This window comes from Aotus nancymaae, unplaced genomic scaffold, assembly GCF_030222135.1.
Source record: "Aotus nancymaae isolate 86718 unplaced genomic scaffold, 86718_ANA_hifiasm-v0.15.2.pri h1tg000011l, whole genome shotgun sequence".
In the NCBI taxonomy this organism is placed as follows: domain Eukaryota; kingdom Metazoa; phylum Chordata; class Mammalia; order Primates; family Aotidae; genus Aotus; species Aotus nancymaae.
The window spans coordinates 77881278-77951377 of NW_026988422.1; the positions used below are offsets into that span (position 1 = coordinate 77881278).

A 70100-nucleotide genomic window follows, 5' to 3' on the forward strand; every position below is an offset into this window, starting at 1 on the left:
GAGACTCCGACTCTATGAAAAGTTAGCTGGGTGTGGCTGTGGACGCCTGTGCTTCCAGCTGCTTGGAAGTCTGAAGGGGGAGGATCACCGAGCCCAGGAAGTCAAGGCTGCGGTGAACTGTGATTGCACCACCACATTCCAGCTTGGGTGACAGAGGGAGATGCTGTCAAAAAAAAAAAAAAAAAAAAAAGGAACCTGCAGGCTGTGGAAGTGGATTAAATGGGTTGTGGGTGGATAGAAGGCTAGAGGCTTTTTGGCCTGAGAACCAGATACTGGTGGGCCCATTTGATGGGGCAGGAGCAGATTTTGGGGATAAACTGGAGCATCTTGTCTTGGGCAGATGTTCATTATGAAAAGGGTACCAATTCTATCCCCGCAACTTTGGGCAGGTCACTTATTAAACATCCATGTCCTCATCTGTATGAGGTAACAATACAAAGACCTGTTCTACTGACCTCTACAGGGGTGGGAAGGTCAAACTAAATGGCATGAAAGTGGTTCGTAAACCATAAAATGCACTCCACAGATGTTTGTGGAGCAGACGCTAAAATAAACTCCAACGATTGCCATCCTCCATGCAAAGTCACTGCCCTAAGGAAATCAGATCATCTGAAAGATGATCAGCATCTGGCTGAGTCTGGGGACTTGGGTTCTGGCTGGGATATTTGCTCAGTAGGTGACTTGGGTGAGTCACTTTGGGAGTCTTCGTTTCCTGCTCTGTTGAGTGATAATGGAGTCCAGTGCTGTGCAGAGCTCAGACAGGTGGGAAACACATGACATGATGGGTACAAAGAGTGTGTTTTGTAAGTCTAAAGCATTGCCATCAAATAGCATTGCTGTCACTACACATATGGAAGGTGCTGGGAATTCCATTGCCTTCCACAAGCCCATCTGCAGGAGTTGAGGGTGTCACTCCTGATCTCCGGGTGCTAGCCCACTGCCTGCCTTCTCAGTAGGGCCAGGTGTTCTGCTGGGGGAATTTCCTGGGCATTCTCTTCCCTCCTACAGGCCTGAGAGTGCAGAGGATGCATCTTATCGACTGTCTGCTCCTCCTGCTGGCTGGACTACTGGCCCTTTCTCATGGCCAGCTGACCATTGGGCATGATGGTGACAGTTGCACCAGTAGCTCCCAACAGCAGGTTCTGGAGACAGACGAGGGCTCCCCCAGCCTCAAGATCACCCCTGCCAATGCCGACTTTGCCTTCCGCTTCTACTACCTGATCGCTTCAGAGGCCCCAGGGAAGAATATCTTCTTCTCCCCGCTGAGCATCTCGGCTGCCTACGCCATGCTTTCCCTGGGGGCCTGCTCGTACAGCCGCACCCAGATCCTCGAAGGCCTGGGCTTCAACCTCACCGAGCTGTCTGAGTTCGACATCCACAGGGGCTTCCAGCACCTCCTGCACACTCTCAACCTCCCCTGTCACAGGCTGGAAACATGCATGGGCAGTGCTCTGTTCCTGAGCCACAGCCTGAAGTTCCTTGAAAAATTCCTGAATGATACCAGGACCTTCTATGAGGCCAGACTCTTCCACACCAACTTCTATGACACTCTGGGTACAATGAAGATTATTAACAACCACGTCAAGAAGGAAACTCAAGGGAAAATTGTGAATTTGGTTGGTGAGCTCAAGAGGGATGTGATGATGGTGCTGGTGAATTACATTTACTTCAAAGGTGAGAGTCAAATCATTGGTGAATGCTAAATCCACACCCTCACCCCCAACCCGCTAATTTGCTTATTGGTTAAATATATTTTTACAAAAAGGTAAGGAAAAAGGTTGTGTCTGACAGGTTGAGCAACCCTCAGAGAATATAATGGTAGAATGCCATATATTGAAGACTCTGTAGTATTGAGGTTTCCATTTTTTTCTATCTTTAGACATATTTTCTTAATAAAAGCAATGTATAAAATTCGTTATAGCCAGTAATCACAAGTTGAGTTTCTGAATTCATATCTGAGCTCATCCTCTAGCAACAGTGCAAACAGATCAGCTTGTTTGCTCAACAGGGATAAGATGAGTCTCTACTTCATAGGTTGACTTTGAGGATCAAATGATCTAACCCCTGTGTATACTCCTTAGAAAAGGCCCTAAAGAATTGGGCAAACTGTAGCCCCTGGGCCGAATGTGTTCAGCCTTTGGTTTTGTAAATAAAGTTTTATTGGCACACAGCCAGGCTCATTCATTTAAGTACTGTCTGTGGCTGATTTCATGCTAAATGGCAGATTGATTCTTTACTACAGAGACTGAATGATCTGCAATGCCTCAAATATTTAATATCTCTACAAACTTTCTTGTTTGCTGACCCCTGATCATTTTATATACTCAATAAATAGCAACTATAATTCATCTAATGATAACAATGCTCATTTTGAAGCTTTAAAAATATGTAAAAGCATAAAGGAGAAAGAAATAATCTCTAGTCCTATCACTCAGAGGCAACAAATGTTAATATTTTAGCATCTTTTCTTCACCTTCCATTCACGTGTCTGTATGTTCACACAGTTGATATCATGGTGTGTGAACAACTTTCTATAGTGTGTATTAGTCAGGGTTCCATCAGAGAAGGAGAGCCACCTCAAGTCAGGATAGGGAGATTGTTACAGGAATTAGGCCCCACAACATTGTGGGAGGGGCTGGGAAAGTGAAGGTCTAGAGGAAAGAGTTGGAAGGACAGAGAGAAAATTGCTGATGCAAGTGGATAATTTGGAGCTTATAGGGGAATCTATATGCCAGGTGCATCCAGCCATCGGATTGGCGCCATGGAGGGGAGCATCACTACTGAGTTTCTGGTGGTAGCCTGGGGCTGCTATTGTTCAGTGGGGTTAAAGTTGGGAAAAGGAGCTTGGAGACAAGCAGGGGCAAACTTGAGCACACAGAGCACTGCTGAGTCTGACTATTGTTATTGTTGTATCTGACCAATAGTGCCTTCAGAGAGCAATCTACTTCCAAACCTCACAGTTCTAACCAGCTTGAACCCAGAATCTACAGGGAACAAAATTCTAGGAAGCAACTCCCAGACTAATAATTCAGCCAAATTAGTCATCCCACATAATTTACATGTAGAATTTTCATGCACTATTGAAAACTTTTTTTAAAAAGTTTTGTTTTGAGGCCAGGTGTAGCAGCTCACGATTGTAATCCCAGCACTTTGGGAGGCCAAGACAGGTGGATCACTTGAAATCAGGAGTTTGAGACCAGCGTGGCTAACATGGTGAAACCCCGTCTTTACTAAAAATACAAATATATATATATAAAAGCCAGGCTTCATGGTGCATGCCTGTAATCCCACCTACTCAGGAGGCTGAGGCAGGAGAATCACTTGAACCCAGGAAGTGGAGGTTGCTGAGATTGCGCCACTGCACTCCAGCCTGGGGACTAAAATGAGACTCCATCTTCAAAAAATGTTTTGCTTTGAAAAAAAAATTAATTAAGGAAGGAAGGGAAACAGTAGTATGGGTTTCACTATCAGGAAGACATTGGTTGGAATCCCAGATCCCTTGCTTTTTTCTGGACTAAAATTCCTGGTGTGGAGACCTCAGTCCATCCACCCTATCCACCATCACCTCACCGCTCATCGCCTCCTGTCCTTGCTTCCCTCCTCACGCTGCAGAGAGTCTACGGCCATCATTGTGGTCACTTCTTTCAAACACTCTTTATTTCCTTGGTTTTCTGTCCCTCTAGTCTGCTTACCCTCCAAAGCTGCAAGTCTGCTTAAACCTAAAGATCTAACTAGTCTACATCTGCACGCAGTAGCTGAGCGTGGTTGAAGAAAAACATCCCATTGGGCTGATGGTCTCACACGGTATTTGTGAACGCAGATCTTCACAGATCTCCTCACACTGTCCCACAATCCTACTTACACATCTCTCCACTCTCCAAAACAACCATAATAACAGATTTGTCCTTCTCAAATGTCCTCCCCACTCAAGACTTTCACTTAATCATCTTGTCTCACTCTTCATTGAGAAAACAGAGTCAGTTAAATAGGAAATCCCTCATCTTCTCACATCCAAATCTACTCACCTGCTTGCATTTGAAACCACAAGCTCAGATGCTTTCCTCTTATCATGGTAGTAGTGACTCACCTCTTACAGAAGGCCGACCTCTCTGCTCACCCTCTGCCATCTCTCTCCTTCTCAAGGACGCTCACCTAACAATGAACCCCTCTTTCCAGCATCCCTGGTTTCTTCTCTACTATATCAATCCTATTTACATATTAGCAAACTAACATCCTCTGCTACCTCTCATTTTAAAACTTAAATGAGGCTTAAAGGACCCATTCCTCAGGCATATCAGGTTTTGAATGATCAAAATGGGACACCTTGATGGGCTCAGAGGGCAGGATCTGGAGTGACTGTTTCGGTAGCTTGGAACCCCAGATGGCATCCCTGGCTGGAGGACTGGCTCTGTGGCCCACAGATGTCCTGTACCCTCTTCTCATCTTCCTTTCAGGCCGGTGGAAGAAACCATTCACTTCCTCCAGGACCATTCCCCAGAACTTCTATGTTGATAAGAATACAACAGTCAGGGTGTCCATGATGCTGCAGGACCAGGAGTACCACTGGTACCTTCGTGACCAAAACTTGCCTTGCTCGGTGCTACGGATGGATTACAAAGGAAACGCAACCGCGTTTTTCATTCTTCCTAACCAAGGCAAAATGAGGGAGATCGAAGAGGTTTTGACTCCAGAGATGCTAATGAGGTGGAACAACTTGTTGCAGAAGAGGTAATTAGCATGCTATGGGGGCTGAATCTACAGTACTGTCTATCAAATGTGCCTCTCTGATGAAAGGCAGTACCTCAAAATAGGGAGTGATCACCAAATTATGAAAGAATTCTCACTTGCTCTAACACCTTCCATGGGCTTCCTTTAGATGATGAACTCTCCTATTATATTTAAAATATGACTTCCCCCTCATAAGGGAAAAAAGAACCACAGTAGGAGTTCAGAGTCCTGAGTTCTAGGCAGCTCTTCCACTGCACAAGACTTGGGTCGAGTGACTTTGCCTCTCTGGGGCTTACCTCTGTGCAATGAAGCGGTAGCCCCTCTGGCCACGAAGGTTGACTAAGCTGCCGTAGTGGGGTTCAAAATAACTCCATCCATCCACCGAGGGAATTAACAAGAAAGCCTCCCGTCACTCTGGCTATGATTGGAGAAAGTCTTCAACCGTATATAAGAAAAGGATCCTAGCCCAAGGGCACATGTGGATAGAAAATTCACACAACTCTCATGGTGCAGAGAATCCAATCCAAAGAAATTAGCTGATTCAAAGAGTGAAGCCCACAGGGCCATACAAGAGGCACAGGGAAAACTGCCACCTGACGAGTTACGTCTGTCTCCTTGGGTATCTGAACACCCACAGAAAGCCAGCTCCAAAGAGGGGTTCCCAAGGCCAGGAGATCCCACAGACAGCAGGCCCTTAGGGCAAAGGAATCTGGCCTTTCAACACTCATTTGTGGGATGTGGTCTGAGCCAAAGCTGTCTGTGAGGACAGAACTCAGATGGAATACAACCAGCTAGAGAGGGCCACCAAGGAGGTCTCTGCCCAGCAGCAATCCTGGCTTGTTCATTAATCTAATGTTTTAACCCAATGCCTCTTTCAGGATTTTTTACAAGAAGCTAAGGTTGTATTTCCCCAAGTTCTCCATTTCTGGCTCCTACGTGTTAGATCAGATTTTGCCCAGGCTGGGCTTCATGAATCTGTTCTCCCAGTGGGCTAACTTATCTGGCATCAGCAAACAGCGAAAACTGCAGCTACCCACGGTAAGTCATCAAGAGTCAGCAACCGCTGGAGAACTCGGTAGGGCTTCTGTGCCCATGGGAGTTGCCAGGTGATGGGGCTCCTATGCTGCCACATGAAGTCTTAGAGCCTGAGTGTGTTCAGTCATCTACAGGCATCAGCATCCACCCATCGACCAGCCCTGGACATGGTGCTCAGTGCTGGAGATACAGTGTCGAACCAGCCCCTGACCTCAGAGAGCTCTCCCAGTCTAGTTGGGGATACAAAGTCTTCGCAGAGAGATAAATGCAATGATAGAAAACAGAGGAGGGGCCGGGTGTGGTGGCTCACGCCTGTAATTCCAGCACTTTGGGAAGTCAAGGCAGGTGAATTACCTGAGGTCAGGAGTTCAAGACCAGTCTGACCAACATGGTGAAACCCCGTCTCTACTAAAAAAGCAAAAATTAGCCTAGTGTGGTGGCAGGTGGTGGGTACCTGTAATCCTAGCTACTCGGGAGACTGAAGTAGGAGAATCACTTGAGCCTGGGAGGTGGAGGTTGCAATGTATCTGGAAATCACGCCACTGCACTCCAGCCTGGGTGACAGAGTGAGTGAGACTTCATCTTAAAAAAAAAGAAAAAAGAAGAAAAAAGGAAAAAAAAGAAAACAGAGAGGAGAGACATAGCTGAGGCTGCCTTGGGCGCCTCTGTATTAGGGAGACTATGTAGATAAGAGAAAGAGACTCAAGACTTTAGCTAAGAAAAGTGTGCAAGGGGCCAGGCGCGGTAGCTCAAGCCTGTAATCCCAGCACTTGGGGAGGCCGAGGCGGGTGGATCACGAGGTCAAGAGATCGAGACCATCCTGGTCAACATGGTGAAACCCCGTCTCTACAAATACAAAAAATTAGCTGGGCATGGTGGCGTGTGCCTGTAGTCCCAGCTACTCAGGAGGCTGAGGCAGGAGAATTGCCTGAACCCAGGAGGCAGAGGTTGCAGTGAGCCGAGATTGCGCCATTGCACTCCAGCCTGGGTAATGAGTGAAACTACGTCTCAAAAAAAAAAAAAAAAGTGTGCAAGGGGGTAGAGTCTTGGGTTCAAGAGCTTGAATTCTGGTTCTTCCTCTCATGTGATTGAAGGGGTACTCGTTTCTGAATTTATTTTCCTCACTTTTAAAGTGGACATCATACTGCTGACCTCAAAGGATGGCTACAAAGATCAAACAAGATGCATACCAAGCCCCAGGCAGAGAGCAAGTGCTCATTTAACGATTGTGTGTAGCAGGAGGTCTCCAGCTCAAAATCCACCCAAATGAAATTCTTGCTGTGTTATTCCCAACAAGTGGCCTTGCAGGCTGGAAAGTGCAGTATTATTATTCCCTAGCAGCTTCCGGCTCTCGCAGTCTTGTCCAGGCACCCTCTCTTGCCATCTTGGAGATAACGCTTGTGATTTTCCTCCCAGAGTTTCCACAAGGCCACCTTGCACGTGGATGAGGCCGGCACCAAGGCCGCAGCAGCCACCAGCTTCGGGTTCACATTTTTGTCTGCCCAGATCAGTGACCACGTCTTGCAGTTCAACCGGCCCTTCCTCGTGGTGCTCTTTTCCACCAACACCCAGAATATCCTCTTTCTGGGCAAGGTTGTCGACCCCACGAAACCGTAGCCCTCCCAGGGCTGCTCATCTGTTCCAAGCAGGAGGATGCGGCAGGGGAAGGCTGGGCAGGGGAGTTCTGTGTTTAAGCTGGGGAGAAGGAAGACGCTGAGGGTCCAGGACAGCAGGTGTTGGCTGCTGGGGAGCAGGGAGTGGCACTGAGATGGGCACGGCCTGGACACTCCACTCCCTGGGGCTGTGCAGCCTCTGGCAGAGCAGCCAACCTCTTGGAGCAAGTTCCTGCCTCTAGACAGGGGGAGGGACCTTTCCACAACAGGGCGGTTGTACCAAGCCAACAACATGATGCCATGAAGACCCTGGTTCAGTGTCTCGTGTGTGGTGGACACTCAATAAATGCATCCTCTGCCTGTCCCTCTGGGGTTTGCCCCAGACCCCTGGCAGACCTGGTCCCAGACACAAGGTATGAGAAGCTCCAGGTTCTGTTCCAGTAGATTTTCCATGTTTATGGAAAGGGGACAGGGTGTGCGCAGTCAGCTGCCTCAGGCAGGGCTGGTACCTTGCTCCAGAGCAGGGGCTAAGGAAGCCACAGAACGGCAGACACCACCAGACAGACTCCACAGGGACCTGGCCAGGAGGACTTGGTGACACCATCAGGGCAGGCTCCACAGTGACCTGGCCAAGGGGGCTTGGTGACCCCATCAGTGTGGGCTCCACAGGGACCTGGCCAAGGGGGCTTGGTGACACCATCAGGGCGGGCTCCACAGGGACCTGGCCAGGAGGGCTTGGTGACACCATCAGGGCAGGCTCCAAAGCGACCTGGCCAAGGGGGCTTGGTGACACCAGGGTGGCCTCCACAGGGACCTGGTCAGGGGAACCCAGTGAGGCACTGCCCCCTCCTGTGGCTATGGAGGTGTGACCCGTATCTCTCCCAGGACAATGTTTGTGGTCAAGGAGCACATTGTAGACCGGGGCCTTTTGCTTTTACATCCAGTCCCTGTGATCTGGATCTTCGGACAAATCCTTGCCCTGTTGGGCCATCAGTTTCCCCACCTTTCTGGCCCAGGTGGCCCAGCTCAGACTGTTTGAGTATGTGGTGTGGGTCCACCCACGGTCTGTGAGAATAAACCACCCCCTCCCACAGGGCAAGGCAGATTGATAGGACATGGTTCTGTTTGCCCTGAGCCTCGGCGATTTCTGGCAAATGCATTTCTCTGAGCAAGACCCTGTGGGTTTTCTTGATGGTCAAGGCATCAGCAGCAGCTGGGCTGCAGCACGGTCTCCTGCCCTTGACCATGGACATGGAGTTCCCAGGAGAGTTAGAGCTGGGAATGGTCCAGCCAGGAAGGACCCTGCCTTTCCTTTTCCTTGGCCTGGCTCACCCTGTGCTTTCAGAACCTGGCAACAGTTCCCACACTGTTTCCTATCAGCAGCTCACCCTCCTGCCACGCAGCCCATTTCACTCCCACTCGGTGGCATCCAGGTTGCCAGCACATTCAAAACCAGAATTCCTGGGTGCAAGTCCCAGTTGAGCTCCTTGGAAGCTGTGCGATCCTGGGGAAGTCATTTCACCTCTCTGGGTGTCAGTATCTTCGTCTATAAAGTGGGATGATGATAGCACTACTGACCTCGTAGGGCTGTTGGGAGGATTAAACAGTGACTGTATATGTCAAGTCTTATTACAGTGCTATGCAAACATTAGCTTTATTATTATTACCCTCGTTCCCATGGCCCTGACAGTCACGCTGCCACCACAGGCTCTCTCCCTACCAAATCCCACTGCCATCTGAGGGCCCCAAACCTTTCTCATGTTACCACTTTCACTACTCAGCAAAAATGACACTGAGTCCCAGCCAGGGTAAGTTCCAAAAAGGCAGAAGTTTTATCGGCCCTTCTCACCATGCTGGTGCCTGAAGTTCCTAACTGAGCTTCCAGAAGGTTCTAGATAAGCATTCAGCCCTCAGCTCTCCTCTCTTGGTAGATCCAGTTGGGGAAGAGTCTCCCCTCAGAGTCTGTCCTGGACTGAAAGATGGGGCCTGTTACTTTAGGACCAGCTCAAAGAATCTTCTAGGCTTTGGGAATCATGACTGCCTGCCACATCCCTTCCAGGGTGCTTGCTCAGTGTCCAGGACACCCAGGGCTGATACTGTAAACTCAGCCATGGGCTTCAGAACCTGACCCAGCTGGCCCAGACTCTTGGCTCTGGCAAGCAGGACGTCTCACTGTCACAAACCCAGAATTTTCACTAAGGAGAAGGTAATCAGGGGAAGAGGAAGGAGAGCCACCTCCAGCGTTGATGATCCTTTAAGAGTCAAAATATTCCAGGAATCGTGTGACACCATCCCTGGTCCAAATAATGCTGCAACCACAGGAATAGGCTCATTGCAAGGAAACCAGGAAATTGATATTTGGAGCAATAGACAGACCACTCTTTTACAATGGAAAAGTCCTTGCAAAAGGGAGGAAGATGGAAGGAGAAAGACCAAAAGGGTTTCTCTCCCCTCCTGCCCCTAAAATATAACCTTGAGCTGGACATGAGTACAGCCTCAGGAGAATTTGATGAGGAAATGTTCCAAAAAGGAAATTGTCCTGCAAGACCATTTTGAGTTAGTCGTACCAGCTCTGGGCTTCACTCAGGAGAAGCTGTCCAGTAAAATGCCTGAGGACACCCAAGGCCTCTGGGGCTCAGGGAAATGCACACCCTCCTTTCTACCCCTTGATTTTATTAGCCGAAAAGCAAGCCTGCTAAGCTCAAAGAGTGATCCATTTCCCCTTATGTCTCCTGGGAAGCTGGAGTCTGTTTTTCAACAACCAGGCAATAAATAAAGTAAGACCCAGGCTGACTTGCTCCCTCCTCGGGCCCCACAGAGGCAGGTGGGTGAGTGGATTCCAGAGTAGAAGAGAAGCCTGAAAGAAGGCCAGGGTCTAGGGTTACTATGGCAACAGCACAGCAGCGGGTGGTGGTGTTGAATGAGCGATGGTCTGATGGAGAGAGAAAGGAAGCAAGTCACCCTCCAGTCAGCCTGGAGAGTGAGGCCTCCTTATTCTGATTCATCCCATCCCTCTGCTACTCAAAAATAGCCAATGGCTCCCTATTGCCTACAAAATACGGTTCAGAGGCCTCTATCTGCAGCTGAGGCCCTCCCTGATCTGGTCACTGCCTGCCCATTCTGCCTCAGTTCTTCTATTGCTCTCATGTGCCCAGTGACTGCAGTCACAGAAAGTCTTGTTTTCCCAGGTTCCCTATAGGGTCCCACCTCCAAGAATCCGTACTCTCTCAAGATCTCACAGAAACCCCTCATCTCCCTGAGGCAGACTGTCATCCCACCATCAAACATAGTTAGCCTGATGAGAATGTCTGCTCCCACCCCCACTATCCCTATTAGATAGGACATCTCAAAGGTGGGGCCCTGTTTACCATGCATCCCTTCACCTCACCTGACCCCAGTGCCAACTGGATATGAGAGAGGCCAACTGGTATTTGTTGCATGAATGAATGAATAAGTGAATGAATGAGTAGAAAAGGCTGAGCCAGGAGCAAGGTCACCGAGCTATTTGTTCAGCATCTTCACCCCTTGACATGGCCCTGGAATTGATTGGGCAAATATTTAGTTTAGCTCCTCAGATTTCAAAATGCCCTTTTGGAACATTAAATAAATAAATATATATATATATAATTAAAAAGACTTCACGCAGGAGCTCTTGCCTCTGTAGAGCAGTGCCTGAGTCCACTTTTCCTGTTGCCGTTCACCTGCGGGTTCTCTCATTTGTATGGCCCTTATTATACCACTAGTGAGGCAGACCTCTCAAGAGCAGCCGTGAGTGCTCGAAGGAGTCATGCATGTTTTTGAGTTCAGGAGTTATCCTTCAACAGGAAAACAAAGTCTTTCTGTACTTTGCAACTGGGGGGAAGGGCAGAGGAAGCCAATGTGAGCGGTGAGAGTGTAATGGCGTAGCCTAGTAAAAGATGACAAGTTTGCATGACTCTAGTAAATTTGTGTGTAGAGAAACGCAGCATAGGTTTATTCAATTTTTTATTCTTCCATTCAACAACTGGGAGAAAACAAACGTTTTCAAGCTCTCAACGCTGCGGTTCACCTCTGGTCACCAAAATGTGTGTGGGATTCCCCCAGCCACCTAATTGTCCAGTGGACACTAATTGGGTGTCCCGCAGTTCAATTCAATTCATTTCCAACGCTATCTACCCGGAGATAACGTCAGATCCGGGGGGTTAAGGGCTCTGTCACACAAGATGGCCCCACTTTAGATGCCAGTTGCAAGCAGTATGACCAACTGGCTATAAAGCAGGGTTCCCACAACTCCCTCCTCAGGTTCAATTCATTAGCTGTGAGGGCTCACAGAACTCAGGGAAATACTTATGCTTACCGGTCTATTATATTAACAAAGGACACAGATGAATAGCTAGATAAAAGAGTCAGAAGGCCAGGTATGGGGTACTGCGCACAGAGCTTTACATGTCCTCTCCCAGTGTACCACCCTCCAGGACCCTCCACGCGTTCAGCTGTCCAAAAGTGCCCAAACCCTGTCCTTTGGGGTTTTTATGGAGGTTTCATTACATAGGCATGATTGATTACATTATTGGCCACTGGTGATCAACTCAGCCCGCGGCCTCTCTCTCATCTCTGGAGATCATGAGGAGCAAGGTGGGCTGGAAGCTCCAACCCTCTAATTCCATGATTGGTTTCCCTGGTAACTAGATCCCTTATGAGACTATCCAGGAGCCCACCAAGACTTGCCTCACTTGAACAAAAGATGCTCCTATCACCCAAGAAACTGCAAGGGATCCAGGAGCTCTTCATCAGATGCTCTTATTACTCTGGAAATTACTAAGCTCTCAGGAATCAGGTCAAAGACAAAATATTGAACAAACAATTCTCTTAGTACCCCTATCTACAAGGGTGGTAGAATCCCTGGCTCAGGCACTCAGACCAGAGACTAAATGTGCATTTCTTATTATTAATATATTACAGTTTCATGGGCTGCTAACCAGGAAGCCAGAGGGACTTCCCCAGTGTAAGGGAGGCACTTAAAATTTGGAGTCAGTTAAGGCCGCAGTCCCAGCTTCTTCACTAACAATGCGCTGTGGGGCAATCACTGTACCTGTTTGGGTCTTAATTTCATCACCTGTACATGACAATATCCTCTGGGCACAGAGACCCATGGCAGCTGTGGCAGTGGAAACAGGAGGACGGACATTGGATCCGCTGAAGACACAGACCTGGGAGCCCCTGACTTCTGAATCCATGGAGCAGGTGAAGGGCACACAAAGGAGGCTGCTCCATCCCTGACTGCCTGGGAGGGGGCCCTTCTGGAGGAAGAGGCCGAACTAATACAAACAGCTCCCATGCTCTGAGCACCTGCAATGAGCAAGGCATGGTGCTGAGTGTTTTCCAGCGGTTATCAAGAGGCTGCAAGCATCTGAGTATAGAACCTGGACTTTGGATCCAGGATGTTTAAGTCTGAATCTGAAATCCAGCAATTACTGAAGGCATTTGTTTGCTAGGGCTGCTCTAAGGAGGACCACAAACGATGTGGCTTAACCAACTGAAGTGCATTGTCTCTCAGTTGTGGAGGCCAGGAATCTGAGCTCAGTGAGGAAGAATCTATTCCACACCTCTCCCCCACCTTCTCAAGACTTTCTGGTAATCTTGAAAGTCCCTTAATCTCTGTCTTCCTCCTCCTGTGGAGTTCTTTCTGCACGCGTGCTGGTGTCCAAATTCCTCCTTTGTAGAAGAACACCAATAGTATTGGAGTAGAGGTCTACTCCAGTATGACCTCATTTTAACTAAGTACATCTGCAAGGACCCTATTTCTTTTTTTTTTTTTTTTTGAGACGGAGTTTCGCTCATTACCCAGGCTGGAGTGCAATGGCGCGATCTCAGCTCACCGCAACCTCCGCCTCCTGGGTTCAGGCAATTCTCCTGCCTCAGCCTCCTAAGGATCCTATTTCTAAATGAGGTTGCATCCAGGGGTATTCCGGGTATGGGCTTCAACACATGAATTTGGAGGGTCAGGGGCAATTCAACCCATAACACTGGGTGAGGGACTTGGGTGGTCTCTCTGTGCCTCAGTTTCCTCACCTATGGAATGGAGATGATATTACCTAACTCATAAGCCTATCGTGGGTGTTTGCTGCGTTCCTGTACATACAGCACTTAAGCTAGTAGTTCAGCATTAGTGCCATACTAACGTTAACTGCTGTTCTCCCATTCATCTTTTGTCACAGCCGTGTGCTGTAGAACAAGGGTGACAACTGTGTATGCCTGCCAGAGCTGGGCAGGTCACCCAAACAGATGAAGTGGGCTGCCAGTGATGGGGCCCAGGCAGGTGCGACAGTAAGAGGCTCCATTTAAAGGCATTCTGCTCAACATTGTTACATAATAACCTATGGAATGAAACTCTCCGATGGAGGAGTGAGCTCTTTGTTGCTCTTGATGCCAATGGAAAAAATTGACCGTGACCTACCTGGTCCTTAGGTGGGGTTAACAGCTATTCTGAAAGAAGAATGCTTATTCAACAAGAACTGGGCATGAAGCCAACCATGTGTTCTAGAAAGGACACAACTGCCTTTAAAGGAAGGCCTAAGCCTATCAAGACTGAGTTAAGGAGGCTGCCCCATTAGGCTGGCAGTGGTCAGCCCTCAGCAGCCCTGGCCTTCTCTCTGGCTACTGAGATGCTGAGCAAGGCTGGAGAATAGACCAAATGCGGCCAGCCAAGGTCACACATCCTCAGAGCCACCCGCTCAAGTTCTCAGCTCTCCTGGTGTGGCTGACTTCAGTGGGAACACGACTCTGCCAGCACCTTGATTCAGACTTCTGGCCTCCAGAACTGCGAGAGAGTGAGTTCCTACTGTTTCAAGCCACCCAGTTTGTGGTGATGAATTATGGCAGCCCTAGCAAACTAATATTCCTCTTTTCCTCCAATTTCACAAGAACAGGTGTTGCTCTTCCTGACAAACAGCTGTCTGTTCTCCCGGCCTCCTGCTATCTGGGAGAAATCTCCTTCCATTATTAACCACATTTACCCTCCATTCAGCTTCTTCCCCCAAACCTGGGAAGTCCCTCCCTCCAATTCACAACTCCATCTGCTCCACCTCCTTCCCAGCCTTCTCCTCAAGGAGCAATCTGCCTTGACCATCCCCTTGACTTCTCAGCCTGCTGGCCCTGGGTTTCTGTTCCTACCTCCTCACCCAGATCACCTTGGTGGCTTCTGTGGACCAGTGGCCATCCTCATCCTACTTGAATGTTCTGCTGCATCTGACACCGACAGTGGCCTCCCTTGTCCTCCCTTGCTATCTGCCCTGGTCCTCTTCCTTGCCAGCCATCACCTTTGTGCTCTCTCTCTCTCTGCTCAGGCTTATGCCAAGGGTCTCAGCATTCTATGCTTCATCCTCTTCTCTTGTCCTCTCCTCACCCCGGGATGCCCCAGACCCCATGTGCTTCCTTCACTTTAGTTCCCGTCTCTGTTCTTGTCTCTATATCTCTCTTTAGACCCATTCACCTGTGTCATCTCCACCAGCAGCCACCACAGCCCCTTCAGGCTCACCAGGTCCAAAACTGAACTTGCAGTCATGCAGGCTTCCAAAACCTACCCCTCACCTCACACCGGGTCCACTCGGCTTCTTCAATGTGTCTCCTCTGCTCCAGCCCCACCTCTGCTGGCTTGGCCCCCACCACCCTCATCTCTCCCCTAGATTATCACAGCTGTGTCACTTGGTCCTGTCTTGATTTCCAGGCGACCATACCCATGATAGCCAAACAGAATTTCTTCCTCCTTCTCTTACAGAATGAAGTTCAACCCTGGTTCCTACCCCAGCAGGACTTCCAAACCTTCCATCTGGCCCTGATCTGGACCGGGCTTCTCTCTGTCCTCCCCTCCTTCTCTCTGACAGGCTCCTGGTGCCCCACTGCCTGCTCTGCTTCAGGCTGTGCTGCTATCACTCCTGTGGCTCTCTCAGACCAAAATGCAGCCTCCTGCTGCTGTGCTATAAGCTCTTCTGTACATTCACTCCTCTCTACCCAGCCAGGACTGATAAAAACCTAGACACGGTTCAAAATCCCAGATTCAAGGTCATCATCTCCACAAAGCTTTTCCTACTCCATTCCTCTCTCCAGCCACGGGAGAATGGACCATTCCTCCTATGTGTCTTTACTGTGGAGACATCTGTTAGAGCATCAATGTTCTGTCTTTACTTCATCTATTGAGATATTAATCTCTCTTCCTGAGGCCAGGGGTATTTTCTGGGTCATGGTTAGAGCTCAATAAACATTGATATTGGAGGAATGAAATAAAGGAAGGATGGATGGAAGGCTATAAGGATGGATGGATGGATAAGTGGATAGATGGATGGATGGATGAATAAATGGGTGGATGGATGGTTGGATGGTGGATGGAGGGAAGGATGGATGGATGGATGAAAGAATGGATGAATAGGTGGATGGATGGTTGGATGGATGGATAGATGGATGGATGGAAGGAAGGACAGATGTATGTATGGATGGATGGATGAATGGATGGAGGGATGGATGGAAAGAAGGAAGGAAGGGCAGATGGATGGATGGATGGATGGATGGATGGAAAGAAGGAAGGAAGGGCAGATGGATGGATAGATGGATGGATGGATGGAAGGATGGTCGAAGGAAGGCAGTGCCAGTATGTTTTAGCTCATGCAGGCAGGCAGGTGATGGGTAGAGGGAGGCATAGTGGCTGATTAAGAAAGATCATAGCAGATTTTTTTTTGTTTCAAGTATTAATCAAAGCTTGCATATAAGATTACTTTATTCCTGCATCTGCTCAATTGTTTCTTCCTTATATTAGCCCTTTTCCTTTCCTACATGGCAAGATTTGGCTTTCAATTCAAGGATATTTTTGTGATCTTTGTCCAGTTTTAGCCTAGTGATAACCACCTTGCTGGGGTGAATGTCTAGGTGAACAGTTAGGCCATTAGCCTTTTCCTGCTGCGCCCATTCAATGTAGATAACACATTTCCTCCTCTAAATCTGAACCACTTTTCCAATTTGCTGACCTTTATAGTGTCCTTGTACAACCTAGACTGCATCATCCTTTTGGATGGGCATGGATCACACATTGTACTTCTGTCTCAGCTCCTTGGAAAGAGGGGAAGACACAATCTTCTTGTGAATGTGGGAAGGTGCATTTAAATGCATTTTGCAATTCTTGCTTTGGTCAGAAGTCACAAAGGGATTGAACTTCATTTTGGCAGCCCCCACTTTGATGATGGCCGCAAAAGGGAAAAGACAATAGCAGATGTTTAAGGCAAGATTAACAGCCCCAAGACTGTCTCAGAGACTGAAAAGAGAAGACAAGAAAAGTGGGAAAAGTTATTAAGACACAAGCCCTAGATCAGGAGCTAGAGGCTGGATCCCCGAACAAGGAAGGAGCCTAATAACTCAGGTGGATAACTTAGTTTGCCAAGGTCTTTGCCAGTTTTGGCACTGGATATCCCATCCCATCCGAAATTCCTCAGTCCCAGGCAAATTGGAATGGTTGGTCACCCTACCAATAATCAAGATCGGTGCCTCCACTTCAGAGCAGAACCATCAGCCAGGTCCTGAGAGACATCTTTTAGGCTCCTGAACTGGTCTCATTCAATCCCCATGAGGCCCAGGACCATGGAACAGAGGGCAGGGAGGCTGGGGGCCAAGCAGAGGAGCACCTGTGCTCAGCAGGGCAAGGCATCACAGGGGCCAACACTGGTTTCTCAGCCCTTCTCCCAGAGACCACCTCCCCACTTTGATCCCTTCCCATGCCCTGCTAGGCTCTAGGACACCAAATTTTCATATTCTGGCCACTTGGCCATCCTATGTACTCACCCTGGGTGTTATGGACTGAATTGCATCTCCCCCAAATTCTTATGATGAAGTCCTAGCTCTCATTGTGACTGTTTGTAGAGATAGGACCTTTAGGGAGGTTACCAAAGTTAAATAAGGCTTTAAGGGTGGCACCCTAATCTGATAAGATGGATGTCCTTGTAAGAAGAGGAAGAGAAACCATAGAGCTCACTGTCTCCCCCTGCCCACCCACACTTGGGGGGTGTGTGTGTGTGTGTGTGTGCATGTATGTGTGTGTCCAGTGTGGGCTCACAGGGAAGAGGCCATGAGAGGACAGAGTGAAAAAAACCATCTACAAGGCAGGCAGAGAGCCCTCACCAGAGACCAACCCTAACAGCACCTTGAGCTTGGATTTCCAGCCTCCAGAATGGCAAGAAAATAAATTTCTGTTGTTTAAGCCACCCAGTGTGTGTTAAAGCCAAGCCAGTGTGAGGTATTTTGTTACGGCAGCCATAGAAGACAGATACACTGGGGTGCCATGCCTCCAAGACCCCCTCCAAATCTCTTCTTTCAAAACTCACCACCCTCAGTCTTGATTCCTTCAGAGCCCTTTCCAAGTGGGAGTGGAAGCCATGAGTTACCTCAGACTTACCCCCATATTCTCAAGACATTCCTTAAGGTATAAGCTTGGGAAATAGCATGTGATGTCTTTCCCTCCTGAGTGGTCAGAGCACAGACAGCACACACAGGTTGGAGACGGCCCACAGACCCTTGCTTAGCCCACCTTTCCCAAAGCGGTTTCTTCTGGAACCCATTTTGGCGGTGTTGCACTAGTTTCTGATGGCTGCTCTAAGAAGTTATCACAAACAGTGGCTCAGACAACACAAAATTATTCTTTCATGGTTGCAGAGGCCAGAGACCTCACTGGACTAGAATGAAAACATTGGCAGGGCTCTACTTCTTCTGGAGGCTCTAGAGGAGCATCCATTGCTTGCCCTCTCCAGCTTCTAGAAGCTTCCTCACTCCTTGGCACCTGGTTCCCACATCACATTGACTTTTTCCCTCCTGCTTCCACCATGGCATCACCTTCTTCTGACTCCATCTCCTCCTTCTTTCTTGCAAGGACCCTTGTGACTATTGTGAGGACCCAGCTGGATAATCCATGACAATATCTTCAAGATCTCAACTTAATTACATCTGCAAAGTCCCTTTCATCAAAGAAGATAATAGCCACAGGTTCTGGGTATTAGGACATGGGTATCTTTGGGGTTCCATTACTCACCATAACTGGTACTCAGTGCTGATTTCCATCCTGCAGGTACGGTTTAGGAATCTGTAGGTCAATGAGATACAGGATTCTTGCTCATGTTACATGGCGTAATGGGAAGACAGCCAAACCTAGAAAGAGGGGACTCAGCTTCCCTTGTTAGAGCCTTTTCTTATTAACTTTGGGATTTGGAACTGATTCCCTGACCTGCTCGGTTCTGTCTTCTCTCCACTTCAATGGGAATGAACTGTGAGGGTACTGAGCAAAAACTAAGGGCTCTGTACCTAATAGTAGTGGGACTTGCCTCTGGATACCCAGTAGTGATTGCACCTGCCCCTGGATACCCAGGAGTGATCCCGCCTGACTCTGGATACCCAGCAGTGATCACGCCTGGCTCTCAATACCCAGTAGTGACTGTGTTTTCCTCTAGATACTCAGTAGTGATTGTGCTTGCTTCTAGAGAGGTAATAGTAGTTGGACTTGGCTCTAGATACACAGTGTTCATCGCTAGACGGGGCCGAGATCAGTGTCTCCCTGGAAGGATTGTTGTAACGATGAAAAGAGATAATGTGTGTAAAGCACTTGGCATAATATGTGGTCTTTGTTTAAAGTTTGAATAAGTACTAGTTCTTATTTTTTCTGTGGATATCCAACAGCCCCTTAATTGGGCCCCAAAACCATGAAGAAGGAGGAGGAAATGTCTTAAAGGTTGTCGACAAACTGTGTTTGCTGAACATCAAGATCACTTTCTGGGTATTATCTCTGACTTGCTCTATCAACTCCACACCCCACCTGCAGTCACACAACCTTCCATGATCATGACCATACACAACATACTGTGTCCCCCAGGCATAGGGACCTTGGAAATGTAACCAGGCTTCAGCCAGCACCCTGCACCGGTGTCTTGGAAATGCTCTTAAGAGTGTGTGGCTGAGTTGGGGATCCTGATTTCAAAGTAGAAAGGGAGAATCCATCCAAGCCCGTAGAAATCCTGAATGCAGCTCCTTTCTCAGCAAAAAGCATTGACCGTGGAGTCAGCCACCTGGGCACCAACCCCACTCTGCCCCTAATTAGATGCATGACTGAAAATTCCCTTCATTCTTCTGAGCCCCAATTCGGGGGTTGGTGCAGTCACAGGCTTGGCTACGGTGACCTGTTCATCGTGGGAATGGTGAGACTCTCAATCCCTCTCATTTCCACTAGAACTGACTGCTGGGATCTACGATCCAGTCAGCATAGCAGGCCTGTGGGGAGCTCTCATGCTCAAGAGCATGCTCCCCGTGATCTACAGGAAATTAGCTGCAGAAAACCAAGGAATCGAGCCTGGAAAGAGGGAGGGTTAGCTAGTGCTGTCCCTTTCCCTGTCTCTAGAATACCAACAATGGGAAGCCTCTTTGATCTTGTCTCTTAGGAGTGTCCATGTCATTCCAGGCAAATGGTGGCCTGGGTGGCAGCACAAGGCTTGGGGGGCAGCTAGTGGGCATATCAGTCAAAGCCTCTGGATCAGGCAGCTGTGTCTGCAGGCAGGCCTGCTGGCTGGAAACCTGGCAGGAAAGGAAAGGCTGGCAGGGGCGGGGCCAGGGAGGGGTGGAGACTGGGCCGGCTGTGGTCAGTGACAAATGCTGGCTGCAGTCCAGCCAGCCCTCTGCCCTTTCCTGAGCCTGAGGGACTGCCACCTCCACTGTGTGCACGCTCAGCTGCAGGATACAGTAAGTACAGATACCACAATGGGAGGTCCCATGGGCTCGAGGGCATGTGAGGCCAGGAGAGGATGGACTCCACAGTTACGGGGTTTGGAGGCTGCAGAGCTCTGGAGGAGTCTCGCCTCTGCAGTGTCGGGTAACAATCAGGGGCTCCCAAGGCAGCAGAGGTGAGTGCATCCCCCAAGCTCTGTGACTTTATGCTCCACACTAACTCTGGCAGAACTTCCGTTTCCTCATAGATAAGATGGAAATACTTACACCCTCTGCATGGTGTGACTGAAGGTTAAATACAGCGGGTGCTCTCACTCAGCATATCTGGCTATGTCTGCAGACAGGTTTGGTTGCCCCAACTGGAGGGAGGGCCTGGGTTAGTGACATCTGGAGGCCAGCAATGCTGCTTGTGATCCCACAATGCCCAGGACAAGATCACAAGCATCATCCTGTTCAAAAGGTCAGCAGGATCAAAGTTGAGAGACCTTTCGACCTGTTGAACAAGACCTGTTTTGAAAGGACCTGTTGATCTTTCGAATAAGACCATGGGGACAAAATGCTGGCTGGACAGGAGGCGCTCGGTAAACGGCAGCTTCTGTTGTTTTCTGTGCTGGGAGTCTTGAGCCTTTAGAAATCAAGAACAACGATCCAGTATTATCTGCTTCTCTGAGATAAGGGCGTCTTGCCTGGAGGCTGCCACCCAGGCCGGTCAAAGCAGCTGCTCATGAGAGACAGGAACCACTTGGCAGTTTGTTAAATGAACAAAGTGTAGAAACAAAGTAAGCAGAATGTTTAGTTTTTCTGAGGGTAGGGCTTTGGGCCGGATAGACAATAATAAAAGGGGAAACCACTCCCTTGGGACAGTGTCCTCGCTCATAGATCAGGAAACTGAAGTGTGAAGAATACAGGCTGCAGATGCCTGGAAGGGACGGATGTGTTCATGGTGTTGACAGTAATGATAAGTAACAGATGTGGATTCATCTCCAAACTTATCAAGTTGTAGACATTCAATATGTGCAACTTTTTAAAGAGCAGTCATGTCTCCATCGAGTGGTTTTAATAAAGAAATAAAAGGAAGCCAGAGCTGGCAGGGAGGGAGTTTTTCAAGGTCGCCTGGCAAGTGAGCCCCGGGGCGGGGAGAGCTCAGCTCTGGGTGGCCAGCCTGGCTTTTTCCACTACTCAGTGTCCAGGTTGCAGTGTAATATCTCCGAATCACAGAGAAGGAGACGGGTCAGTTCATTCATTCGTTCATTCTACGAAGGTGTATGGCGCATCTCTCATGACTGCAAACTCTTGAAGGTAAGAGCAGCACAGATGAGGCTCCCATGGAGAGAGAGGCCGGAATGAAAAATGTCAGTGACAAATGCGTATATAAAGGCACATGTGTAATTGAAGGAGCTTAGAGAGAAACAGTCAAGGGACTGTTCCAGAGAATAGCTGTGGAAGGGGAAAAGGTCCAGCATGATGGGGTGTTGCAAAGAAGTGGCATTTAAGCAGAGGCCTGCAGCTGATGGGGAAGCTGGCCATGGTGAGAAAGGACGGGGGAGGATTTCAGTAGAGAGGGAAGGTGTCCAAAGGCCCAGGGATAGGACAGAACTTGCTGCATTTGAGAAACTGGGAAAAGAAGAATGAGCCTGGGGGTACCACATGACCCAGGGCAGAGCAGGTCAAGGCCAGGTGGAGCCCGTTCACAGGAGCGCTTGTGGGTTAGAGCATAAATCAAAGTTAGTGCTGACCTGAAACACAGGAGTTGGCCATGAGTTTCTTAGGCGAGGAAGCGCTGTGACCGTGTTTATGACTGAAGGAGATTCTTTTATATGCTGCATATAGAATGCCTTGCAGGACAAAGAAAGGAAGCTACTGGGGTGGCTCAGGGGAAGATGGTGGGAGCTTCCATTAGGGGGCGGTGAGAAAGCCAGAGAGAGGCGGCAGCTTTAAGGCCTGTTTTGGAGATAAAACTGACAAGCCTTGCTGATGGGCTGCAGTGGAACCAGAAGTCAAGATGACTTCTCCCGGGAAGTTCTGCTTCTGGGTCTCAGGATCTAGAGGAAGCTGTGACGTCGTCTCTCATCTCTGCTTGGGATCCAAGCCTCACATCCCTTTTTGTAATGAGCAGATATTGGACAGACCCTCCTCACTAACACACTTCCCACAGCCAAGTCCAGTGTGCGCCTGGGCAGGACTTCATTGCCCAACACGGGAATCACGAGCCAGCAGATTTTAGCTTCATGGGTGGCTGGGCAGGGGGCTGGGGGAGGACTGACCAAGGCCTACCCACCACATCCCCACCACCTGTCAACTCAGTTCACCTTGGCCTGGGATGACAGATGAACTTGACTGATCCCCTCTCTTCCCTCTGCACCAACACTAAAGCCAGGAACCCAGGAGAGGGGTAGCCCGACTAGGCTCTCAAGGCACTCGGTGGAGGCTGGTCTGGGGAATGGGAGGCTCCCAGGGGTTCACCTGTCTGTTAAAGCCATATATTTCCACCAGATGCCCAGGAGTGTGATGGCAAACCCTGGCTTCGAAACTAAAAAATGTAAAACAAGCAATAGGGGCTCCACTGCCTCTTGAAGGGACCTCTCTGACCCTCTGTTTCTTCTTCTGCACGGTTAAGATAGTAAAACCAACTCCATGTTGCTGTGGAGAAGTAGAAATGAGCTAATACAGGTGAACTGCCTGGGGATACCAGGAGGTGGGGTCAAGGAGGAACGAGGTGTCACTCCTCAGAGCCTCTCAGAGACAGGCTGTGCATGAGTCGGAGGAACCTGGATTTTAATTCTGGTTCCATCACTTAATCGCTGGAACAAGCTATTGCATTTTGCTTAGCCACAGTCTATTCAATCTGTAAATAGAGTGAGTAATGCTTATTTTTGGTGAAGGTTAGATGTAGTAATATGTATGGAGTGTCTAGCAGGTTTTTAATAATTAGTGGTTTTACTAATTACTAATTAATTACTAATTAGGGGGCCCAGAGGGCCCTCTCCAAACAGACCCTGGGGAGACTCAGTGCATGCCAGGAGATCAGCTCCTCCCCATCCGATCTCTAGTGCTTGGCAGGGGGCAGGGGGCTCTGTGGGGGTGTCCACAGCACATGGCTGACTGCAGATCAAGAAACTGAGGCCCAGAGAGGGTGGGGCTTGCCCAGGGTGACCTAGCAGCTGCATAGATGGGAGAAAGGAGGCCAGAGCCTCACTGAGACTCTCTGGTCAGCTGCCCCTGGGCTCTATCCAAGAGGGAAACTCCCCTGCTTCTGAAGCTGTTTTGGAAAGCATTTCTTTGAGCGGAATTATCAGCTCAGTGTGGCTCTGTGGGGGGTTGAGCCACATTGTTTCTTTAGCAGCATCTCCACACATGACTGGTTCCAACACTTGGCAGGAGGGACCAGATTGTGCTGTAAAACAGACTCATCTAGAGGAGCCAGAGATTAAACTACCCACCCATGTCCTTCAAAACTCTCCAGACAAGTGCCTCAGTGGGAACAGGCAGGGAGTGTCAGCGGAGGGAGCGGGGGACTCTGCTTGCTCATTATCTGCAGATTAGGGCTATTGTTGGTGGCTGCTAAGTCAGGGATTTCCAAATCCGGAAGATGCGGCACAGGAACGGAGGAGGCAGGACTCTGCAGAGGCAGAGTGATACGGTGGCTCCAAGTGTGGACTTGGAGGGTCAGAACTGGTCTGAGTCCAAGCTTTGCTAATGTTAGCAAGTGACTCCATCTCTATGAAACTCGGATTACCCATCTGTAAAATAGAGCTGGTAGCTGGACATACCTTTCTGGGTGGTGCGAGGCTAAAGGAGTTAGCACAGTGCCTGAAAGAGGGTGCAGGCAATGTGCCCAACTGCTACGGCTGCCTGGTTCAGTCTTGGGTTCGGTTTTGCAGACAGACTTTCTATATGAGCCTCCTTCTCGGAGCAATTTCTAGACTGGGCTGGCAAGGGTGACCTGCTGGAGCTATTCAACTTTGCTTAAAGCAGGCCTGCAGCCCAGGCCTGCCCAATTCCTGAGACCATCTCTTCCCACTGCTGAGCCCCATGGTCACTCTGCAAGCCATTTCCCACACAGCTGTCTGAGGCCCTTTGGAGTTTGGTTTTAATTGGATCATGGGATGCTGTGGCAGGTGGCCCTTGCCTTCTGTGGATCTGGGGGACCTGATGACATTGTGCCCATGGAGAGAGCCCAGCAGAAACAGATTCCCTCCAAGGCAACACACAGGGAAAAGCCCACATCAGAAGCCAGGCAGGTCCTCTACCTGGGAATTAGTGCCAGGCTCACACAAGTTTTGTGTGTGTGTGTGTGTGTGTGTGTGTAAAGCATGTACCTCATGGTACAGTTGAGAAAATGGGGGCCTCAGATGAGGCTTTTGCCAGACACTGCCATGCCCATGGCTCACACTCCCACCGAACGTGCCCCCAAGCATCCCATGGTGCAGGTGCTGTTACCACCTCTACCTTACAGTTGTGGAGCACTGGCTCAGGGTGTAACCCAAAATCACACTGCAAGGACACAGCAGGGCCGAGATTTGAACCTGGGCAGTGGCTTCAGATCCTGGGCTGTTTCCTACGGCAAAGGAAGGAGGGAGGACTTCTACCCGTAGCCAGAGGGCGAGGCATGGGCACAGGAACTGCTCCTGGGTGAAGTGGAGGGGGAAAGAGGAGGACTGAAGTGAAGACCACGTCAGGAGGGATGGGAGACCCTACAAAGGACCCCTAGGAAGAGCCAGAGACAAAAACGAGTACCTCCTTGTCTGGAAGTCGAAGAGATGTCTTTGCCTGCTTGGGCTGCCATCACCAAGTCCCAAAGGCAAGGGGGCTTCAACAACAGAAACTTCTTTCTTTACAACTCTGGAGGCTGGAAGCCTGAGTCTAAGGTGCTGGCAGGGTTTGTTCCTTCCAAGGTCCCTCTCCTTGGCTCGCAGGTGGCTGTCTTCTCACTGCATCTTCACCTGGTCTTCCCTCTGTGCGTGTCTTTATCCTGATCTCTTTTCAATTTTTTTGTAAGGACACATTCATATTGGATTAGGGCCCACTCTAGTGACCTCATTCTAACTCAGTCCCCTATTTAAAAGCCCTATCTCCAAATATAATCACATTCTGGTGTATTGAAGATCAGGACTTCGGCATATGCATTGGGGTGGGGGGAACACAGTTCAGCCCAGAACAGAAGAAGAGGACGGTGGGGATGCTCGCATGAAGAGGGCAGGCAGAATTCCCTTAGGAGAGGAAGGTGTCTCTCTGTGGGACAAGGCTGACCTGGAGCAGCCCCTGGTGAAAGGATAAGAGGACAGTGGGCACCCAGGTATCCTGCCTGCCCCAGGGGGATGCTCACTCCGTGTTTGCTGAATGAACAGGGCAAGGCCAGCAGTGCTGAGGGCCCCAGGCATGTAGCTGTTCTGAAATCATAGAAGGACCACAGGGCTCTGCCATGTGCCAAACCAGGACACCAGAGTGAAGGCCTGAAGCTCATATGCAAGCAGCTTAGTTCCCTAGTAACCCCGAGGTGTTGACGAGACAGAATAGAGCAGGGGGAACCCTCTCCCTCCATATTCCATCCCCAAAAACGTGTCCCTGGAGGTGGATGAGCAGGGAGGATTCCTGCCTGGCAACCAGGCCCCTGCCTCGGGTCTACACCTGCTCTCCCTCTTCCTTCTTTGTCCCATTGTCCCTAAATCTTTGTCCTCGAGCCACTACTGCCCTATGTAAACCCCTATTCCTAGTCTCAGGGGTGCCATCCCTTCTCTTTGAAGCTGAATGGACCAAACCTACCATTGGGTGGGGACATCTCTGGAAAGTCAGCGCCCCGACAAGCCCCACCCCTCTCTGAGGACACCTTCTCTCCCTTTCAGAACAAAGGACAGCCGCCATGCCGCTCTTCCTCTTCTTGTGCCTGGTGCTTCTCAGCCCTCCGGGGGCCTCCCTCTACTGCCACCACTCCCGGGAGATGAAGAATAGAGTCAAGGACCTCCATGTAGGTGACATGGTGGCCCCCAGGAACAGAAAGGACTTTACCTTTGACCTCTACAGGGCCTTGGCTGCCACTGCCCCCAGCCAGAACGTCTTCTTCTCCCCCGTGAGTGTCTCCATGAGCCTGGCCATGCTCTCCCTTGGGGCTAGGTCCAGCACCAAGACACAGATCCTGGAGGGCCTGGGCCTCAACCTGCAGGAAGGCTCAGAGGAGGAGCTGCACAGAGGCTTCCAGGAGCTCCTGCAGGAGCTCAGCCAGCCCAGAGATGGCTTCCAGCTGAGCCTTGGCAGTGCCCTGTTCACAGACCCGGTGGTGGACATGCGGGACACCTTCATGAATGCCATGAAGACGATGTACCTGGCAGACACTTTCCCCACTAACTTTAACGACTCTGTGGGGGCCCTGAAACAGATCAATGACTATGTTTCAAAGCAAACAAAGGGCAAGATTGTGGACTTGCTTAAGGACCTCGACAGCAACGCAGTCATGGTCATGGTGAATTACATCTTCTTTAAAGGTAAGGCCCTTGGGCCCAAACCTGCACCTGCTCTGGCTTTTCTGCTGCTCTTATCTAAAGAATAACCAGTTCCCTCACATACATAAAGGAGGGGGAGTAGATTAAGTTCTTTCTGGTGCCTGTTGAGAAAAATTAAATGAACAAGCAACCAGAAGAGGTAAGATGGGTGCCTTCTTGCTGTGGACGGGGTTAGTGAGCCTGGGATGCTGTTTCTTCCATGGAGGAAGAACTGTTTGCTGTTTTGGGGCCACTGCAGACCTCTGAAGGCCCAGTTTCCATACAGGCTTTGAAGCATGAGACCATTGTGGCCACCATGACAAAGACACCAACACCTCAGCCACTTGGGGCAGGACACAGACCCCAGAAGGGCTTAGAGGGCATTTCCCAGCTCCCCATATCCCCCAGATCCTGGAACCTCTGCCCTCATAGAGGCCAATACTCCCTCAGACAAATGCTTGTTCCTCTGAAATGCCTTCTCCTGACTCCTTGGCAAGAGCTGACCTCTGCTTGTTATCTCTCCGACTCTTCTTGTAAGCATCCCTGCTCCTGTCTACAGCTCCGGGCCGCCAGGGGCCAGAAAGCAAGAGTGGATAGAGAGGGGAAGGGAGCAGAGGAGAGGAGACAGTGGGAAGGGTGGGAAAAGAAGTGAATTGTTAACACCTCCCCTTCCTGTGTCACAGATCGTATCTTTGGCCATTTGGGTGGCTTTAACAAAACACCATAAACTGGGTGGCTTAGCAACAACAAAAATTTATTTCTCATAGTTCTGGAGGCTGAGAGGTCCAGGATCAAGGCACCAGCAGATTCAGTGTCTATTCTTTTCATAGATGGTGACTTCTTAATATGTCCTTGCTCAGTGGAAGGAACAAGGCAGCTCTCTGTGGTGTCTTTTTTAAGGACATCAATCCTGTTCACGACAGATCCACCCCCATGACCTAATCACCTCCTAAAGGCCCCCTGTCCTAACACCTCCACCTTGGGGGTTAGGTTTCAACATATGAACAATGTGGGAACATAAACACTGAGCCCACAGCAGTGTGTCGAACTTGGACTCTGAGGTTTTCTGTCCCCTGGTCTCCATTACATCAGACTACTGAGGACAACTGTGAAATAAGCTAAGCAAGGTGTTGGGTGGGGTCTTCCTTTGATAATGATTAAGATGTTAGAAATAGGCTGGGCATGGTGGCGCATGCCTGTAATCCCAACACTTGAGGAGGCTGAGATGGGCAGACCACTTGAGGTCAGGAGTTTGAGACCAGCCTGGCCAACATAGTAAAACTCTATCTCTACTAAAAAAATATACAGAAATTAGCCAGGCATGGTGGTGTGCACCTGTAATTCCAGGTATTCAGGAAGCTGAGGCAGGAGAATCGCTTGAACCTGGGAGGTGGAGGTTGTAGTGTGCTGAGATCGTGCTACTGCACTCCAGCCTGGGTGACAGAGGGAGACTTCATCTCAAAAATAAATTAATTAATTTATTATAATAAAAAGAAGTTGGAAACAATCACTTATAGCATTTTGTTCAGAAGTTCCCATAGGAAGGTCAGAGAAGGATAATTGAAGACTTCCCAATGGGAAAAACCATTCATTTCCAGGACCTATACTAACTTCTCTCCAAAACTTAGATCAAAATATTGAGAAGAGAGTGAAAACAGAGAAACTCACCCAGATACCAGGTAGCATTCACAGTCAGCCTATCTTTTACTCTCTTGACTAGGAGATTGGGCCTTGAGTAACATTAGAGGATCAAAGAACATCAGGGGTCCAGGGCCTCTGCAGATGTGAAAACCAACCTTCTTTTCTTGCAAATGTGGAAGGAAACGTCCCACAAGAAGTCCAAGAATGTGCCCAAATGTTATAAAGGGACTTGCCTTGAAATTCAAGAGGTTGAACAGTCACTGCTCTGAGGCTGCCATAAGGATGGTCTCCGCTGGCTATCTGTACTATCTGCACTCCTTTCATTTGAAGCTGAGAATTTCTAATTCTTACACAAAAAAATCGTTTTCATTTTTCCGTTTTTTCACTTTTAGCTAAGTGGGAGACAAGCTTCAACCACAAAGACACCCAAGAGCAAGACTTCTACGTGACCTCGGAGACTGTGGTGCGGGTGCCCATGATGAGCCATGAGGATCACTATCACTACTTCCTGGACCGGAACCTCTCCTGCAGGGTGGTGGGGGTCCCCTACCAAGGCAATGCCACAGCTTTGTTCGTTCTCCCCAGTGAGGGAAAGATGCAGCAGGTGGAGAATGGACTGAGTGAGAAAACGCTGAGGAAGTGGTTTAAGATGTTCAGAAAGAGGTACTTTGAGATCACCCCCACAGCAGCCTCAGGGAGACACACCTGTCCTGCCAGGGTCACACAGCACTGGTGGGAAGGACCTGCCCAGCCAAGGAGCTGCCTCTAAGCCCAGAGGCATCCTGTGACATCCAGATCCCAGGGGCCTAGCCCAGCTGGAGGGACAAGGGCTGAAAGCTGGGTTTCTTAGGGTGGTGCCAGAGTGGGCAAAGACCTCTAGGGTAGCCCATGTCCAGGTCCAGAGCAAAATGAGCCTCATCCTAGACAAGAGGCCAGAGGAGCTATAACCGCCACTGTTCCTTGGGTTAAAGTGTTCCTTATTAAACAATGAAAACTAAGAATCCAGTACATTCTGAAGCCAAGGGGTGAGGCTCAGTGTGCCAATACCCTAGAATGGCTAAGAAAGCTCCTTTTCCATTTCCAGGCAGCTCGAGCTTTACCTTCCCAAATTCTCCATTGAGGGTTCCTATCAGCTGGAGAAAGTCCTCCCCAAGCTAGGGATCAGCGATGTCTTCACCTCCCATGCTGACCTGTCCGGCATCAGCAACCACTCAAACATCCAGGTGTCTGAGGTGGGTCCAGAAGCTCCTGTGCATCTGCTTTCCAAGATCTATTCTATCCTCTTCTATCTTATTCTATTCTATTCTTTCTATTCGTCTCTACCTCACTCCATTCCACTCCATTTCACTCCACTCCACTCCACCCACTCCACTCCATTCCACTCCTCCACTCCACTTCATTCCATTCCACTCCATTCCACTCTATTCCATTCTACTCCACTCCACTCCACTTCACTCCAGTCCACTCCATTCCATTCCACTCCACTACATTCCACTACACTCCTTCACTCCATTTCACTCCACTCTATTCCATTTCATTCCACTCCACTCCACTCCATTCCATTCTATTCTGTGCTACTGTATTCTATTCCATAACATTTCATTCCATTCCACACCATTCCACTTCACTCCACTCCATTCTATTCAATTCCATTCCACTCCACTCCACTTCATTCCACTCCACTTCATTCCACTTCACTCCTCCACTCCACTCCACTCCATTCCATTCCATTCTATTCTTTTTTTTTAAATTGCATTTTAGGTTTTGGGGTACATGTGAAGAACTTGTAAGATTGTTGAATAGGTACACACATGGCAGTGTAGTTTGCTGCCTTCCTCCCCATCACCTATATCTGGTATTTCTCCCTTTGTTATCCCTCCCCAACTCCCCATTCCCCACTGTCCCTTCCCTAGTTCCCCGCCACAGACCCCAGTATGTGATGCTCCCCTCCCTGTGTCCATGTGTTCTCATTGTTCAACACCCACCTATGAGTGAGAATATGCAGTTTTTGATTTTCTGTTCTTGTGTCAGTTTGTTGAGAATGATGGTTTCCAGGTTCATCCATGTCCCTACAAAGGACATGAACTCATCATTTCTTATGGCTGCATAATATTCCGTGGTGTATATGTCCCACATTTTCCCTGTCTCCTTCTCTCTCTCTCTTTCTTTCCCACAAGAAGCAAATGTTTCATTTTGTGTCTTTTCCTTTATGTAATGGGAAGCCATATCTACCACTGTTCCTTGGGTTAAGGAGTCCTGTATTAAACAACCAAAACTAAGAAGATACTTACTATCTGAGTGATCTCCAAAAAATACTTGACACTCTGAGCCTCCTTTCTCTCCTCTATAAAACTGAAGAGCCACACCTTGCCCCAAGATGTCATGAGAATTCAGTGATAGACACATGTGAAGTGACCTCCCAGCAGAGTGCTTGGGGCAGAGTAGCTGCTCCATTGTTCCATTTCGAACTTGCTCCGTGGCTCAGTTGCACAGATACATAGAGGGTGATGCTCATAGGCAGAAGCTTTGCCATTTGCTATGATGGCTTCACCCACCCCTGGTGGCCCGGTGATACCTGTGTCTCTCCTGCAGATGGTGCACAAAGCTGTGGTGGAGGTGGACGAGTCCGGGACCAGAGCAGCAGCAGCCGTGGGGACAATCTTCATGTACAGGTCGGCCCGCCTGGGCTCTCAGATGTTAGTGTTCAACAGGCCCTTTCTGATATTCATTGTGGAGAACAATATCCTCTTCCTTGGCAAAGTGAACCGCCCCTGAGGCGGGGCTTCTCCTGAAATCTACAGGCCTCGGGTGGGAGATGAAGGTGGGTGTGCTGTGGCCCATCCGTATGCTGGGAGCTAGTGATTCACACTGGTTTAGTTGACTAACGAGGCATTACAAACAATAAAATTACTAAATAATGATTGCTTCCACCCACACAACCACAAGATACCGGTGCCTTGGGGAAACCTGGAGAACATTCAGTCTTGCCCTCACTATTTATCAAGAAAGATTAGCATTGAGATCCAGAGAGGCTGGTTGACTTGCTCACGTTCACCAGCATGTTAGTGGAGGAGACAGGTCCAGAGTCCAGGCCCCTGATGCCCAGCTCAGTGCCACAAAGCGCAGGAGGAGGGTTCCAGTGGGCGAGGGCCACCAGGAAGCACACGTCCAAGCCTGGTCCCCCACCTATCAGCAACAACAACTGTCAGTTCATCGTGCATGAGAAAAATACTGGAATGGGAGTCTGAAATGGGGCTACTCTTTCGGCCCTAACCTGCTGTGTGACATTGGGCAACACTTTCCCTCTCTGGACCTCAATTTCCCTCTGTATACAAGGATCAGACTCTTGCTGTGATCCAAGGACTTCTGAAATCATATAGAAAGGCTGAGGTGTGCCTTGTCAAACATGGTTGATTTCAAAACACTCAAGAGCCATTCATCTTGTAAGAAATAAATCTGGATATCAGGGTGGAAATGGCCCATTTGATGATTGATTATATCATCTTGTGGATATGGTTATAATCTTATGGGCCTGTATGGGAGTGGAAGAAGGGAAGCCTGTTGCAAAGAGTAGAGTATCAGTTGCAGGTGTCAATAACTTTTTGAAATTTATGTTGGCATTAACAATAAAGCATTTTGCAAACACTGGTTATAACTCTTTGTGGAGGCAGCTCTGGGAATGGTGTCATGAGAGCTTACTATGTTCCAGGCCGGGGGCCTGGCCCTTCACCTGGATGTCACTTTTGCCCCTCATAGGACTCCTATGAAGAAAGGCACCACTACTATCCCCATTTCACAGATGAGAAAGGCAAGGCTTGGAGAGGTTAGGCAGCTTACCCAGTCACACAGCTCCTAAGTGGTGCAGCCAGAATTTGGTGGAGGGAGTGTGGCCCAGAGCTATACATTCAGTCCTGTGCTGTGCTGTGGAGGAGAGTTGACCAGGAGCAGAAGCCTCATTTGGGGGCATCTCAAGCACCAGCTTCCCGCTGAGCCCGGTAAGTTCCCTCCCTCCCTCCACCAAGCACCACGTGTTTCCTGCTCTGTGAAATGAAGATGATCAGACACTCAGTAACCAAATGAATGGGTGAGTGAGTCCTTCGCTGCTCCCAAGTCTGACCCACTGTGCGTCTGCCCACCCCATTCTGCATGTTCTCAGCATGCTTCCGTGAGGCTGTGCCCCGCTACCTCAGATTCTAGAGTCTGGATTGTATCAGAGATGAGTGCCCACTAGAGGTAACAAGGTCAGGACCCCAAGCCCTGTCCCCCAAAGTACAGAGGCCTCACATTCCATTACATTCCATTCCACTCTGCTGTGCCCCTGCCTACCCCATTTTTTTAAGAAAATATTTCAAAAAGAAAAACTGCCCACGCCAGACACTTTGCACCTGTGATCTCACCCATTCCTTGACAAACCAGCAAAGTCTACCATTGTTCCCATTTTATAGACAAGAGTATAAGTGCTTTCCCAGAGTCCCACAGCTGGTGATAGTGAGGGCCCAGGCCCCAACAGCCCAGATGGCACGTGTGCAGGCTAGCGGCAGGGCAGATGGCTGCAACCAGACACAGACCTTTTTCCGCATTTGTGCTATGGGCTCAGGGTGGCTCTTAAGGACAGGGCACCTTGGTACGGACATCCACTCCTCTGTCCTTTCCCTTGCATCATGTCCTGTCTGTCTTGGCAAATATTTTTCTCGATGTTTACCCAACCAGTCCAAGGTCACAAGGAAACCCTTCTGTGTGTCACACAAAAGACCAAGGTCCAGCACTGTCCAAACTTTACTCAGCAAACAGTCACAAAGCAGCCCCTGTGTGAAGGGTCAGAGGTGGGCTCTCCATGGCCTCTGCTACATGTCACATGTGGAAACACCATGCTGTGGGTCATCGCAGGCTGTTTAACTCAATTGTCACATGAGCCTAGGTGACAAAATGGCAGAGCAGCTCAGAGAGAGATGGACAGACAGAAAGCATGAACCTCTGAGGAGTCAGGTGTTTGTGGAGGAGGGGACACCGAGCTGGCTTTGGAGCATGAGAAAGACTTCATCTAGCAGATGTGGGGAACATGAGTGAGACCTGGGGACGAGTGTGATGTGGTGAGCCGTGAAGTGTAGGGGACCCCACGGAACTCCAGTCTGGGCCTGCGCAGGGCGTGTGGAGGAGACACGAGGAGGGAGGTGGCTGTGCCGGCGGTTCAGTAACAGAGATCCTAAACCGGAGGCGGGTGTGTTGTCTGATCTCTTTCATCCCAATTTCAGGGTAGTTTGGGCATCCACACCACACTCCAAGTGTCCCCTGGGCCCTTCCTGTCTCTGACCCTCCTGCCTGCACATCAGTAGATGCCTCCACGCAGCACTCCCAGGACGCTCACCTCTATCCACGGCTGCTTCTCCAACACCCACCAGGCCCTCCCGTGCGTGGAATGAGCTCACCCACAGGGTGAAATCAGGCCACGGTCTGCAGGGCTGGTTTCCCTGAGGCCTTTCCCCTTGGTTTGCAGGCGGCTGTCTTCTCCCTATGTCCTCACATGGTCCTCATCTGCAGGTTCCTGGGTTCTAACTTCCTCTTCTCACCTAATCTCCACCAGTCCTATAGGACTAGCCGCACCCCCCATGACCTCATCATAACTTAGTAACCTCTTTAAAGGTTCTATCCCCAAATACAGTCACATGTTGAAATACTGAGGGTTAGGGCCTCAGTGTATGAATTTTGGGCAGATGCCAACTCAGCCAGCTCACTCTTATTATAGTTGCACTAGCGCTATGTCTGGTTCCTAGTGGACACCCCAGGAACAGCCATCCATCCAGACTGATGACCCATGACATCCCCTACACTCCACGGCTCATCACATCACACTCATCTCCAGCCGGTCTCTCTGCCTGGGAGTCTCACACCTATTGCCACATCTGTTGTCTGAGGAGGTCCTTTTCATGCTTCAAAGCCAGCTTAGTGTCCTCCTTTCTACAAAAAAAATGTTCCTGACCTCTCAGAAGTTTATTCTTTCTTTCATCAGGCTTCCTTTCTTTCTGTCGATCTTTCTCTGAGCTGCTCCACCATTTTGTGTACCCAGGAACCTGTGACAATTGAATTAAACAGGCTGCAAAAAAGAAAGAGAAGAAAAATAAATGGAGTTAAACAGCTTTCAATGACCCCAGAACGGTGCTTCAATTTTTGAATGACTTGCAGCAGAGGCCACAGTCAATCCTCCTCTGCCCTTTGAGTTTTTGCAGCTCTTGCCAAGACCATTCATGTTCTTAGAAAGCCCACCTTTATTTCCCTCTCTAGCCACATGGATTCTAAGACTGCCTCTTGTGAGCTGTAATCAGAATGCAGAGAAGTAATACAAGGTTAAGGCCCACAACTCCTTCTCCCTCCTCTCCATGAAGAGACTCAGATTTTTTTAAAAAATGACCTTGGTCTTCAGGGAAAGAACTGCCCACCACACTGAGCAGCCATCCCCAGCCCACCCCTGGCTGTGGGGCTTACTTAGCTCATCCATCCAAAGGTTATTTCCCGGGTTCTTAGTAGGAATCCAGGCATGGAGCTAGTGCAAGCGTAATGATAAGAGTGAGCCCGGCAGACACTGCCCTCCCTCAATAACCAGGTAAACAAATAAACAGAACTACAAACTATGATGACAACAATTCATCTGTCCACAGATGTTCGCTGACTGTCCACTGTGTGCCTGGCACCGTTCCAAGTGCTGAAGAAAAACAAAGAAAACAAAAATCCTTGCCCTTATAGAGGAGACATTATAATGTGGCAAGATAACACAATGAAAAGGAATGAAGAATAAAACAGAAAAGTAAAATAGATTGCATGTCTCTTGATGATGAGTGCTGTGGAATGAGGCTGTCATCTAGATGGAGCACAGAAAGTGGAACATGGTGACATGTCAGCCAAGAGACCAGGCAGACACCACCTTGGCCGAGGGATCAAGGTTGACATCGCCAGCTGTGAGTAGTGCTGACATCTTGCTGTCTTCTATATGGTATCATGAGCCAGGTGCATCCTCTTGGCAGGATGTACCCCTAATCCAGAACCTTAATCTAATCATGAGAAAACAACAGCCAATCCCAATTTCAGGGCCATTTGGCAAAATACCCCGCCAGTCCTACTTAAAAGTGTCGAGGTCAGCTGGGCACAGTGGCTCACTCCTGTAATCTCAGCACTTTGGGAGGTCAAAGCTGGCAGATCACGAGGTCAAGAGATCGAGACCATCCTGGGCGACATGATGAAACCCTGTCTCTACTAAAAATACAAAAATTAGGCACATGATCAGTTGCTGCTACACTGGAAAGATGGTGGAGCAAAAGCAAAGAAAAATCCCTTTGGTTCCAGAAGATCTGAAAAAGAGGAAGGCTTATGCAGCTCTCAAAGCCACTCAGGCAAAGCAGGCATTTTTGGCAAAGAAGGAACAGAGGAAAGGAAAAGGGCCCAGGTCTAAGCGGCTAGAATCATTCCTACATGATTCCTGGCGGCAGATACGTGACAAGGTGCGTGTCAGATGACTGGAAGTGAAGCCTCACGGCTTGAAATTGCCAGATAAACATTCCTTGGCCTTTGCCAAACGCATTGAAAGGATCGATGGCGTGAATTTACTGGTGCAGAGACCCATTGCAAGACTTTGCTTAAAGAAAATTTTTAGTGGTGTCTTTGTAAAGAACCTAAAAATGCTGTGTAGAGTAGAAACTTATGTGACCCGAGGATTTCCAAACCTGAAGTCTGTCTGGGAACTCATTTTGAAATGTGGACAAGCCAAAGTCAAGAATAAGACCATATATCTAACAGACCACACGGTGATTGAGGAGCATCTGGAGGAGTTTGGTGTCATTTGCTTGGAAGACCTCATTCATGAAACTGCCTTCCTGGGGAAGCATTTTCAGGAGATCTCATGATTCTTGCACCCTTTCCACCTCTCAGTGGTCCATCGTGCTACCAAAAATAGAGTGGGCTTCCTCAAAAAGATGGGCGCACCTGGCTCTCGGGGAGAACGCATCAATCAGCTCATCCACCAGCTGAACTAGACCCAGGTGAAGTAGGGCTGAAAACTGTCCTTGGACTGACTGTGGATGGGCCATGCCTTGCCACTTTAAAAGTTCTTTTTGCATTTACTAGTTTTTAAGAGTAACCTTGAGATTGGGAGGAAAGAGCAGGCTGATACAAGTAGATGGAGACCTGCTGGGAGCAATGAATGCCTGATTAGGACGTGGGGCTATGCATAGCCTAGCAGTCATAGGCTTAAAAATGTTGAGTAACTAAGAACTGTATTGCTGCTGTCATTTAGATGGAAATGAGGAAAGAATATTAATAACTGATTTCAAAAAGGACTTGAAGATGTGAAATCATCTATTTTGCTGAAGAAATCTTAACTCTTTTTGAAATTACTTGTTATTCCTGTTATTACTCTAGGTGCCAAACTGCAATAAATTTTTATCAATGAAGTGGAAAAAAAATTAGCCGGCGAGTTGGCGGGCGCCCTGTAGTCCCAGCTACTCAGGAGGCTGAGGCAGGAGAACTGCTTGAACCCGGGAGGCAGAGGTTGCAGTGAGCCAAGATAGTGTCACTGTTCTCCATCTTGGGTGACAGAGCGAGATTCTGTCTAAAAAAAAAAAAAGTGTCGAGATCATGAAAGGCAAGGAAACCCTGGGATATGGTGCCTGGCCAGAGGAATCTAAGCAGACATGGAGACTAAATGCCATGTAGACTCCTGGGACAGAGAGGGCATCAGTGGGAGAGCTGGTGACCCTCACGTAAGTCCAGACTGTCCCAATATCTACTTCCTAGTTCTGAGGAACGTGCCGTGGTCACATGAGAGGTCCACGTTTACGTTAGGGGAAGCAGGGAGAGTGTATGTCGGACCTCTCAGAATTGCTTTTGTAACTTTTCTGTACATCCAAACTGTTTTAAAATGGTTTTTTAAAGAAAATGTTTCAAAAAGAAAAATAACCAAGTAGGGGAGGGCACTTGGGTGGGGTTGGGAGTTGCAAAGCTAGAGGCAGGAGACCAGTTCAGGAAGAGAACAGGGCACTAAGAGAGACGATCGGGAGGACATTCCGCAGCCAGGGCCCTGAGGGTCTCTCTGGGGTGGTGCCAATGAAGCCGAGTTCTGAGGGACAATCAGGAGTTGACACCGTGAGTCTCAAAAGTGAGTAAAGGTGTGTGCATAAAATTGAGAGAGAGTGCCTGTGGCAGCATCTGGGGAGGGAAGGAGAGGATAGGGTGGGAGAGAAGGAGAGGGTTGGGTTGGAGGCCCATCTCTTCATTGGCCATGAGGACACTGCATGGGGCGCGAAGGTGTGAGTAATAGTAATAATCACAGGCAGCACTTGGAGGCTGCGTCCTGTGTGCCTGGCACTTGCCTAAGCCCTGTGTGCCCTCTGAGTTAATGCAGAGGTGAACTGAGAGGCACCTGGGGCAGGGGCTGGGGAAAAGGAAGCAGGTGACGTCTCCGGTTCTCTCCAGCTTCTTTAGAGCAGGTCCACAGTACTGACCCTTCTCTGCCACCCTTCTCCAAGACCACCTTGGTGGGAGTGAGGGGTTCTAAGGTGACAACAGACACAGGAGCCACAGACACAAGACAGACACTCTGACTCCTGGGAAAACCTAGTATGGGCATCCATACTCCCTTCCTGATGGTGACTTTCTACGCAGACATGTAGAGTGCAGATAATCGGCTGCTCCTGCACACGTCTGCATCATTACACATCTGTGCACACATGTGAGCACACACGCACACACACAGCCTCCTGCAGCACTGTGGCTTCTGGGTGGGTAACACAGCTACTGGCTTTGATTGCACTGAGCTGAGCACCCATTGTCTGCTGGGGTGGGGAGAGGGCAGGCACTTTCCCTGCGCAACCCCGTTTCAGCCTCTCAGTGCCCCGTGGAGGTGGTCCCTGTTGTCCCCACTGGACAGAGGAAGAACCAAGGAGTTAGAACCCCCAGCATGGTGTCTCCACTAAATAGAAGCCCCTGTTTCTCTCCCAGCCTCTCCCAGAGGGGCTGCTCTGAAGCGTGTGAGTTTGATCAGGATAATCAAGGTAAATGATCCTCATCTTGATCCATCGCAAATGTTAGGGTACAAGGAGAGTGGGTGGAGTCTCTGCTGCCTGGTCCTAAGCTGGGTGACTGCAAGCAGACATACACATGTCCACCTCTCAGGCCACACAGGGAGAATGAGTATCATTTGGTCAGTGTTACAGGGTTGTTGAAGGCTCAGAGGAGACCAGGCGACGGGCGACCTGCCACCTCCCTGTAGCAGTGTTTCTCATACTCTGATTAATGTCACTTGAGGAGCTTGTTAAAAACACGTATTCCTGGCCTTGATCAGATAAATCAGAATATTTGAGGCAGAGCCTTTAAGCTTCTCCTTGGTATTCAAATGCACAAGGGTTTTTGATGCTTCACCACCTACAGTACAAGAGAGGGCAGGACTGTCCTGTTCAGTGCACTGTGCGCCAGACGCTCAGACCCCAGGAACTCCCTTACTGCTCCTGCTCCCTGCAGCGCCACCCACCCAGCTTTCATGCCTGAGGGTGGGCCTCAGACTCTTCCTAGAATAGGCCCAGAGGCTCCTTGCTATGTAGGCATCGTTTCCTCCAATCAGTGCAGAGCACTCACCAGGTAACAAACACATACACCCAGGCGAGTTCCTCATGTTGTCCCCACGTTGATATCCCAGACTCTACAAGTCGTCAGCTGCTGCCTAGGACTCTCTGAGTTCTTGAGCTTGGAACCTCTACCACACACAAGCGCTGGGCACGCCCCGCAGGCAGGGAAGTGCTGATCACATACACCCAGTGACGTGGGAATCCCAGATAATGAGTAACTTTTTAGCACAAGTACCCATGCCTCATGAATTTTGAGATATTTTTGTTTGCTAAATCTGACAATTCTACGTGTAGGGAACAGGGATGATTGAGAAGCAGCTGCTGTAATGGCCAGAAGCCGGCAGCCTTCCCCGCAGAGATGCGGGAAGTCCTGGGGAGAACGGGAAAAGCCAGGCACTGCCCTGGCAGCGGGAGTGGGGCTTGGGTCAACAGAGGGTCAGTGCCATGAGGAAGGACCCTGGGAGGCTTCCTGCTACATAATGTGAGGACTAGAAGCATAAGAAAGGATTGACTTATCCACCGTTGCATCAAACTGAAGCCTGAGACAGAACATTCTGTGAGGTGGCCTTGTTCACTGCAGAGGAGCTGACTCACACGGTTTTGTCAAGGAAGTTGCAATCTGTGCCAGGAGTAGCCAGCCCAGCAGTAGCAAAGAGGTTTTTCTACTGAAAGTTTTCCCGGAGCTCCTCTCCTCTCCCAGGCTGAAGGAGAGCCCTGCAGGGAGAGTCCCCCTCTAGGGAACTTTGCTCCTGGGTGTCCCAGCTGCAGAGATTGGTGGGGCCAGTCCAGAAAGGGGGTCTTCCGGACCAGGGGAAGATGGGGTTGGGCCTCAGGGCACTGGGAGGCCAATGGAGGTGCTTCAAACAGGTCAGTGACCTGAAGGACTCATATTCTTAAGGATATCCTGGTGGCCAAGTAGAAAACAGCCTGGTAGGGTGAGGGTGGAAGTGAGGACCCACTCGGAGGTCACTGAAGGCGCAGTCAAACAGGTTGGGACCCACATGGGCAGCAGAGGTGGGCAGTAGGGACGTAGACCGGGAGACCTTGTCTCACGCTGGGGGCCCTGAGGGGAGATGGAGGCTGAGCTGGAAGAAGAGGCACCACCCACTCACTTCCTGCTTGCAGAGTGACTATGAGGAGCAAAAGAGCAAGTGAGGAAGTCAAGGGGGTTATTTGGGGTCAATGCTCCGTGTGAGGGTTGCTAAGGACAGGTGCCAAGGAGAAACCTGTGTCAAAATCCCAGGTCCAAATGTTAGTTACCAGAGGCCTCTGATAAAGACAGAGCCACAGGTAAAACGCAGCAGGCACGCCCCCTTGACCCTTAAAATCAGACGCCTGTCTGTGTCCTGGTGGGGAGAGAAGCATGATCGATCATCCACACTGCCAGGACACAAGCCTATTATTTCTGATGCAAAACCCAGGCTCCTTCCAGGGCTGGCACAGAGGACTGCCAAAGGACTTAGAAGGTCTCCACCTTCCCCAGCTGGGCAACCTCAGAGGATATCTCCTTATCTCTGGGGTCACCGTGTCTCCACGGCCTGGCTGGGCACAGGTCATCTGTAAGTGGAGCTGTGTTTGCAAGGAAGGTACGAGGGTAGACGTCGAAGCCAGCCTGCCTGGTTCAAAACCCCGTCTCAGCTTGGCACTTACCAGCAGCGGTGGTGTGGCCTTAGGAATGAGCTTTGCCTCTCTGTACTTCCATTTCCTCATACCTGAAATAGAGGGAGTAATGGGACCGGCTCAGTGGATATTCGTAGGGATTCCATGTGCTCTTACGCATAAAGAGCAGAGCAGCTAAGATAACCACCATCTATGTCACTGGGTCTCTGGGGGTGAGGGAAGGAGACACAGATTTGCTTAAGTACAGTGAAGGACGGGAGCTGTGGAATGTCTTAATCATCTACTGCTGCGTGGTCAATCGACCCGTGATTATCTCAGGGAGTTCCTGAGGGTCAGGAATTATCCTCAGGATAATTCTTTCCTCAGGAGAGAGAGAGGAAAGAGAGAGACAGAGAGAGTGAGGGAGAGAGCGCGGGACAGAGAGAACCCATCAGGAGGGCCTGAGCTGGGTGGTCCCAGCTCCAGCTCTCTCATGAGCTTGCTGTCAAGCTGTTGGTCAGAGTAATCCCAGAAGGCTCACTCAAGAGGCCATAGGTAGAAATTCTCAGTTCCTCGCTATGTGGACTATTCATAGGACTGCTCGAATGTGACTTAGAGAGAGAGAGAGAGAGAGTAGAGGTTCGTTTGTTTAATGTCTTGGGATCAAGAGAGGCTATAGAGAGAAAGCACCAAAGAGAGAGAGAGGAAAGAGAAAGACAGAGAGAGTGAAGGAGACAGAGGGGGACACAGAGAGAGAACCCATGGGTAGAAGCAGCAGTCTTTTTATAACTCAGTCTCAGAAATGACACCCCACCGCTTCTGCCTTAGAAGGAAGTCACTAAGTCCAGTCCAATGCGAGGGGAGGTAATTAAGCTCTATCTCTTCCCTGAAGTGGTATCAGACATTTGTGGACACATCTGTAAAATGACCACAGTGTTAGAACCTCAGAATCCAGCAAAGTAATTGCCCTCATAGTAGATTATAAATGTTTTAAAAAATAGATGGACTAGCTGAATGAATAAATGAATAAGAGAGTGAGCAGGATATTTCTGTCTCATTTCACACACAGGAAAGGCACTGAGACTCAGAGCCGTTAGGACATGTGTGAGGTTGTCCAGGCAGTAAGGGGTAGGGGCTGGGCTGGTTTGCCAGAATTCTGAGATGCAGCGCGCAGCCTGCAGCAGTTCTGAAATGGAAGCCAGGGATGGCAAGCTACAGCAGCCACTCCCTCCCCTCCCCCAGGAGAACAGACACACTGAACAGAGTCAGGAGTTCTCCCTGCTGTCACCAAACCCTTTGCAGGCGTCTCCCAATCCACATAGGGACAGCCGAGGGTCTGGCTGTGCTGAAGGAAATTTGCAAATCCAGCCTCACATCTGCGGCCAGTATCTCCCCCAATAGCCACCAAATCAGCACCAACCCAGCTGGAGTGCAGCATGGGTGTTGGGCAAAAAAAGACTATTTTTTTTTTTTTGAGATGGAGTTTCGCTCTTGTTGCCGAGGTTGCAGTGGCAGTGGCGCGATCTCGGCTCACCACAACCTCCGCCTCCCGGGTTCAAGCGATTCTCCTGCCTCAGCCTCCTGAGTAGCTGGGATTACAGGTGCGCACCACCATACCTGGCTAAATTTTGTATTTTTGTGGAGATGGGGTTTCTCCATGTTGGTCAGGCTGATCTTGAACTCCTGATCTTAGGTGATCCGCCTGCCTCGGCCTCCCAAAGTTCTAGGATTACAGGCGTGCGCCACTGTGCCTGGGGATTCCATCCTTTTCTGACAGAGACCAGAGTCCTCTGTCTGTCACAGAGAAGACTGGGCCTTCTCAGGGTTCTTTAGAACTGCTGGTGTCAGTCAGTATCTATTTCTTCTTCCTAATAATTCTTTTTTTTTTTTTTGAGATGGAGTTTTGCTCTTGTTGCCCAGGCTGGAGTACAATGGTACAATCTTGGCTCACTGCAACCTCTGCCTTCTGGGTTCAAGTGATTCTCCTGCCTCAGCCTCCCAAGTATCTGAAATTACAGGTGCCCACCACCACACCTGGCTAATTTTTGTGTTTTTAGTAGAGACAAGGTTTCGCCATGTTGGCCAGGCTGGTCTCAAACTCTTGACCTCAGGTGATCCCCCTGCCTTGGCTTTCCAGATTGCTAGGATTACAGGCATGAGCCACTGAGGTCAGCCTCCTAAGAATTCTTAAATCAGCTACAGTTGACAAAAGAAGTTCAGAGAGATAAAGTAATTGGCCTAAAGTCACCCAGCAAATAGATGTGGCAGAGGCATGGTACAAAAGAAGCCCTGTGGGTGACGCCCTTTGGATGGCCCCTGCCTCTCTGGAAGGCAGCGGCCCTGGTTTCTCTCTGCCTCACCTTCCCATGCAGGCAGGCAGGCTTGTGTTTGGGCTCCTGCTGGTCCCTCCAGTTAGGCCCCAGCAGCACTCTCTTCCCCATCTGCGGTCCCTGGCTATGTGTGGACACTACTCATTTCCTAGGGTGTTCCTTACCCCACTGCACCAAGTCAGCATTTCGGAATCCAGAGTGGCACCACAAAGGCAATAGCTGTGAAGACTACAAGCAGCATCACAGTGATCCAGCTTGCAGAATCCCAGGGTCTGATGGACTCTGTATGTACCAAGGTGACTCCAGTCCAGGGACAGTGAACGTCATTATTCCTTGGACTGAGCATCTGGTTGTCCCAGGTCCCTGGCTGAGCATTCGATGTGAATCTTTCATCTCCTTACCTTTAAGAGAGGCACTACAGCCACCCTCACGCAGGCCCCAAAGGCCAGTGCCACCCACTGCCTCTGCTCTCTCCACTCCTGCATTCCACCAGATTCCTTGACCTTCAGAAATAGTCTCCTGGAGTCCGGGCATGGTGGCTCATGCCTGTAATCCCAGCACTTTGGGAGGCTGAGGCGGGAATATCACCTGAGGTCAAAAGTTTGAGACAAGCCTGGTCAATATGGTGAAAGCTTGCCTCTACAAAAAATACAAAAATTAATCAGGTATGGTGGCAGGTGCCTGTAATCGCAGCTACTCAGGAGGTGGAGGCAGGAGAAACGCTTGAACCTGGGAGGCAGAGTTTGCAGTGAACTGATTTCATGCCACTGCACTTCAGCCTGGGCAGCACAGTGAGACTCCATCTCAAAAAAAAAAAAAAAAAGGATAAAGAAAACAATAGTCCCCTGGAGACCCTGGCCCTGACCTCCCCCTCAAGCTGGAGTGAACTTTCGTCTCACCATGGGCTGACCCTCTGGGTCCATTTTAAGTCAGAGAAACATGCCCATCCACAATCAAAGGAGAGGTGCGGACAAAGCCTGCATTCAGCTGAGACCTCAATCGGTAAAGAAATCTTTCCCTACACAGATCCACAGACAAGCAAGCCTTAAAAAGGCATCGACCCTAAAGCCTGTGAAATTGTCACTTTCACTCCTATGTCCAAGCATGGAAAGGTCTTTCTTCATTTTTAAAGAAACAGCAGGGAGCGGCGGTGAGAGTCTGGATTTGGCATTGGATTGGTCTCCCATAAGCTCCAAATGCTCCAGCATTTAGCAGCCGGCGGTACTTGGGCAAATCACATGATTGGACATTGGAAGCTTTTTCCTCCTTTCTAACTCCCCTTCCTGGAGGTTGACACCGACCAAAGTTTGGTAAGAAAACTTAGGATAAAAGAAGGGGCAGAGACCAGGTGATGTGGCTCACGCCTGTAGTCCCAGCACTTTGGGAGGCCAAGGGGGGTGGATCAGTTGAGCCCAGGTGTTCAATACCAGCCTGGGCAACGTGGTGAAACCATGTCTCTGCAAAAAATTACAAAAATTAGCTGGGCATGGTGGTGTGCACCGGTAATCCCGACTACTTGGGAGGCTGAGGTGGGAGGATCACTTAAGCCCAGGATGTCGAAGCTGCAAGTAAGGTGAGATTGCACTGCTGCACTCCAGTTTGGGCTACAGAGTGAGACTCTGTCTCAAAAAAAAAAAGAGACAGATTTTTTTTCTCAATGTTATCAGAGATGGGAGCTATACAGAGATGAGGTTGGATGGAGGTTAAGACTTAGTCAGCTCAGCTGTAAAAAAGTTGGTGCTCTTCTGAGGCTGGAGAACTTGAGAACACCCAGGTAATGTCCTGAGGCGGGAGGACCAGTCATCCCCGATGTCCACTCTCTCTGTCTCTCATGGTAATCGAACTCCGAATTCTTAGCTGGGAGGCGGCTTCCTAGCATCTTGACTGCACCGCACAGCCTCCTTTGTAGCTAGATGTGGCCATGGAGCAAACCTCCGGCCAACAGAACACAAGCAGAAATGACAGGTGATGTTCACGGCATTCCTTTCCGAAGAAGGTGTGCCCTTCCCTTCCCCTGAGGCCCTTTCTATGGGCTGGAAGGTGGACATAGCAGTGAGCCTTCTTAGCCCAGACAAGCAGGCATGGAGGGGCGGCCGAGCAGGCAGACAGGAGGACGTGGATTCTGAAAACGTGGAGCCACCACATCAACCCACTGCCTCCACCTGGACCTGCGTGAGAGGGCGCTGAACTTCAGTCTCATTTCAGCCACGATTTCTGTAGGACTCTGTGTAACTTAAACATAGGTACTGGCCGGGTACAGTGGCTCACACCCATAATCCCAGCACTTTGGGAGGCTGAGGTGGGAGGATCCCTTGAGGCCAGGATTTCAAGACCAGCCTGGGCAACACAATGAAACCCTGTCTCTACGAAGAATAAAAATTTAAAAATTAACCAGTCATAGTGTTGTGTGCCTGTGGTCCTAGTGACTCAGAAGGCTGAGGCAGCAAGATACCTGGAGTCTAGGAGTTGGAGTCTTCAGTGAGCAATGAGCAATGGCTGCACCACTACACTCAAGCCTGGGTGACAAAGCAGGACTCTCTCTCCCTCTCTCTCTCTAGATATAAATGTGTGTGTGTGTGTGTGTGTGTGTGTGTGTGTACATATATATATATACACACACATATATACCTAGAGAGAGAGATAAAGATTATATATACACGCTGGGCGCGGTGGCTCATGCCTGTAATCCCAACACTTTGGGAGGCCGAGGCAGGTGGATCACGAGGTCAGGAGTTTGAGACCAGCCTGGCCAACATGGTGAAACCCCCTCTCTACTATAAATAGAAAAATTAGCTGGGCATGGTGGTGGGCACCTGTAATCCCAGCTACTCGGGAAGTAGAGGCAGGAAAATTGCTTTAACCCTGGAGGCAGAGGTTGCAGTGAGTTGAGATTGTGCCATTGTACTCCAGCATGGGCAACAGGGAGAGACTTCATCTCAAAATTAAAAAATAAATAAATAAAGATACACACACACACACACACACATGCACACACACACACACACATATATTCAATTCTGAAACTTGGAGCCTGAAAGCCATTTAAGGAAGATGGGACTAAACAGTTACTGGTCACCTTAGTGCCACGCAGTCAACAGATATATCAGTCCTCTAAAGATGCAGCACTATCACAACGGACAAACTAAAATTCCTGTCCTCGTAGAGTGTACATTCACATGATTTCATTCATCTTGATTACCACTCTGTCAGGGAAATATTACCTTGCATCTTAGACACTAGGAGATTAAGCTGTAGGGATTTCCCATGATGTGTTTGAAGTGAGTCAGTCCGTGAGTCAGACATCCGTGATTCAAGCCAGGTCAGCTCATGTCAGAGTTAGAACCTCTCCATGGGTCTGGTGCCCTCCAAAGCACGCCCTCTAGGCTGTCAGGGTCTGTCATGGATGGGGACTGTGACCAAGAGGAATCAAGAGGAATTTTTTTTTTTTTTTTTGAGACAGAGTGTCCCTGTGTCCCCCTGAGGCAGGTAATCCATGGTGCTTTTCATCCTGGGAGCAGAGGAATTGTTGTAGCTGGCAGCCTGGAGCGAGCGGAGTGTGTGGTAAGCCGATGCCAGGAGGAGGTGTGCCCAGGGCACTGGGTTGGGGCCAGGGGACTGTTGTGATTCCCCATGCGTTTTTAAGAGACGTCCTCTCTGGGTCTGAGTTTTCACACCTATAAAGGGCGAAGGTGCCCTGGGGCCTCTATGGTCATTTCTGCCTTGATAATTACGGATTCTGATTCGAGTCAGCTGTGCATCCTCAGCTGTGCATCTGACCCTCAGGGGAAGAGGTGCTGTCCCCTTGCCTGGCGCAGGGTGCAGCTCTCAGAATATGTGGCAGATGTGATTGTTGCAGCGGGTTCTTGTGAGCAGCGGCCGCAGGCCCCATGGTGATTTCAGGGTCTCCATGGAGCTGCCTCGGGGGCTCCACTTCCCCACAAGGACCCCGGCCAAGTCCACAGATGGGCTGTGCCTCTGTCCACACGCTGAAGAGACAAACTGCTGGGAAACAGCCAGTCCTCCAACTTGCCCAAGCAGAAAACACAAGGCTTTGCCCCCGAAATAATTCCAGAGGCAAATATTGTCTAACATTTTCCCAGAGAAATGGTTGCATCAGCCTGAGAGTAAACAGTTGAAGCAAACAAGCAGCCCCTGTCCCAGGGCTTCACTGAAGGCATTTCCACCGGCCTCCCCTCCCTCCTTCCTTCCTTCCTTCCTTCCTTCCTTCCTTCCCCTCATTCTTCCCCTCATCCTCTGCTCCTCTCTCTACCCCTCTCCCTTCCCCCTGCTTCCACTCCCCTTTCTTCCCCGCTCTTCCCCATGGCACCCAAGCTGCCCCTTTTTTCTCCTGAATTCTGGGACTGAGTGGGCAGAGGCTGAAGGTAAATAATCTTGTTTGCTGCAGTCACCGGCCTGGAACTCAGCAGTTCCAGGGTCTCTTGAGCAGTTGCTCACGCCTCTTCTCTGGCTTGCAGTTTCAGGCCTGGGGTAGTATGGGAGGTGGTGGCCCTCGGTAACGTCTCTTCTGAGCCAGGTGCCTTCATTCATCATTTATCTCACCTGAGCCACTTAGCATGTTGCGCGGAGACGGAAACAGGTTCAGAGAGGTTCAGTCACCTGCTTGTCATTACACAGCAATCAAAAGTGGCCAAAACAAAATCCCAGTCTCAGTCTGGGAGACCCCAAAGCCCACTCTGCCTTCTCCCCACTAGGAGGCCCTTCCAGGCTTATGGTGGAAACAGAGACCATGTGGCGACCTGGCAGGGGTGAAAAAGAACATTCGCCTTTCTTCGGCCATGACGCCGACCATTTTCAGGGCCTTCTAGGCTCCAGACACTACCGGGAGCCCTCATTTCCCTCTCTCAGTCAAGCCTCACTGCAACCCAGCATCAAGCCTGGAGGCCCACGGGGGCCACGCCACGTGTCACCGAGAGGCTGGGAGAGTCACTGTGGTCTCTGACTCTGGCCAGGGCTCCTTCATCCCTGAGGTCTTTGGTGGCAGGTGGGGAATAGGGGAAGGGAGCCCCTGCTTTCTAATGCCCTAGGATGGGATCTGCTCACCAAGCGGGGGGAAAGGAGTGGGCATTCTGATTGGACTGAACCTCGGACCCCCATCAGCTTCCAGACCGAGGAGCCAGGCAAACCTGGCTGCCCGCTGGGCTCCTCCACCTGTTTGCCCCGTGACCTTGGCCGCCCTTCACCGCTTTGTGCCCAGGTTTTCCAGTGGAAAAAATGGAAACAATTATGGCACTTACCTCAACGGGTGATGAGAAGCAGAGTGATGTGTCGGGGCCCAGGAGAGCCCCTACCTGAGGGAGGCTGCAAAGCCAGCAAGAGGCAGCAGAACAGGGACCAGGACACAGGCTGTTGGGGGGCAGGGAAGAGGGGTGGTCAGGGCTCCATCTGGCCCTCTGAGACCTAAAGGATCTTTGCTTTGCAGAGTTGACAATGGGGAGAATGTTACCTCTCCTGGCTCTGGGGCTCTTGGTGGCTGGATTCTGCCCTGCTGTCCTCTGCCACCCTAAGAGCACACTTGACGAGAAGAATCCGAACCAGGAGGACCAAGACGAGGGGAGACATGTGGACCTCAGATTAGCCTCCACCAACGTGGACTTCGCCTTCAGCCTGTACAAGCAGTTGACCCAGAAGGCCCCTGGTAAGAACGTCATCTTCTCCCCGCTGAGCATCTCCACCATCTTGGCCTTCCTGTCCCTGGGGCCCGTAATTCCACCCTGAAGGAGCTTCTCAAAGGCCTCAAGTTCAATCTCACAGAGACTTCCGAGTCAGAAATTCACCAGAGCTTCCAGCACCTGCTCAGCACCCTCAACCAGTCCAGGGATGAGCTGCAGCTCAGTACGGGAAATGCCATGTTCGTCAAAGATCAGCTCAATCTGCTGGACAGGTTCACAGAGGACGCCAAGAGCCTGTATGGCGCCGAGGCCTTTGCCACTGACTTTCAGGACTCAGAGGCAGCTAAGAAGCTCATCAATGACTACGTGGAGAAGGGAACCCGGGGGAATATCAGGGATCTGATCAAGGACCTTGACCAGCAGACAATGATGGTCCTGGTGAATTACATCTTCTTTAAAGGTGAGTGCCCAGTTTGGGGTTCAGAAGAGGTGGATGTTTAGTTCTGAGCCTCAGGGCCATTTCTGTCCTGGCTCAACAACGGTGTTCTTAGGGAAACCACTGTAGAGGAGAGTGCCCACGGCTTGGGGGCATCGTGGGCACCAAGGCCCCGCCCTGCCCATAGGCATCGCTTTCTCCTGTTGGGGTTTACCAAACTACAGTTTGTCCTTCCAAGACATCAGCTGATCAGTGAACCCCATCAGCCCTTGGTCTGACTCAGTGTGGTGCTTTTCACTCTGATTTAAACTTGTCCAGCAAACAGAAGGAAGGAGCTCTCCCTTGAAACCACCCCAGGGCCCAAAGGGACTACAGCTCCCTTTTTGCAGGGGCGCTGCTGGACTGGGCCAGGAAAGCCCTCTGTCTGGACGCACCCAGGGCTTCTGCCCTCCACATGCGCGAGGAACACTGTCCAGCCAGGGGCCTCAGTCTCTGGAGGTGGCCAGGTGGGGCTGGGGCCATCTTCACAGGGGAAGCCAACCCCTAAGGAGCCTGGCCCCTCCTAAGTTTCTACCATTCTGCTCTCCTATAATCTCCTGTAATTATATTTTAAAATGTGTCACTGACACATAAATGAGGGCAGAAATGGCATTGTTCCCCTCTGGGAAAGAGCCTCAAGGGTGGGCAGTATCCAAGACATGACCCTTGCCAGATTCTAACTGCTCCAGTGCCCAATCCCATTGATAGAAACTCAACCAATGCAAACCTCAGCCTCCAAGCTCCCAAGGGGCAGAGTGCAAGCAGGTAGCTTCTGCCTCCTGGAGGCTGGAATCCAGATAGGGAGAAAAAAAACATAGGGACACAAAGAGTGCCCACCTGTCAGAGGGCGGAAAGGTGCTTAGGAGACATGTGCTGCTTGGAGGCAGAGTCCTGCCTGAGGGCTGTTAATTGAGTCCTGGGCAAGCCCCTTCCCCTCCCAGGCCGGGGTCTTTATCTGTAAATGAAGACGTGGATCCAGATCTCCTGCTAAGACTACTCCGTGCCTGAGCTGCCATTTCTGCTTTGAGTTTCCTGTGTTCTCTCCTGCCACGTATCCCTATGCCAGGACTTTCTGCCCTCCAGGAACGCAGCAGCCAGCCCAGCTTTCCCCTCCCCACCTGCCTCTAATAATGGGAAACGGGCAGGTGGGAAACAGGTGGGCAGTGGAGGTGGCCCCAGGTCTCCAGCCTCCCCTGAAGCTCCCACTCCCCTCACTGTTCAGTGCTCTGGTCCTCCTGGAGTGGAGACCTGCAGGGCCCCGCCCCTTGCTCTGTTGATCTCTACTCACCCTCCAGGTGCCCATTTTGCTCCTTACCTCAGCCTGGTTTACATACAGTGTATGTGCTGGGGCTTGGTCACTGCTGGGGCTGCCCTATGGAAGATGGAAGGTGCTGGGCATGCATGAGCTTCAGGCTGAGAGGGTCCCAGCTCAGAACCCTGGAGTGCTTGTTCCCTCCCTTTCTGCTCTTCCTGTTCCATTGCACCCACTGGACCCACGAGCATGCAAGGATTGAGTCACCCAATGATGTTAGGACTGTGCATTTGACTGAAAGTAAGGGTGGGCATCCAGCCAGGGGCAGAAGATGGGAATTCAAGAAAGGAAGCTTTCCCTTAGAAAATGGTTTTCTTCTTTTCTCTTAAATCCAGATAGAATTGGAAAGGAAGGCCATTACAGCAGAGGGAAGTTGAGTCAAGCAGAGATCAGATCCTAAAGACACTATTCTAGCCAGACATTCGGGCCCCCAGTTCAATAGCTGAGGATGTCAGAAGATGGTAAGGAGGCAGAATTGGAAAACTTGGTGACTGGCAGACAGAAATAGGGGGAGACGGGGGCATATGTGACAACATTTAAAGGCCTGTAGAGCCTGGGTGGTGATTTCGTCCCTCAAACCTGTCCCTCCTTTGATTCTGGCATACAAGGCAGCAGTCAGGGTCCCCAGAGGCAGCCGGTCTTCCTGGCAGGAACCCATGCTGGAGATCTGGCCAGCTAAAGGCCCCAAAGCAGCCTGGTGCCCTGGGTAATATGGGGAGGCACTCCATGGCACTGCCCTCATGGAGGCCACAGAAGCACCTCAATGGTTGCTGCAGTTGGTGATGGGGACACCTTTTCAACTGAAATATCTCCTACTCTGAGATGAGTCCTTGCTCTGAGGCATCTTTACAATTAGGTTTGTCCTGGGTCATTCCATGTTGGGAGGCTGCAGGGACCAGAGAACCTGAGATGGTCTGCCAGGAGGGGGAAGGAAAGATGGACTGTGATTTTGGTCCTAGAAAGCCCGAAGAGAAAGTCCAAAGGTGGAGAAGAGTCTAGAAGGAAAACGATGGCACAAGAGAATGTAGAGCCACTCAGAAGCTGGCTCTTGTTGCAATTACCAAAAGAAAAAGCAAAATAAAGAAAGAAAGGAAAGAAGCTCCCATTTATTGAGCACCTGCTCATACCACCCATTTACATGCAATACCTCGTTTAATCCTCATAGCAGCTCTGAAAGGTGGTTGGTGGTGCTGCCATTTGTTTGTTAGGAGACATGAAGTCCAGAAAAGCAAATAATTAAACATTCAAAGTTGACCTGGGCCCATCTGAAAATCCCCTTTTCTTCCTCATGTTAATCCCTAAAGTTAACCTGTTTATGATTTTATGAGCTTTTACCAAGCATCTCCCAAAACCAAGAATGGAGGTGAAAGATTGTGGAGTCCAAAACCCAGAAAAACGATTGACAAACTTTGTCTATAAAGGACATAGTAGTAAGTATTTTAGGCTGTGTGGTCTACAGGAGGTCTCTTTTGAAGATTCTTCATTTTGTCTTTCTCCTTTGCTTTTTTATTGTCTTCTTCTCTTTCCTCTTCATTGTTTTACAATATTTGAAAAATATAAGTACCTTTCTTAGCATTAGGTTAATATAGAAATAGGCTATGGCTGTATTAGCTTATAGGCTTATAGTTTCCTGACCCCTGTTTTAGAGGAGGAAAATAATTGTACCCAACTAAACACATGCACATCATGGGCCTATGTCATGATTCCCAAAGAATGAGTTTCATGGAATTTTCTACATTTTAAAGATTTTACTCCATTCTTCCCTTGCTTGCATAGTTTCTGATGGGAATTCTGCTGTCATGTTTATCGTTATTTCTTTTTAGATAAGGTGGAGTTTTCCTCCCTCTGCCCCTACCTCTACCTCTTTCAAGATGTTCTCTTTCTCTTTACTGTGGTAAATAGGCCTTTAGTGAAAGGAGCTATGTCACTCTGGCTAGGAGTCAGCCTGCATTTCATGTTTGCAATAGCTAGAGGTGCCAGAGGTAGTTTCATGGAATTTTACCTTTGCAACGCTGAGAGTTTAGGCAGCCTCAGACTCAGAGCCCCACAATTGACTCCTCAGCCAGACAGACACAGAATCCAGGGCAAGTCTTAGCTGGAGGTTCATGGTTTGTAAAGGTGGACATGAGCTAGATATGAGCTGAGGACCACAGCCAGCTTATGGCTTTTGCAATGTCCAACACTCTCACCACCTAAGATGTCACAAGTGCCCCTAGGCTTTTATTTCCATGGTCTCTCCTGGCCCTGAGTTCTTTCTTCCACTAAAGTCTCCCCATTCCTCTCCTCACTCACAGAGATGGGCATCTCCTCTGTCTACCCTCACCACCTCACATACAGAACCTGGTCTCTTTCCTCCTCTTTCCACCCAAAGCCCTCCCAAAAGCCATTGCTGTATGTTCACATCCCTGTTATGCGAGTGACTAACAATTGCTCACAAGAGGCTTTTCCTCCTAAGGAATCAAGACTGAGCCATTTCTCCTCGGTCTATAGCCTCCCACGTGTTTTCATGCCTCTTTCCCTCACTTTCCCTAAACCTTCTCTCTCTCTTGCACTCCTTATTCCCAGCTTCCTATTGATTTCTCCTTTAGCATAAAGAACCAGGTCTTTCCTTCATGGTCCTTTTCCCAATCTAAGCCTGCTGGGCTCTCCCTCACCCCCAATACACTTTTCACTTGCCAAGCTATTTCTCTAAATGAAGGCAGGGCCACTCCTATGAGGGCCTCTCAGTGTCTGCTGGACTAGGCACTTCCACTGCTGAAGGAGCAGGGTCGAGGCAGAATGACCCTGGCACTAACACGTTCTTCAAATGCTTGCTCCACCTTCAGCCAAGTGGAAGACTCCCTTTGACATACGTGATACTTTTATGTCAAAGTTCTACTTTGGCAACCTGATGTGGGTAAAGGTGCCCATGATGAGAATGGATGCCATGGCTACACCTTACTTCTGGGATGAGGAGCTGTTATGCACCGTAGTGGAGCTGCCATACACAGGCAATGCCAGCGCATTCTTCATCCTCCCTGATCAAAACAAGATGGAGCGAGTGGAAGCCATGCTGCTCCTGGAGACCCTGAAGCGGTGGAGAGACTCACTGAAGATCAGGTGATTCTTCCTGTCCCCCTGAGACTCCACATCTCTCCACCTCAAGGTCTCACCAGTGTCCAGGCACGAGGGCGTGGTGATGGGAGAACTCATACAGGAACATGTGGAATTCTCACTTACTTTGCCTTATGCGCCTGTGTGGCTTCGGCCCTGATTCTTTTCTTCTTTAAGATGATGACATCAGACAGAACAAGTGGCTGAGGCTTCCTCTGACTCCAGCCTGTCCTAAGTCATGAGAAATCTGCGCCAAACACTCATGCACGGTTTCTCCTGGTCTCAATCTCTGGAAAGGAGAGAGAAACAGACGGAGTTGTGATCAGTTGAGGGCTGCAGTGAGATGGGCTCTGAGAATCAGGTCTGTACTGGTGAACCTCTATATTTATTCATTCACTCAGCATTTGCTGCATGATTGAGCACCTACTGTGTGTCAGACTCTAATTTGCACCCTGAGAATAAATCAGCAAAAAAAACCACAAGATTCCCTTCCCTCCTGGAGCTTACTTTGTAATCGGAGAGAGGAGAGGCAATAAATATAACCAATAAGTTATTTGATATTTTAGAAGGCAGAAAATTGAGTAGGAGGATAGAAATTGAGTAGAAGGGGATGAAAGAAACAGGAAAACTGGAACTTGTGTTCATTTGTGATTTTAAATAAAACGGCCGTTAGGTGATGTTTGAGCATCCATGTAACGGAGGGGAGGGGTGGAGTCATGTTGGTATGTTAGGGAAAAGCATTCCTGGCAGAGGGAACAGCCAGTGCAAAGCCTCTAAGGTGGAACTGAGCTTGATATGTTCAAGGAAGAGCGAGGCCAGAGTGGCTGGAGCAGAGAGAGTGACGAGAGAGTTGAGAGAGGTCAGGAGCCTCCAAAGGGGGTGGATCAGCTTGTGTAGGAACATGTAGAGCCCTGGAAAACCTTGCCCTTCCTCCTTCCCGTGAAATGGAGAGCCATCAGGAGGTTTAGAGGAGGGGTGCGATCTGAGCGTTGTTTTAAAAGACTAACCGTGGCTGCTGAGAGAATAGATGGTAGAGCAGGTGTGGAGTCGGGGACACCCGCAGGAACCAGGCACAGACATGAGGTGGGAGCCCACGGCGGCTGGGACCCAGGAGGGAACTGTGCGTGTGAGACGTGGTTGACTTCTGGATAAATCTGAGGGTGGAGGAACAGGCTGGGCACATGGAATTGAGCTGACTGATTTCATGGGGACACAGTGAGGCAGAGCAGTAGTTCCGGGCCACCCTGTAGTAGTTATGTCCACTCTGCAGTGGGCCCAGGGAGCGCGTGTGGGCAGCTGTGCGGGCTGGGCAGGGAGGAGCACCAGCCTTGGGCTCAGACCGTGGTGGCTGGTGTGACCTGGAGCAGGTCGCTGCTCTTCTCTGGAGCTCAGCTACCTGCTGAATAGAGAGGAGGGTCCTTGCCCCGCCGCCCCTGTTCTCACTGGGTGGTTATGAGAATCCGGTGAGGTGTTGTATGTGGAAGCCATAATAACCCACCAAGGGCGAGGCAGCTGCTTCAACACTAACCTGAGGCTGCAGCTCCTGCCCCAGCCACTGTCCAGAGGGCTGGACGCCTCTCGGGCCTGCCTGACGCTCCGCCCCTCCTCACTCTAGATCCCAGGAGATGCCAGGACGTGGGGTCCTACCCCACCCATCCATTCACTCCCAGACTCCTTCCTGCTTTAGCACCAAATAGCCACCAGGGAGCAGGAGCTCAGCAAATAGTTTTGAATGAAAAGAATTCACCAAACACTTTTGATTCACAAAATGCTGAGGAAATGTGTCCACACACTCCTGGCCCACAGAGGATGCTCAATAGGCACTTGTTGAATGAAGGATGAAATGAACAGACAAACACATGAATAAATGAATAAACATAGAAATAGAACACCTTCCTCCTTCATGGGAGTCAGAGTTTAGTGGAAGACACAGCCTCCTGTATAACGGTAAGACCAGGCAGACAGGGACAGACATCTTGAGGGGGCTATAAACCTAGGGAGGGGGAGCTGGGCCTCTAAGAGCTTGCTGCGTGTTCTACGCCAGCTTGCACCTGGCTCAGAGGACAGTGCTCACTGTGCAGGCAAGATAGGAATCTCCATTTGATTGCTTCAGGATCCCCAAAGCTCTTCCAACATAATCAGGCTCCTCAGAGGCCCCCAGGCCCTTTCTGACCTGCCTCTGGCTCCTCGCGCACCTCATCTCCTTCTACCCTCCTCCCCGCCACACTGAGGTCACCCTCCACCCTGTGGAGCAACTCCTCCTGCTCCTGCCTTCTTCCAGTTTCTTTCATCTGCCTCCTGCCCACCTCTTCACCTAGCTTCCTCCTTTCCTGCCTTTGGGACTCAGCCTCAACACCACCTCCTACAGGAAGCCCTCCTGGTGCCCGTGAAGCAGGCTGCAATGCAGCCAGTGCAGCAGGCACAGGCCAGGCTCTGGACACACTCAGGGGTCCCTGCTGGTGCAAAGGTGCTTCGACTGCATTGCACGCTGCAGCAAAAGACTAGGGCCAGCCCCGGGCAAGGCCACAGCTCAAGACTTGGTGTGCTGACTGGAGCCTTTCACACTTGCAGATCAGAATAAATAACTAATGAATAAGAAGAGTAAAGACAGAGGTTAGGAAATTGAGGAACAGAGTATTTATTTCTAACCAGAAGGGGGTGATTGTAGAGGAAACCAGGGAAGACCATGCAGCCAGGTAGGAGGCAGGTGGGCACTGATCAGCAGAGCTTCGGATATTTTTTTTTCTTATTTTCTAGATGGGTAGCACTCTTCCTGCCAAAATTTTCCATCTCGGGGGACTATAACCTGAAAGACACACTTCCCCAGCTGGTCATTGAGGAGATGTTCACCAGCAAGGCTGACCTGTCAGGGATCACAGGGGCCAGAAACCTACAGGTCTCCCAGGTGAGTCTTCAGACTTTGGTCAATTCATCTCCGTATCTGAACTTGAATGGTGAAGGCCAGGTGCACGTTTGGACACTCTTGAACTTGTGTCAGTGCAGGTGCACTTCTCATTATGCACTCGCCCTGCTTGGGACACCCCAAGCCAAGAAGAGCTCGGTTACAGCCCAGCTCCTCCTGCCGTGCTGGGGACTGGTCCTCGGCAACATGATTGCGTATATTTCTCTGATGGAAAGACGTAGTTGTGTAGATTATTCAGATGGAATACACATGTTGACAGGCTTGGAATCAGACAACCATGGACATCCTTCCACACTGCACCATTTACTACCCATGGGGCAAACAATTAAAGTCTCTGTTCCCAGCTTTTTCATCTGTAAAATGGTGGTGATAGTCCTTGGCTGCTATGCAGTGCCCAGCTGGGGAGTTAACACCAGTAGGGAATAACAATGACTGTCTGGCAATTGTGATGAAAACATGCTCAGAGCATGAGAGAGGACTACTTGCGACACTCAGCCTGTGTCACTAAAAGCAGAGGCGCCAAGGCAGGGTGGCCATGCAGCCCTCTGCTCCTGTCTGGCCTGAGTGCTCACACAGAGCACTGGGGTGAGTCTGCACCTCCACCTTCCAAGGAGCAAAGTAACGGAGGGGCATGTGTCGAGGAGCAGACGTGTACGATCCAGGAATGCAAGACCGTGAAAAGTACTTGAAAGCCCCAGGGATGTTTAAGCTGGAGCGGGAGAGATGCCGAAAGCCATGCTGGGCTGGCGAGGCGGTTTCTGCAGCAGCTGTTGATGGTCAAGGGCTGCCGGGACCTTGCTTGGAAGAAACATGCCTCACATTGCTCCTGCCCTTCCTCCCAACAGTGGTGGCTGTTTTGGGGGCAACATAGACTCTCAACTCAGACAGAAAGGGATGCATATGAGGTGCTCCATTCTTTACCTCACAGGCTCTGGGCAGATCACACACCGCACCTGGGTCTCCATTTGCACCTCTAGGCATCAGGACTGTGCAAATCTAGTTGGCAGGGGAGTTGGGAGGAGCAAGTTTCCACAGCAGAGACAGGCCAGCGCTGAGTGCTCAATGCACTATAGGCCCCCTAGCGGCACACAGGCAGGTTGCCGACCTCCTGCCCTTCTGTGTCTACCTTGAGTAATGCTTCTGTCCCCACAGGTGGTCCACAAGGCTGTGCTTGATGTGTCTGAGGAGGGCACAGAAGCATCTACTTCCCCAGCGCTCTCACTCTCCCCGCTTCCCCCAAACGTGGGCCCAATGGTCATTGTGCGTTTCAACATGCCCTTCCTGGTGATCGTCGCCTGAACAGACACCCCGAGCATCCTCTTCATGAGCAAAGTCATCAATCCCACAAGAGTCTAGAGCTTGCCATTGAGCAGTGGGGCTCCCATTAAGGAGCTGGGAATGGAAGCTGGATGCTTGGGTCTCTGGGCACAGCCTGGCCCTGTGCACCGAGCAGCCAGGGCATGTCTGGCCCTGTGTGCTCACCCTTGGAAGGTGACAGTGACTGTGGAGTGCCCTCATGCACAGGAGGTGATGGACTCTTTGTTCTGGAGGGTCCTGGGCCTCCTGACAACAATAAACAATTTCCCTGGACACACTGCTCGTGCCTTTCCATGCTGACTGCCGGACTCTCTGCTCCTGAGGCTACTTGTGTCCCAAAGCCAAACCCTCTGACCTCCCACACAGGCTCAGTTCCACCCCAGGATCTGGGCTCCTTCTGCCTTCAGCTGCAGCAGCCTGCCCAGGTCCACTCAAGCTTGTGGCCAAGCTCACCCGGACCTCAGGCCCAGAGCTGTGAGGTCTAAGGCCAATTCCTGCCTCCTGGGCTTCTGGGTGCTCACTTTCAGTTTCCCTCTTTCCACCCTAGGGCCCAGTCTCCACCTGGCTCTTGCCAGAGCTCCTGGCCCTGACCACATCTGGACAGCCCCCGGGCCCCTCGCTCCTGCAGCTGGGCAGGGCTTTATCATGGGATGCCCCTCTTCTGCCTTTTAGCACCCCCAGTTTGGGGGAAGTAGCTACTTGCTGTGTTTCCACACTGAGCCCCTCAACTGCCTCACCAGTTCCTAGCCTTCTTTCTGTAATTCATCTCCCTCAACAACCAGAATGCAGGGCTGAGGGCAAATGAGCCATCAGCGCATAACTACAGTCAGAGCAATCATGTAGTCAGGCATTTAACTGAGGCTCTCAGGTACCTTGCAATCTCTGTTACAAAGGCACATGTGGAGGGCAAGGATCAAGGATCAAGGCTTCCACTGTGAGGGGAATGCAGGGAGGGCAGGTGAGGGGCCAGTGAGGGTGTGTGTTTCTTGGTGGGATCAGGTGAGACCTCCTCTCCCCTGATGACTCTGAAGATTGCTAGTGTAGAAAGCAAAGTCACCTGAGTAGTGACATTTGCCAGAGGTTGGGGCAGGAGAAGGCACAAAATGGGACAGAAAGTGGACCAGGGTGTCACGGCAGGTCAGCCAGGCTCAGCGATCAGTGCCTTGGAGGTCCAGCTCCAGAAATTCTTAGTGGTTCCAACCTTTACGTAAGCTGTGGAGTGCCCTGTCTTGTGGAATATGTCTCCATTCTTACCAGTGCTCTTGTGGGTTTCAAGAAGACCAACTGCTGATCAGAAGGACAGGAGTCAGGGGGCTGGAGCTACAGAAGAGAGAAGGGTTGAGACCAGTATGGACTTGAGACCAGCACTGGGGAGTACAAATGAGAGCAGAGGGAGCTGATCACTGGGGAAGCCTGAGGATGGGGAGATGGGGTCCGCAGGAGGTCCAGGAATGACCTGTTAGAAGTGCCATATGAACGATAAAGGCTACTTTTCCCCCTAATGAGGGTTTTTTCTCATTGACTCTCAGCTTTCTCACCTGTACAGTGGAAACCACGATAGAGTGTGCATTATAGCGTGTGCATGTCTGTGTGCATCCGTGTGTAGGAAGTCAGGAAGTCACTGAAATGTTTGCTCCTGAATCTGAACGTTCCCTGGACAGCAATTTAAAAACTCCTGAGATGATCTTTTCTATGTAAACTAACTCCTCATCCAGGCTGGCATGGCTTCTCGTCCCTCGGCTGGGGCCAGATGGCATTGCATGGGACAAGGCTCTGACCTGCCCAGCTCCTCCTCCCATTCCTTCCTGGCCTCAGTCCAGGTGTCTAAGGAGCCTTACCGCAGCCCAGGGCTCATTCTCTTCTGTGACTTTGGTCTGGAAATTGCTGGCTGAAAACTGAGTTCCTCCCTTAAGGGAGCACCTGGGCCCCAGACCTGTAAGGTGGGGCTTAGTTTCATTCTTCTCCCTCCCCTTGGGGCTGAGGGTCCATCCACCTGCTGGTCACTAACTATTGCCCTTAAATGGTTTCCTGATGCTAGCTGCAGGGACAAGTCAGCCCCTGTCCTGACTTATTACCTCCCTCACTAACCAGAAGTGAAGACCACTTGGTGAGAGGCACTGACACCAATAAAAGACACCTACTGACTCTCTCTTTCAGTCCACGCAAAGTTCCAACCCTCCAAGTGCAGGCCCTGACCTGGCTCTATGGATGTTGAGGTAAAGAAAGTGGAGGTGGAATTTGCCTTCATAGAATCTTAAATTTGTTGGGCAAGACGGAAAACTGAACATGGACATGCCAGCAGCCCTGATGAATGGGGTACAGGATGCCAAGAGAAGGCAGCAATCAACCCCAGACTGGAAGAGTCAAGTTTGGTCTCCTAGAAGAGCTGTCCTCAAATGCAAAATCCTGTAGAGTGAAGAGGAGACACCAGGGAATTGTACCAGCAGAAAAGGAGAGGAAATGCAGTGTGTCTATGGAGCTAGAAGAAGATCCTATGGTCTGGATAACTGATGTTTGAAGGAACCTTGGTCATCTGTGGAGCTAAAGAGAAAAACATGAACAAGACTATGCCTTGTAAACTGTGCTAAGGATCTCAGAGTTTATTCAAAGAGTGGTGAGTCATAGTCAATCTTATACACAGGGAGTGTGTTCTGATGGATTTCATTAGAAAGATCACCCTGGCTGAGCGTGGAGGATGGATGGGATATGGAGTGTTTGGTGAAATGAAGAGAAACAGAATGACCAGGAGTTTCAGCTTTAGCTAGGAACTGAGAGAAGACACAGAGGAAAGGAGACTGATTGGAGAGATATTTATTAGACAGAATTGATGAGACTTTATGGTTAATTGTGTGAGGGACAGAAAGAAAGCAAAGATGGCACCCAAGTTGCTGTGGTGTTGGGAACTTGGGGAACTGAAATCCACATGCCATTCCATGAGCTAAGAATTACAGAATGAATAACGTTTCATGCAGGAAGAAGATAAGTCCTGATGTGGACCTGTGGATTTGGAGATGCCTGCATGTCATCTACGAAGAGGAGTCCAATAGAGAATGGGCTTTGTGGATCTGAAGTTCAATAGAGAAATTTGAGCGGGAGGGATGGATTTCAGGATTTCTTCTTGCCAAAAAGGCGAGGACACTCCTGCCAAATGACTTCTATTTTCGCCTGTGACAGAGAAAGAGATGCTCTCTGCTGAGTGCATCATGGGGAAGCAGAAAACCCAGAAGTCTGGAGGAGCAGAGACGAGGACACATCAGGAAACCTTGATGTTCTAGCAGGCACTAATAAGGGACCCTTGGGGACTGGAGATCACTGTGTCACTAGCCTGTACAGGTGTGTGTTTCCAGATATAATCAGCAGTTCAGACACAGACAAAAAGGGGATAGACTGCAGGTGGCTACTGGAGCTGAAATTTCCCCTGGCTACGGGAAGGAGGGGCCGTAAGTGGCTGACACAAGGAAAAATGAATATATCTGAAAATATTAACCAGAGAATCATTCAAATTATGAGATTTTCATATTCCAGGCTGGGGACATCAAGGAGCCATAACAGGAGGAGCTGATGGGTGATAGGGGTGTCTGGAAATAAGATGATACTTGGAAGTTGAATAGGGGATGGTGCACTGAGGTTGAAGACATGGGATGATTCATAAATTGATAGAAGGGTTCCTTCTCCTTCTCAATATCCCTTTTACACAGATCTACCAGCTTGGAAATGAGGAAATAATGCCCACAAATTCCATGCAACTGGTTCTCCTGTCTACTCCCCCTTTCTTCTCAGAGCCCTTCCACTTGCCACACAGCTCCCGTGGTGACTTTCGGGTCAGCAAACGTTCCAAGTCCAGTTCAGATCTTTCTCACGTGATTTTGGCCTAATTACCTGGCATCACTGTTACTGCCTCTGCTCTTGAATGACGAGAGAGCATCTACTCTAGAGGACCATCATGTGGATTACAAAGAATAACAATAACAACACAAGTCAAAGACCTGGCTGGATTCCGCAACCCCTGCTCCACTGACCACAGCCTCTGCCACACCAGAAACATCCATGATGCCCTCTTGTGCCCACAGGGGCTGCTTAGGGCTGTGACTGATGTGGCCAAGAAGAGCACAAAGGAATTAAGTTTCAATTCTCTACAAAGAAAACCCCACTGACCACTGCATTTTAACAGGCCTTTCCTGATGGCCATTCCTCTCCCCAGACACTCAGAGCATCCTCTCTGGGCAAAATTGTTGACTCCAAAAAGAGATGAAACCAAAATCACAATTTGTAAAGCAAACTGAATTGGGATCTACAAATCAGGTAAACTATATTCAACCATGACCTGTTACATGTACTAGGTCCAGAATGTATCTATAGCAGCATATCAGACCTATGTGTTCAAAGGAAAGACCACAGCAAATGCTTCTAAGAGTAACTCCACACAGACTCATAGGTTTTATAGAAAAGAACACTGACGGCCGGGCGCGGTGGCTCACGCCTGTAATCCCAGCACTTTGGGAGGCCGAGGCAGGTGGATCACGAGGTCAAGAGATCGAGACCATCCTGGTCAACATGGTGAAACCCCGTCTCTATTAACAATACAAAAAATTAGCTGAGCATGGTGGCACGTGCCTGTAATCCCAGCTACTCAGGAGGTTGAGGCAGGGAAATTGCCTGAACCCAGGAGGCGGAGGTTGCGGTGAGCCGAGATCGCGCCATTGCACTCCAGCCTGGGTAATGAGCAAAACTCCGTCTCAAAAAAAAAAAAAAAAAAAAAAAAGAAAGAAAAGAACACTGACTGTTCGCTTACCTTACAAACCCTGACCATGCTTTCTAAGTATCACTCAGAAACTACCATAGACCAACTCCAGTCCATGAGACCCTGTATTTCTCTTATCTACCCTCTTTCAAGACTTTGCTGAGCTGCCAAGATGGTGTTCTCCCTTGTTCAGAGACTTCAGTAAACCCAGATTTGTTTGAAAGGAGTGAGGCACTGGCACTTTCTACAATGTGGATGAAGCTTGAAAACATTACGCTGAGTGAAAGCAGCCCGACACAAAAGGCCACGTATTGTGTGATTCCATTTAAGTAAATATCCACAACAGGTAAATCCACAGACACAGAAAGCAGATTAGTGGTTATCAGGGGCCAAGGAGAGGAAAGAACGGGGATGACTATTCAATGGTAAGGAATCTCCTTTAGGGGTGACGATAATAGTTTGAAACCAAATGGAGGTGATGGTTACACAACATGGGAATGGACTAAATGTCACCAAATTAAACCCTTTACAATGGTTAACTTTAGGTACTGTGAATTTTACCTCAATGAGAGAGAGAGAAATTAACTAAATGTCATGTATAGAGTGTATTTGGATCCTAATTGAAACAAACCAACTATAAAAACAATTAGGGTGGTGCTTATGTACCCCTCTGGCATGAGGAGGGCACTGAACGTCAGGGTCTCTCGGCCACAGGCCTCCTCTGGTACCACAAAATGTAGCATGGAGGGCCATGGTCCCCAGCAGAGCCCACCTGCCAGGCTTGTCTATCATCACAGGGAGATATCGGCCCCTTGGGGCTGAGAGACCCTGACCTTTCCCCAAGCTGAAGCTGCAGGATACTCAGGTACCAGGCAGATGTTTTCTCACAAAGGATCAGTGGTGGCATGGGAGTGGGGATCAGTAGCAGGGAAACTGACATGGTAGAACTGGCTGAACTCTGAACTGGGACCCCTGCTACAAGAGAAGGGCAAATGGGTAATCGCCAACCTAACCAAAGCTGAAGAAGAGCAAACGTGCCCAGTGCCCCAGGAAGAAGAGGAGGAGGTGTGGGTACTGACCCTTCCCCTGCAAGCCTGCCACACCATGGAGAAAATGGAGGAGTTTGTGTACAAGGTCTGGGAGGGACGGATGTCGGAGGGTCACCCCGTATCATCATGGGAACCTTGTGGGGAAGGGGTCGCTTTGTCGGTCAGCACCCTCTGTGGCCAGCAGCACCTAACGCCTGAGTATTGCTTGTGTCTGCTGGGCGTATTCCACCAACTCAGCCAGCAGGCTGCACTCAGCTCACACTACCAGCCCGGATCCCAAACATGCCAAGGGCAAGCCATTAGCGCAGCGGTGAGGGGTGAGTGAGTGAGTGAGCACAGGGTCTGGCTATGACACACATCCAGGCATGCTGGCTGCTGGGGTGCGGCGGGCAGCTCTAGGCACTGGCACAGGTGCTGGCTCCATGAAGGGCTGTGGCTGCACCAGATGTACCACACGTGGCTTCTGCTGTGGGCACCCACATTTGGACAAGGGGAACATGGTGGCACCCAGAAGATCGGAGACACCAGGAACCAGAGAGCCCCAAAGAGGGTGTCACAGCCCCACAGCCCTGGCCTGGGGAGCCCCTAGGTCTGGGTTCCCCAAAAGGCAGCAGTTCTTCTCTCCTTCTTGTTGCCCACAACGTGGTGAGCAGTGGGACGTGTTTCAGCTCTGTGTTACGGCTCTTTCAGTCCTGCCATTCGGTGGGTCCCGAGTTCTCATCCTGCATCCAGGAAGAATGAGGTATGTGGACAACTGGAGGGTGAGCATGGCAGAGAGGAGCTTCACTGAGTGACAGAACGGCTCTCAGGAGACCCGCAGTGGGGAGCTGCTTTCCACAGCAGGTTGTCCTGGCATCTGTTAGAGTCTGGCTGAATCTGGGAATTTTATAGGCTCAGAAGGGAGGAACTGCATGTTAATTGGTCCATGGGTGTCATGGGAAGGTCCAGAAAAAGCATCGTGTTCTCAGTCTGGGCCACGGGCCCCACCCAGAACTGGCAGGTGGTCCCCAGGCTTCAGGCTGTCCCTGGCTTGAAGTTGGAGTTTCACTGGGGATGCACGCCTTTTAGTCCAGGAATCTGTCTGCCTCTTGCTGTTAACCTGCTGTCCACAGCACCCAGGCTGTTTGTATTGAGGGGCGCCTGTAGGCCCACTGCAAGCCACCCTCAGCAACTCACTGACCTCCTTCCCATGCTCATCGAAGCCCAGAGTATGGAGGGTGCTGAGGCGACAGGGGGCTGGCACGTCAACACTGCCCTGAGCAAGCACACACCCAGCTGGCTCGTGACAGCACCTGGGCTTGGCCACAACTTTGCTCCACCCTGGAGTGGACACCGGAAACCAGAGCAGGCATTTAAAACCTGTTAGGTCCAGGGGCTTCCTGGGCCCCCAGGAGCACAGAGATGCCTGAGTCTGGAGCTGAGGCTGGGCGGCTGCAGCTGCACCTGAACACATGGGGCTCCCACTTTAGCAATTTGGTGGGGGACATTCTTGGGGCACACAGCCCCGGCTGTGCATCCCCCACTGCAGCTGGCATCCCCGCAGTGGCAGCTACAGACAGGCCGCTGCCACCATCGATATGATATGCCCCCTGACTGGCTGAAGTACCATAACTGTCTGCGGTATGGCCATAGACAACCCATGCCCTCCTTCTGGTCTTGCTTCAAGAGCATCTTCTACATCCATACAGAAACCAGCAACATCTGGACCCATCTGCTTGGCTTTGTGCTGTTTCTCTTTTTGGGAATCTTGACCATGCTCTGACCGAATATGTACTTCATGGATCCTCTATAAGAGAAGGTGGTTTGAGGGATATTCTTTTTAGATGCATGCTCTGACTCAGCTTCTCCTGGCTCATCCACACCGTCTACTGTCATTCAGAGAAAGTCTCTCAGACTTTTTCCAAACTGGACTGTGCAGGGATTGCTCCACTGATTATAAGGAGCTTCTTCCCCTGGCTCTGTTCCTCCTTCTACTGCTCCCACAGCCACAGCCCGTCTACATCTCCATCGTCCGTGTCCTGGGCATCTCTGCCATCCTTGTGGCACAGTGGGACTTGTTTGCCACTTCTAAGCACCTGCAGACAAGGGCAGGGGTGTTGCTGGGACTTGGCTTGAGTGGTGTTGTGTCCACCACGCACTTTACTATCGCTGAGTGAGGACCTTGCCAAGGTCACCACAGTGGGCCAGATGGGCTGGTTCTTCCTCATGACTGTCACATACGTCACCAGAGCTGGCCTTTATGCTGCTCAGATTCCTGAACACTTCTTTCCTAGAGAATTTGATGTATGGTTCCAGTCTCAGCCGATTTTCCATGTCCTCATGGTGACAGTGGCCTTTGTCCACTTCTGTGGGGTCTCCAACCTTCAGGCATTCCGTTACAGTCGAGAAGGTGGCTGCACTGATGACTCCCTTCTCTGAACCTTCCCATTTCAGGGATGGAGGAGGAACCTCTCAAGTGCTTTTACATCATTTTTATATCTTTTGAGACAGAGTCTCGCTGTCACCCAGGCTGGAGTGCAGTGGCTCCATCTCGGCTCACTGCAACCTCCACCTCCTGGGTTCAAGCAATTCTCCTGCCTCAGTATCCTGAGTAGCTGAGACTACAGGTGTGTGCCTGTTTTTTGTATTTCCACTAGCTAATTTTTGTATTTTTACTAGAGATGGAGTTTCACCATGTTGATCAGGGTGGTCTCAAACTCCTGACCTCAAGTGACTTACCCACCTTGGCCTCCCAAAGTGCTGAGATGACAGGCATGAGACACTGCACCCAGCCCAGGCGCTTTTAAAAATAACTTCTTTGTTGAAGTGAGAGGAAGACTTTGAGTTATCTGTTTCTACAAGAAACCTCTTAGAGAATTCAATACCAACCAAGCTTCAGCCACTTTCACACCCACTGGGCAATAACCTTGCCATTTCCATTCTCCTGGCTGAGGATCGGACGTGGTGAAACTCATCCCTCCCCTCCGCAGCGGTCACCTGCCTCAACAAGGCAACTACCGGCCCCCCACAGAGACAGTACTGTGAAGCTCATGCTGAGATTGTGCCCCAACCATTTCGGGAACATTATGGACTAGGACTCTTGAGAAATTCTCTTTTTTCTGGAAGAAAATATTCCTCCCTTATTCCCATCCTTACTTTGTATCCTGGCTTAAAACAAGCTATCCATTTTTGTAGCACACTTTTCAAAACAGTTGAATACCCTGGTCCCATCTTTCTAGGGCCTGGATCTACTTACATAACAGAAAGAATAAAGCCTCCAACTCTTACATCGCCCAGCTAAGTTGAGTTTTAGTTTGTTTTTTCTTGGCAGAGTAATGTAAAATTTAAATGGAGAAAGATATTTAATATTTAATACTAAGCTTGAAAAAGCAATCTGCTGTCATGGCTATGTATCTTGATGCAAAGTCTGTGATGTTAGAAAGAAAATAAGGAAGACACTTAGCATTCAAAGCAAAAAAAAAATTAGGAATAAGTTAGGGAAACAATGGCTTGATAACATTAAGAAATTATTGTTTTTAAAATTGTGATATGCTGCTGCAATTATGTCTTTTTCCCAATTTTTATACATAAAATGAAATATTGTATAGGATTTGCTTTGAAATATTCAGCAGGGAGAAAGAGATTGGGAGGAATCAAAAAATGATACTGGTCTTATATTGAAAATAACTGAAGCTGCTAATGGGCATGTAGGGGTTTGTTACACCATTCTCTCTAATTTTTTCATATGTTTGCATTATTCCATAATAAAAAATCCTCCAGAAATCCCACCCTTGGGTATCCACCCAGAGGAAAAGAAGTCATTATACGAAAAAGATACTTGCACACGCATGTTTATAGAGCAACACAATTTGCAACTGCAAAAATATGGCACCAGCCCAAATGCTCATCAATCAAGGAGCGGGTAAAGAAACTGTGCTGTATATATTTATACCATGGAATACTATTCAGCCATAAAAAGGAACAGAATAATGGCATTCACAGCACCCAGGATGGAATTGGAGACCATTATTCTAAGTGAAGTAACTCAGGAATGGAAACCCAAACATTGTATGTTCTCACGTATAAGTGGGAGCTAAGCTGTGAGGACACAAAGGCATAAGATGATACAAAGGACTTTGGGGACTTGGGGGAAAGGCTGGGAGGGCGTGAGGGATAAAAGACAACAAATAAGGTGTACACTGCTCAGGTGATGGGTGCATCAAAGTCTCAGAAATCACCACTGAAGAACTTATTCATGTAACCAAATACCACCTGTTCCCCTAAAACCTACTGAAATAAAAATAAATAAATAAATAGATTGTGGTGATGGTTATATCATTCTGTCAATATACTAAAAATATTGAATGGCACACTTTGAGTGGGTGAAATGTATCATATATAAATTACAGCTAAGTAAAATCATTAAAATAGAAAAAAAACCTTGAAGCAGGAGTGTGCCTTATTCCCCAGTTCTTAATGCATCATCCTCAGATGCAGTACACATTCCATGATCAATGAATGAATGAATGAGTGAATGAATGAATACGATGAATCTCATAATAGACCCCTGCTGTGCCATCCCTTACGTGAACATGCAGAATGGAAGGTGCTAGGAAGTAAACAAGAGGTGACTGTGTGGCTACTGATGTCAAGATAGCCATCCTGAGGAGCTAGGAAGTCATCAAGAGGTGACTGTGTGACCACGATGTCAAGACTGTGCATAAGCAGAGTAAAAGTAAAGTCATAACAAGCTAAGCTGGAAGAAAATCAGTTCGACTCAGACCCGTTACTCCTGTGAACCTTATCTGCACTCAAGCTGCAGGTCATTTTGTGCCATCCCTGCCCTCAAGCCAGCTCAGGAAACACAAAGCATTTGAGTTGCTGGGGCTTTGCAAACACTCTTTCTATCAAGTACATATTAACTTTTCTGTTCACATTGCATTAAAGGGGAAAGTTCTATTGACTTTCCTAAAGAAACAGTCATTACATGGCAACTAGCCAGGACAACTTTATTAGAGCCAAACTGAAAAAGCAATTAGGATATTTTAAGATATCATAGCCCAAGCTCCTTGGAGGCAAGAACCGTGACGTGGTATCTCCGTGTTCCTGTGATGAGCTCAGTGTCTGATGGAACAGGAAGTGCCATAACGTGTCTTGGACAAGAAAATGTAGCCAGGAGAGGGCGGAGCATTGCTCCAATTTGCTTGGCCTTTGGCTAATTTTCTAGAAGCTCTGTGTGTAGCACTAGGCTTAACTTTCCTGTCAACCTTGAGCCGTAAGGATGGTGAAGGAAGAAACTGAGGCCTGGGAGTGTCAGGCAGAACAGAAGTGGTGGAACTGGGATTGCCCCCAGGACACCCACTCCAATTCCAGGGACCGCCCACGCTTCACCGCTCCTTCTCCACACACAGATTTCCACACAGCCCTAATGGAGGGCAGCTTGTGTTCCTCTGTTGGATTTTGCCAAGGGTGGACATTGAGCCAAGAGCAGCCTTATTCATTCTGAGTTACTCCCAGAAATCCAGCCCCTCACAACCCTCCCTGCAGGGACGTGCTTTTTCAAGGGCCATTCAACCTGCTGAATCTCCCCAGCTCCACCAAAAGCTCACGGAAAGCATTCACTTTCAGGTGAATTGGGAGCTGCGAGTGGGGCTGGATCCCCAGCTCTCCAACTGACTTGCTGAATTTGCCACAGGTTATATAATCTGCTACACACACACACACACACACACACACACACACACACACACTGACATGTCCACTGTGCACCAGGAGCTGGGAAGGTGGTCAGCAATCTGGAGTGCCGCCGACTCACCCTACCTCCACAGCCCCAAGCGTGCTCTTGCCTCTGCTGAAACCCCCAAAGCCCTTTCCTGCCTCTCTCTTGCTCCATCTTTCCATTTCAGTCCATATGCCACCTCCTCCAGGAAGCATTCCAAGAACTTCTACTTTCCGTGCCTCCTGTAGGCTCCTCATTCACCCTTTGCAGGTCACCTCTGACTGCCATCGCCCTTTCCCCACTGAGCTGTAATCAGTTCCCTGCATTTCCCTGCAATCGCTGGCACACTCCTTCCAGCAGGGCCCAGGCTGCCAGTCCCTCGTGCCCTGACTGCTGAATATTTGTTCAGTGAGTGAGTCAGTGAGTAGATGAACAAGCTTCTCTCGGGGCCTCAGTGTCCCTGTCTGTCCAGGGGCTGGGTTGGTGGACCAGGGCATCCTTTCTGCTCAAAAGCTCCATAGTTTCTGGGCCTCAGAGGAAGGCTCTGCTGCTGCTACGTTCCATCTACAGCCTCGCCAGCAAGGCACAATGGAACCCCACCTAGAGAATGTGAGCGTGGACAGGACACTGGACACAGGCCACGCAGCACACACCACCCTGCGTGAATCTCTGCATGTCTGTCCCACAGGATCCGAGCCTCCCCAAGGGAGCTGCTGTGACCCTCATCTTGGGTCCCCAGCATGCAATTCAAGTCCGGACACGTAGCAGACTTTCTATGTTTGTTCATGAATGAATGAGTGAGTGAGTGAGTGAAGGTTAAGTATAAGAGAATGAAAGTGCAAACTTCAGCAAAACCAAGACACTCACCAGAGCAGATGACCAGGAAAATGGGCAAATGGAGATGGTTGCTTCTCTGTCGATAAGGAAATCACAGGGAGCACAGGATTCCTGGAGGCTAAGGCTGAGCTGATTGTTTCTTACACAGATGTCGATTCTGTCGATAATTAACCCAAACCCAGACTGGACACATGAGGCCAAGCACTTGTGGCAGAGAAAGCTGGGGATGGTCCAGTGTTAGGTCCCAGAGAGGCAGGAAATGCCTGTGTTCCG

The 70100-nt window shown here is 49.8% G+C and overlaps 3 protein-coding genes and 2 pseudogenes across 5 annotated transcripts in view; all 5 read left to right on the forward strand.

The window, feature by feature from the left end:
• SERPINA4 (serpin family A member 4) overlaps positions 1 to 7689 on the forward strand; it is an 8638-nt gene extending 949 nt beyond the window's left edge. The window contains exons 2-5 of the mRNA XM_012458283.2: positions 1009 to 1674; positions 4455 to 4728; positions 5607 to 5766; positions 7180 to 7689. Of these exons, the coding sequence (XP_012313706.2) occupies positions 1026 to 1674; positions 4455 to 4728; positions 5607 to 5766; positions 7180 to 7380 (1284 nt within the window). The 5' untranslated portion in view covers positions 1009 to 1025 and the 3' untranslated portion in view covers positions 7381 to 7689. The remainder of the gene's footprint in view (positions 1 to 1008; positions 1675 to 4454; positions 4729 to 5606; positions 5767 to 7179) is intronic.
• A 12349-nt stretch (positions 7690 to 20038) lies between these two features.
• On the forward strand, positions 20039 to 31861 carry LOC105721290 (plasma serine protease inhibitor). Of its 3 annotated transcripts, none has more exons than XM_012458286.2 (5): positions 20039 to 20114; positions 25943 to 26578; positions 28609 to 28879; positions 29301 to 29448; positions 30809 to 31861. In XM_012458286.2, exons 2-5 carry the CDS (start codon positions 25960 to 25962, stop codon positions 30989 to 30991), a joined length of 1221 nt encoding a protein of 406 aa, XP_012313709.2. In that variant the 5' UTR covers positions 20039 to 20114; positions 25943 to 25959; the 3' UTR covers positions 30992 to 31861. The 3 variants fall into 3 exon arrangements, with proteins under 3 accessions (XP_012313709.2, XP_012313710.2, XP_012313708.2); XM_012458287.2 differs by lacking the exon at positions 20039 to 20114 and adding an exon at positions 20124 to 20275; XM_012458285.3 differs by lacking the exon at positions 20039 to 20114 and adding an exon at positions 20902 to 21398.
• Positions 31862 to 34017: 2156 nt separating this feature from the next.
• Positions 34018 to 36654, forward strand: LOC105721291 (ribosomal protein uL30-like; annotated as a pseudogene).
• Positions 36655 to 48154: 11500 nt separating this feature from the next.
• On the forward strand, positions 48155 to 57556 carry LOC105721294 (alpha-1-antichymotrypsin). The gene is given in 5 exon segments (XM_012458289.3): positions 48155 to 48462; positions 48465 to 48842; positions 52995 to 53268; positions 56020 to 56167; positions 57338 to 57556. Coding segments are annotated over 5 exon segments (1266 nt in total). The 5' UTR covers positions 48155 to 48200; the 3' UTR covers positions 57542 to 57556.
• Positions 57557 to 59788: 2232 nt separating this feature from the next.
• On the forward strand, positions 59789 to 66362 carry LOC105721264 (adiponectin receptor protein 1-like; annotated as a pseudogene).
• The last annotated feature ends 3738 nt before the right edge of the window (positions 66363 to 70100 follow it).

Bases quoted from the DNA above. Each gene is read 5' to 3' on its own strand.
- LOC105721290 (XM_012458286.2), top strand. From the start codon at position 25,960: ATGCCGCTCTTCCTCTTCTTGTGCCTGGTGCTTCTCAGCCCTCCGGGG. The intron at 26,579-28,608 runs GTAAGGCCCTTG...TTTCACTTTTAG, and splicing joins GAATTACATCTTCTTTAAAG to CTAAGTGGGAGACAAGCTTC. The intron at 28,880-29,300 runs GTACTTTGAGAT...TTCCATTTCCAG, and splicing joins TTTAAGATGTTCAGAAAGAG to GCAGCTCGAGCTTTACCTTC.